The sequence below is a fragment of the Tenrec ecaudatus genome, chromosome 17 (genome assembly GCF_050624435.1).
Source record: "Tenrec ecaudatus isolate mTenEca1 chromosome 17, mTenEca1.hap1, whole genome shotgun sequence".
NCBI lineage: Eukaryota > Metazoa > Chordata > Mammalia > Afrosoricida > Tenrecidae > Tenrec > Tenrec ecaudatus.
The window spans coordinates 41,248,823-41,308,006 of NC_134546.1; the positions used below are offsets into that span (position 1 = coordinate 41,248,823).

The 59,184-nt window shown below is 42.6% G+C and overlaps 1 protein-coding gene across 2 annotated transcripts; it reads left to right on the plus strand.

The window, feature by feature from the left end:
• Positions 1–14,186: 14,186 nt before the first annotated feature.
• Positions 14,187–58,911, plus strand: GTF2A1L (general transcription factor IIA subunit 1 like). Of its 2 annotated transcripts, XM_075535833.1 has the most exons (9): positions 14,187–14,207; positions 16,629–16,730; positions 16,929–17,052; positions 21,642–21,697; positions 23,257–23,350; positions 24,579–25,168; positions 49,466–49,726; positions 50,406–50,495; positions 58,804–58,911. In XM_075535833.1, the coding sequence occupies exons 1-9, from the start codon at positions 14,187–14,189 to the stop codon at positions 58,909–58,911; spliced, it is 1,446 nt and encodes a 481-aa protein (XP_075391948.1). The 2 variants fall into 2 exon arrangements, with proteins under 2 accessions (XP_075391948.1, XP_075391950.1); XM_075535835.1 differs by lacking the exon at positions 16,629–16,730.
• Positions 58,912–59,184: the final 273 nt, after the last annotated feature.

Below are 59,184 nucleotides of genomic sequence, written 5' to 3' on the forward strand. Positions count from 1 at the left end.
CGCGGCTGCCTGCAGTGATTGGCACCCATGCCCAGGGGTGGTGGGTGGTGCTCGTTGTGCCAGTCCTGTGTGCCAGCTCCTGAGCCAGAACTTAAGACCAGGGTGTTCCAGAAACGAAAATACGGGCTGAATGACAGGAGGAGTGTGAAAAATGCAATGCATCTCCCAAGCATAGTTGCATTTTACTCCCTAATTGTTTCCCCCACAAAGTAGACTGGAAATTCCAGTTTCTAGCAGTGTTGCTATACATTCAAATCAATGAGAACGAATGAATTCTTGCCATATGTGAGGCATTACGCTAGGAACTTGGGGGCATATAAAGAAGAGTAATATGCCGCTTCTGTCTTCAAGAAAGTCGCAATGATCGCATTCAATAGGATTATGAATGCACTTTTTCTTAATAAGCGTACATCTATATTTTCAAGGGGTAGAAAGATGAAGATGTTTGTTTTTACATTTGATTTTAATTTTGCTTTTGAGAAACGCTAAAAATGGGAAGGAAGAACCTTTAATTTTTCCCCATCTACAAGGGTGGTGTTGGCATAGCTTGGCACTGGATACTAGTTCAAATTAACTAGTGATTGGAACAATGTACATGTATCCCATACATGTATATTTTATATACATGTATGAGTATTCACATTGTGAGTAAGAAATAAAAGTGGAATCATTTGTTAGCAAAGAAATGACTGGATCCTTACCAGCACTTTGAGGTGAATAATGCAAAAGAAGTGATGGGATAAGGGGGTGAGGGGGTGGGGATTGTGTTTGAAGTCATCTCACATGTTTTCCTTGAGTAAGTTATAACCAACCTCTTTCATATGTACACAGAATGTACATCTTTAGACTGTCCAAAGAGTTTTCAAACGAACAGTGATCACTGACAATGTTGCACTGTGTGATAAAGGCGGTGACATTGCACCAGAGAATTGCTTTAACAGAAACCTTGTTGAGGGTTTAGGGATAGGGATGCTTTACAGCAGAGCAGGATCTGATGGTCACATAATGTAAGCTGATTTTGAATTTATATGATAAAATGGAAAAAGGTACAAAAGTGCAGAGTATCAATAAATCGGAACTACCAGCATTGTAACCATTTCAAAGTTACAGGGCGAGACAGATCTGGATTTTCATTTCCAGGAAGATATGAAGGATGAAACGGATGTAGAAAAACACAATACTGCTGGGTCTCGTGCATTGGTTGCAACATATTTAGAAACCACTTATGAGTAATTGCTGATTTAGCCATGTGCTCGTAGAAGAAGGGGTTTCTTCTTTTTATTTTGTTTTGCCTTTGGCAGGTGTTTTCCCCAGAGTCCGTACAGTTACTGAAACACCATGCGTCTGACTGTGACGTTTAGAATGTCAAATAAAACCGACTTCTTCTAAAGTACATTAAAAATATATATATATAGATTCTCATTTAAAAAACTAAAGCAAAAACACTTCACAGAGAAGGCCTTTTTCTCACAACAAGTGAAGTCCCTCTCTCGTTTGGAGTCGTAGCAGTCACCTGACCAGGACAAATAATGGCATATGGGCTATGGTTGGTCTTTCAACAAAAGGAAACGCAAACCCGGTGCTATAAGTTGAGATGGGCAGTTAGGGAAGAGCTTTATGCTTTGACACAGCTGTAATTTTAAAGAACGATGCACTCAAGAAAGAACCGAAGCTCAGCATTATTTTTATGAACAATGTTTTATTCTATATTTTAAAAGTGGGCACTGTAAATGGCCTCCATGAGCCTGTGGGATCTTGGAATTTCATTTTTGACACCAAAGTGCTTTGTGTTTGCAACATGCATCCCCTCTGGGTTTGAAAGATTGACGGAAGAAATGTGACTATGACATGTCTATCGCAGTCTGCTTGCGTCATGAAAGTCTTGGGTCCACAATGTCAAATATTAGTACACAAAGATTCCTCTAGATACTTTTCAAATGCCCTCATGACTGACAAGGGGCCTCAAAACACCTTACATGCTGAAACTGAAATAAGGGACAACCGTGTCCCTGCGTGCCGTCGTCCAATCCGAGAATCTAAAAGGTCCCACTGCCGCCGAGTCAAACCCAAGGTTTAGGAGGCCAGATTTCGGACTCCAACAACCCTGTAGGAAAGATTAGACTGTCTGCGCAGGGTTTCCCAGGCTGTCGTCTGCAGAAGCAGACGGACACATCTTTCTCGCATGGATGAATCGATAGGTTGGAAGCACTGCACTTCTGGTGAGCACCTGGTGCTTAGCCAAGGCACCTTCACGGCTCCTGAAATCAGCGACTGGACCCTGCAACAGTGAGCTAACGTCGTAACAAAGGACCTCACACCGTAACTGCTCAAGAGCTCCAGGTGCTCTCTCAGTTTCTGAGGGCCAGGACTCCAGGAGCTGCTAAGAGGGTAGTTTGGGCTCCAGGTCTCGCACAAAGATACAGTAGGGCTGCGATCATCGACAGCTTGACTGGCGAAGGACCCACTTCTCGGCTCCCTCCCAGGATGGTTTATAATCATGTAAACGATCTTGCTTCCTTGGGGCTGCAGTTCGCAATTGCTTGCCTCATTGGTCCCTCTATAGGCTGAGTGTCCTCACCATGTGACAATTGACTTCCCTTAGAATGGGTGATCCAAGAGTGACACAGCCATTTAAAACCCCATCGCAGAAGTCGTACGCCATTGTTTATGCTTGCTCTATTGTGCAAGCAGACCCAACATGATAGCACATGGGCGCTCACTGTAAGGCGATAGCTTATCCTTATTTTCATTTGCATTGCCCTGATGGCTGAGGAGAGTGAGCATTTTTCATGTGTATTTTTAAAGTCATTTAGTTGTCCTCTTTGGTGAACTATCCACCCGCTTTTGGATTTTTTTTTTCTTTTAAATTGAGGTGTTGCACTTTTCAACAGATTTTAGACCTTAGTTCCTTGTCCATTGTATTTTTGCTAAAGATTTTTTTCTTAATCCATGGGTTTTCTTTTTACTCTTCTGATGACATCTTTGGATGCATATAAGTGTCTTATTTTTAGTAGGTCCCAGTCATCTATTTTGTCTTCTATTGTGTGCACTTCCTTTATTATATTTGACAATGTGTCTGGACCTGCAATAGGGCACTTAAGTTTGTCCCTATTTTCTCATTGATAATCTTTATAGCTCTGAGATTTAAATTTAGGCCCTTGATCCATCCTGAGTTCATTTTCAGAACTAACTCTCTCTCTCTCTCTCTCACGCACCCACGCGCGCGCGCACACACACACACACACACACACACAGAGAGATTAGGGCTGTCACTGAGGAAGAAACACCCTTGTCTCTTCCAGTAGTCTTCAGTTTAGTGATAAACTTCACGTGTGGCATTGAGTCCCTCTGTACTGCTTGTCTCTAAGTCTTTCCTGCTTCTTTTAACTCAGCAGTGATTAGTCCTAGGGAACACTGCCTAGTGGTATGTCCTCATCAACACAAAGAACACTCAATTCCTAATTAAGATGATATCCACAGGCATAGGGATTAGAATTCCAACACACTATTGAATCCATAACATCATCCCATCTTCTGACTATAATAAGTATACTATGTTCTGTTTCTGAGCTACATTTTCCATGGGTATATGAAAATGATGTGGTGTCAGACTTTGTCTGATTTCAAGGGGAGGAGTGAAGGTCAAGATCAACATCAGCCCTAAGCTTATTTCTATGAGATGGTAAGCCAGACATAGGAATTCTGGTGGCATAGTGGTTATGTGTTGGGCTGTGATCCACATGATCTGCTGAAACTAGTTCGAAACTAGTGGCAGCTCCTCAGCAGAAAGACTGGAGTTTCTACTCCCATCAAGAGTTAAGAGTCTTGGAAACTCACAGGGGGTTGCTGTGAGTCAGCATTGCCTTGATGGCAGTGAGGAGGCAGGCATACCTCCGTTCTCCAACCTTTGTATCAGTTATGCTACCAGTATCTCCTGTGACAAGTTTGACCCTTCTGCTAGGTTTGAGAAGTTGTTGCCATGGCTACACAGACCTCACTGACCTTACTCACAATTATGAGGTCTATTAGGGAAGCAACAAGTTACAATCATGGTCAGGATCAACTTGGAAGGGACACCTCAGGGTGTATTATTTTTTTCTTTTCTCCTGAATACTTTTTAAATTAAAGATCATTTTATTGGGGACTCTTACAACTCTTGTTACAATCCATACATTGATCACATCAGGCTTGTTTGTACATATGTTGCCATCATTCTTTTCTACACAATTACTTTCTATTGAGCCCTTGGTGTCAGCTCCTCTTTCCCCTCCCAACTCCCAACCCTAATATCCCATGATAGATTATAAATTATATTATTTTCATATCTCACATCAACTGCTGTCTCCCTTCCCCATGTTTTCTGTTGTTCTTCCCCCGGAGAGGGGTGTATGGTTAAGTGTCCATCATTGTGATCGGTTCCCCCTTTCTTTCTTCCTCTCCCCCAATACCCCTACCCTTCTGGAATCACTATTCCCACTCCTGTTCCTGGATTCCTGTGTCGTGAGCTCCCATCTCTTATCTATCCCCGTGTACATGCTCCAGTTTAGTCTGAATTGAGAAGCAGCACTGGGGTCATGAAAGTGGGGGGTGAGGAAGTCTCAAGGAATCAGAGGAATATTGTGTGTTTCATCAATGCTGGCTGACTCAGCCCTTCCCTGAGGCCCGTCTGTGGGGGTATTGTTCCATTATCTTCAGATGGGCTTTGGGTCTCTGCTCTGCCCCCCCCCGATCTCAACAATATGTTTTTATTTGTTTGTTATGCATCTTCTGATGCCTATTACCTGGTCCTTATTTGTTTATGTGTCTTCTGATGCCTATTACCCGGTCCTGATGACACCTCATGATCGCAACGACAGTGTGCTTCTTTCAGGTGGGCTTGTTGCTTCTCTGCTGAATGGCGACTTGTTTAACTTCAAGTCTTTAAGACCCCAGGCACTATATCTTTTAATAGCTGGGCACCATCCACCTTCTTCACCACATTTGCTTATGCACCAATATTGTCTTCAGCGATTTCATCGGAAGGGTGAGCATCTCAGAATGCCGATTTTTTAGAACAAAGTGTTCTTGTATTAATGAGGCCCAAAGTCTGTCCACTACTTCAGTGTATTGCCATAGAAATATATGTACATATACCAATACCTTTATTTTGGTGGATTAATGCATTTACACCTATGCTTATACCTCTATCCATTGCTTTGCTTACTAGGCCCTTCCTCTGTTTCCTTTAACTTCCTCCTGCACCACCTTATCCTTCCCCCTATTTCTGCCTCTTGGTACTTCCTCTTAGCTAGTGTGCTGTTGCTCTGACACCCCCAGGATCTCTATCTCCTCCTTGTTGACTCTAATTTCCTAGGTCTCCACCTGTCTATGGCGCTACCTGCTCACTGTACCCTTTCCCCGCTGCCCTCACCCCTCAAGTCCCCCCAGACCATTGGTCCTGCTGATTTTTCCTCGGGCTTGCTTCCCATGTCTGTCTCATATAAGTAGGCACACAGACTATGACGTAGGCCAAACAAAAAATTGAAAGAAGAAAAGGAGAGAAAAAAAAAAGAAAGAGAAAACGTATCATTTCAGGTCTGTTCACAGACCTTCATGACTATCTCTTTACTGGTCATGGGGGATCTCCGGAAGCTGTCCCTCCCAGCCTGAAGTCCCTTCTGGGGGCTCATCAGGGGCTTCATAACTTTGCTTTGCTCCAGTTGCTTATCTGTTATGTTCCCTCCTTGGTTCACCCTGCTGTGTGTGTGTGTGGCAGGGAGGATTCAGACTGCACTACCTCCCTGCAGAGTGACCCCAGAATTGTCCTCTGCCACAGTCTGTACCAGTAAGGGGACAACATGACATGAGCTGTTGTCAGCTCCACAGTCCCCTCTTTGTCCCAGCTGCTCCCCTGAGTGACATTGTCCTCTGGGCCTGGTGTGCCAGCATGGGGTTCAGACCTGGCTGTCCCTTTCTCTTCCTTCCGGATCTGCTTCCATGTGGGCATGGCATGCTGACCCCTCTCCCCAATCTGGAGGTTTACTGTTGTTCTCAGGATAGCTTATTCTTTGGCTGTGCTTGCATGTAGCTCTCTCTTGTCAGCTTTTGGCCAAGTGCTACCCAGCTCTGCAGGTAAACTCTGCAGGAGGTACCCCACTCTGCTAGAGATCCTCCATCTGAAGATGCTTACCTGCTTCCTCTGTGGGCTGGGAAGCTGATTGTTGCTGTGTGGAGTGAGGTTCCCCTTACATCGGCTCCCTCTGGGATTGGCTCCCTTCAAGTCTACTGAGATGGCAAAATTGACCAATTACCTACAAGGACAAGGCCTCATTAAAGAAAGTGAACATCTGAAATACTGATCATCTGTGGCTATGCCGCTACCTATTCAAAACCTTCAAATGGCTTTCTCTCTCTCTCTCCACACACACACACACACACACACACACACACACACTGCATCTGCATGTACATGTGTTTGAGCTATCCACGATGTAACTTCTTTTCAAATGCAACTGTAATAATGGTGATGGAATGCAGAAGTGGCATGTGCCATTTTAGTGGAATGAGATGAACTGCATTGTAACAGTTTTACTGGTTGCAGGGTAACCAGGGTACTAAGATTTATTAAGGTTTTTATGATATAACATATTTTCTACGAAAAGAATATTCCTTGAAATCTGCGAAAAAGGAAATGAGTCAGCGAACTTAGTTATTTTATTTTTTATTTTTTTTTGCGAACTTAGTTATTTTGACACTGGCGTAAAATTCTGGTGATCGCCCTAATGAAAAATTGACTCTCACCACTTGGGCTTGTACATGGCATATGGTTAAATCTTACTACTTGTTTCACAATCAATGCAGTCATTATAAATGAAAAGATGTCCTGAAAGAAACTTTGACAATCAGAAAAGAAGTATTACAACAAATAACTACATTTTATTTTTAGATTATAACTGAAACCTTTCTGTTCTTTGCTCTTATAAATTCTACAATAATTTCAATTAAGCTGCCAAACAACATTGATTTGCATATGTAATCAGGTTAATTAAGTGAGTCTTCCTTTTGAGTCTCTTTAAGAATGACAATGTCCCCTTTGGGTGCTCCGGGGGCAGCAAGCATCAGTTCTTGGTGCTGACTGCACAAACAGTTCCGAAAATGACACAGGAACGGCATCAAGAATCCGCAATCACAGTGATACGAATCTCTTAAGGGTGATTCATCACAGGACTGCCCTTCCCTGTGTTATCAAATTTCGAGATGTGTCCTAGTGAAAATGGACCAAACTGAGCAACAAGTTCAAGCATTCCCCCAAATTTCTAGTTTTTTTGGGAAACAAACCCATTGTTTCTTCCTCAAAAAGACAGTGCATACACAGCAATTGTTATATCACAGCAACAACTGTTGCCAAATGCCTCTCCATACTGATCTTCTGCATCCATTTGTGATTCCAGCTCATGAGTAAAGCCTAGCCTATATCTTTGGTTTCAATATGAAAATGTGCAATATCTGTGAATTGAACTGTTTCCACATTTATCAATTATATTTGAGTTAAGCAGATCGCTACACCCAGCTGTAGCAAATTGAGAATGAAACGGAATAGTTTACAAGTCAGACAATGCAAAGTCCACTGGTGAAGAATCCAGTAATCACTCCCTCTTATAATTTTCAGCATTAGCTTTGCACCCTTTGTTTAATATCCAGAAGTTTCCACCATACCTTTTCAAATGGCACCCTTGGATGTTGACAATCATTTGATCCACTGGTTTACATCATTAGAAGAAAAATTATTCCATACAGTAGGATTTGTGTGTGTGTGTTATTTACGGCATTTACAGATGCACAAATTTCAGATTCTAATATTCACGTTATTTTTAAACTACAGCAATGAATGCAGAATTTGCAACAAATTCTGTTAGCCTTCAGATTGCTATTAGCCATTTTACAATTAGTGGGACGAGTACCATGATGGCCATCTAGTGAACTTGTGCATTCACTGCTGAAGACGGTGCGCAGAGATTGGAACCCTCAAACACTGTAAATATGTGCAAGCACTGTGGAATGTGCAGAACCAAACAACTGGGAATAGATCCTCCATGCGATTCAGCACGAACAGACATACGGATACCCATGCTCATCGTCACACTGTTCACAATAGTAAAAGGAGGGGAACAGCCGACATGGCCATCAGTGGAAGGATGAATACATTTTGGTTCATACAGAGAATAGAATGCTCTGCATCTCTGCAAGACAATGAAGCCCCTCATGACATGGATGGACTCCTAGAACATTATGCCGAGTGAAATCAGTCGATCACAAAATGACAGATATTGTAGGAAATCACTTTTTATAAAGAAAAAAAACCAATAACAACCAAGACTAAGAATTTCATACCAAAGAAAATAGACTTTAGAGGCTACCAAGCAGGGGAGGGCCAGGGAAGAGAGATGAAATAGGCTAGAGGGCTAGCGGGTGTTAATTTCGGGGAAGGAGAAGTTAACTAGGGTCAAGGAGAAGATAGCAACCCTTTCACAAGGGGTTAAGAGAAATCAAAGGAAGCAGGTATGGTAAGTTATTCGGGGGCAAGTTAGTTTATTGTGCCAACCTGGACAATAAACACATGTGGGGTTAATTGAAGGGCGGAGGGATAAATGGCTCCGTGAACCTCGCCTTTCTAGTTCTTGGGTCTCTTGCTTTGTGATGGTTACACCAGGGTGCAGCAGCCTAAGCCGTTCCCTGCTTCAGCTTGCAAGGCTGACTTCCTGTAAGACGTCCCGAAGGAGAAGTCACATGGACCTACCCGGATGCAGCCCTGGGTGCTGGAGCAGCCGTGTGGAGACCCCTGCCAGCGCTGAGATGCTTGCACATTCACTGACTTGGCTTTCCTCCTGCAGTCAGTATCAGAGTGTGTGTTTTGTGAGATGGAGGAGGACTTTGTGGATTGGTGTTGGACATATGGGTTAATGTTCGACTTGTGGGCTTGGGTAGCACTGGGTTGGGATATTTTCTTAATGCGCACTTAACCTTTACATAAAACTCTCTCTTATACATGAGTTTCTGTGGATTTGTTTCTATAAAGTACCCAGACTAACACAGGGGGTTTGACAAGTAGTTTAAACTGTTGGATACAAAGTTGATCTGAAATCTATAACCTCCACCTAATTCACAATAAAACAACTCTTACAAAAGTTTTAATTAAAAAATTATCACTTTTTAAAACTTGGTTTTATATAGCTAATAAATTTGATTAGTTGAAAATGAATAAAATGGAAACAAAACGTTGTAATAAATTTGTATGTTAAACATTTCTATTTTAAGGTTAGCAAGTAAAAAGGAATTGGGAACATGTAGTTTTATTCTTCAGGCCTGAGATAGTCAGAGGATCTAGTGCTTAAGATGCTTCTGCAACTATTTCATTCTGCTCATCTGCAGGGTTTAATGGCGGGCCCTTCGCAGGAGCATTCTTCATCATGAAGCTCATAGTTAAAATTCGAGCACTCGCTTTCCGTCTATAGATACTGTGCATCCACAGTTCATTGTATTACTGCCCATACCCAGTGGGGGCAGCAGCAGTCACAAAGACCATGACCCGCGCGTGTAGCGGGGGTGCTCCATCCGAAGATGGCTCTGGGTTCACTTCTAGCGTGAGGGGAGCAAATACATTAAGAACCGCATGATTTTAGGGCCTTGGTGCGTCCCCTCTGTGGGAAACTCTGAATATGAGGTTGTACCCGAATAGTCTGAAGGGAAAAGGAAAAATATAATTGTTAGACAAAATTTATAAAATGTACACTTTATTTCTTTTTGGAACGATGCAATTTCCATATTCGGAGATAGGTACATAATTGACAAACCAACAACATTTGGAAGTGCAAGTTTATTTTGCAAATGATAACTGTATCAACAATTTCTTAAAAGAAATTCTGAAGGGAAATGGAAAATAAAATACATTTATATGATATTTACGATCTAAATACTAATTTACTTCCGTGGGGAATTGTTCAACTTTGATATATAAAAACAAGAATACAATTTTAAAAAGCTATTGTTATTCGGGTTTTCGTTCACACATGCATGAGTTTACATTAAAACAAACTATGTTCAAACTTGTCTCTGGGATCAGTGGGTGGCTAAAGACAAGTTTTCTCAACCTGTAGACAAGTTTTCTCAATGATACATTTGTCTTAATCTCGTTGGGTTACGTTCCAAAAAAAGATCCATTCAAAACAGTGCCTTCAAGGAATTTTACGAGGGCAATTAAATTCAAGGCAAACATTTCAGCTCAAAATGTTATCATAGTGGTCTTTTTTTTTGTTTTTGATTCTAAAGGGTGGTCTTGAGAGAATTTCTCAAAGGTCACAGGAGTATCTTGAGGGCTTATTATGAAGACATTTTTTTTAAATTATGAAGACATTTTGAGAAAATGCAAAACTGTATTGGTGAGATAAAGGTCAGAAAAGTTTAAGACATTATTTTTCCATCATGACAATGTACGTGCTCATCCTTTAAGGGTAGTGAAGGCTGTCCTAGCAAATTTTGTTGGGAAACCTTACTCCATCCACCCAACAGTCCTTATCCTGCCCCTTCAGGCTTTCCCTTGTTCCCTAGACTTGAAGAACACCGAGAAGGGACTCGAGCTGAGGTCCTCAAGGAGGCTCAGGCTGTCATTTTGACCTGGTGTCCATCCAAGACCATAGCGTTCTTGAGGAAGGGCTGGAAGGATGCAAACAAACAAAAGTTTGGAAACTCTGTCTTCAGAAGGGCGTCGACCTAGATGGTGGATATGCTGAGAGACAATAGCTTCACATTCTGATAGTTTTGTTTAATAAAGGTCTCTACAATTTTGTAGTAAAGTTTTTTGACTTATCTTTGGAATTTGATAAAATATAACTGTAAATTTCTGATAAACACTCTTTGTTCCTTTCTTTGGGAGATGAATTTAGAAACACTTATTGTTAGAGAAATATTTTTGTATGATTAATAAACATTGAATCTTGCTTATTTAATGTACCTAATACTTTATTCAAAGGGCCCAGATGGCACAGTCTCACATGGATTTACCCATTGCACTGGGTAAGTCTGCTGCACAAGACCTCTTTAAAGTGTGAGAAGCAAGGATGTTACTTTAAGAACTAAGCTGTGCCTGCCGCAAGCCATATTTTCAATTGCCTCGTATGCCTCTTATATTCAATTGCCTCATATCCATGTGAAAGTTAGACATTGATAAGGAAAATGGAAGAAGAATCGATAATTGGAATGGTGGTGCCAGTGAAGAATATAGAAAGTACTATGGACTACCAAAAGAACCAACATTTGTCTTGGAAGAAGTACAGCCAGAACGCTCCTTAGGAGCAAGAATGGCAAGATGCATACACTTTGGACATGCTGTCAGGAGAGAACAGTCCCTGGAGAACGACATCATGCTTGGTCAAGTAGCAGGGCAGTGAAAAAAGAGGAAGACCTTCGACAAGATGGATTGACATAATGGCTGCATTGATGGGCTCCAACCTAAGAGCAATTGTGAGGATGACAATGGACTGGGCAGTGTTTTGTTCTGCTGTACATAGGATCCCTAGGCATCGGAAATGACTGGACGGCACTGAACAGCAGTGGTGACGGCACAGTGGGTTGAAAGTTGGACTGGTTGAAAGTTGAAAGACTGCTGTACAGATTTACAGCTTCAGACATCCTGCAGACAGTTCTGTGCTAGAGAGTAGCGGTGAGTTTCTGGAAGTTGGTCATGAATAAAAAAAATACTTTTGTAGCTGTAAGAGCCCCCAATAAAATGATTAAAAAATACTTTTGTTTATTAGCATATATAGAATAATGTCAAGCACTATGTCCCAAGCCACAGCCAATCAAAATAAAGTCACTTGATCCATGAATTAAAACTTTTCATGTTAAATATGAATAATTCTAGTATTTACAAACATTTGCTTTGCTTGTAGTATATTATTACCCGTGTTTGTATTACATAAGGGAGAAAGACAGGACTTTGTACTCTTGTAAAGACTTACAATCATGGAAACTCACAGGGGCAGTTCCACCCTGTCCTAAAAGGCATCGACTTGATGGGTAGGCATCGACTTGATGGAGTGAGCGTGGTTTTGATATTATATAAAATATATGTTAGATTGTGTCCATATATCTGCCAAACATATCTTAAAGTTAAAGTGGCAAGTAGTGTTTACAAGACTTAGGACAAGTTCTGTACATAAATGCCTCTGGTAAAAATGTAATTGACTGAAGTCATTTCAGTGGCCTACCTGTTCAAGTTCCCAGTCTTTTTGCGGTCATTTAGGAAATGCTCACGAGCACACCCTTGTGTTTGTATCATGACAAAGCGCATTGCTGCTCCTCTCAGGTGAAGTTGCTGGATCAGGTGATATGAATGAGCAAAGACCGTTTTCTCCAATAGATCGGAGAGCAGCTATCTTTTCATATTCATACAATCCACCCTTGCCCAGTAATCACTCAGGTTTAATCCAGTTTCGTACTGGGTGAAGGTTCTTAAGAGTTAGACTTGACAATTCACTCCCGCTTCTTTCTTATTAGAAAGAAATGTGATACTCCCATGAGGTCTGTGAAGATATGGAGTTTCAGTTACACTGGAGGGAATTGTAGAAGACAGATGTCAACGGATTGTTCATGTGGTAGGTGCCTCATAGTTTAAACTAACGTTATGTGTGGGACACCTTGCGACCCTACACGAACTTCATGTGTAGCCGGAAAATTCTCACACTGGAGCTGACATCAGTCTCACCCAGCACCCTGCCAGTTCCCTCCCATTGCAGTGTCACTTTTCCTTGTGCCCTGTTGCTTGCCATCAGTGGGCATTTGGATAACTGCCACCCCGGTTTTGTTGATGCCCTGTTCAGGTGCTTACTTTGCTAATTGGCTTACTTCATCCCTGTACAAGGATTCTATGTACCTTTCTTTCCTGGTCCCACTTCTGCAAGGGTTCCACGTACCGTACTTGCTTTAGAAAAACTGTCCAATCCCCTGGAGAACCATAAGTACCTTATTTGCATAGCCCCACTCAATCATTTTGTGAGAGTCACCAGCCCATGGTTAGAGGAGCCAGATAATGGTAATTCACGACACCACAGGTGCCAAGGCCAAAATCTAATTAGGAAAATATATATGATCTACAGTATAATGCTAAGAAGGGTGCTACTAAAATGAAGCAAAATAAAACAGTATGCTGTCACAAAATTTTAGGTGATTACCGACCCAATGCATTTAGGAATGAAGTCTTAAAACCTGGCTATGAAAAAGATGGAAAACAAGAGACCTTTCAGCTTAATAGCTTGAATAATTTAATTTGATTTGATGATATGAGTAAGAATCAATGACTGTTTTAGCTTTTCTAATTTGGGTAAAAGGTAAGCCACTTTGAAATACTTCTGGCGTTCAATCGCCAGGTAGGGCAATCCCATTAAGAACTACTCTATAAAACATGGGGCCTTTTTTGTAAAAGAAACGTCAGGTTGTTTTCAATGTAGGAAAGCCTCCCCAAGGGTTTCATATAAGTCAGCTGCTTGCAACTCTGCCGTGCTTATACACACACATAAATAAACCGAGTGGGTGTTTCAGTCGTCAAATAACTTAGCCAGATGGTTAGATCACAACCCATCTGCAGGCTAGGAAGGCTGTTGGAAAGGCAGGCCCGTGGCAATAGCTGGCCTCTTCTTCTCGCTGCTAATGTATTTGTGCTCACTTTGCCTCTCAGTCCCAGGTACCTTGTTTGCCTAGATGCCTCTGGGAAAGGAGGGGATTATTGCAGGTCAAGAAGTGGTGATTTGCTCCCGAAGAGGAGGAGACTGGGAGGTATTGGCCAGTCTCTTAGGAGAAAGAAAAAATAAAAGCTTCCCAGGTGATTTTCTTTGCGCAGCCCGTGGAGAAGCTTCGTCTGGGGTCAGCGGGTCTCTTCGGAGCTCATCTGATGCACCTGGAGAGGGTGGCGACGCTTTCAGGCGGCTGAGCAGTTCGGCCCGGTCCTTCTATAAGGAAACCCTAGAAGCTCGTTAGGAGTCAGAATCTACTTGACCGCAATAAGGGCAGTGGCCACAGTTGACGTCACGAACCTTTCCCTCCGCCCAGTGTCCTTCTGCGGCTGCGCGGGCCACGTGCACGTGGCCTTCAAAACGCCCCGCCGCGTTTTCGGCCGCAATGCCTGCTGCGCAGGCGCGAGGCCGGAACCCGCCGGCATGGCTGTAGTCAACCCCGTGGTAAGGGCGAGTGTGGCCTCGGGCAGCGGCCGTGTCGGGGGGCAGGCGGGGCTCTGCACTCCTGTCTCCGCGCGGCCCGACCTGGACACCCCTTTCCTCACCCGGGTCCCTCACGGGCTTTCGGGGGCCAGGGAACCAGACGCTGGGCCTGGCCCGACGGGAAGAGCGAGAGACCGCCCCCACACCCCCACCCCCACATCGCCCACTCTCGTTTCACCCGCATTGAAGGGGCCCCTGGGGGTTGCTGTTCTGTACTCTTGGGGTCTCTGGACTCAAGGGCAACCAGCAACAGTTGGGATTCTTATCAGGTGACCGGGGAGGGAGTCAGCCTTTCACCGTCCCCTTTTCCTAGGAGCCTGGAAAATTCCCAGGTTCAATGGTATCTGCATTCTTATTTTAATAGGAGTGTGGTTGAGTCCAAGCCACATACTGTAATTTGCTAACAAATTATTGGTTAATGGACTGCTTCATTTCGTGTGAACCAACCGCAGATGCAGATTTTTGTGCCCAGCCCCTAAGCCCCTGTAGGTGTATAATTTGAATTTAAAACAAAAAATCAAAGCCATCTTTTACCCAGACCTCCCTGTGAGGATGTATAGGATGCGTGGCACCTTAAGACCCGTCATCAGTCTTACAACCTGAAATTAGAAATAAATCGAGGATTCACCTTTATTTTGGTGCAAAGCACCGTGGTCATGCCTGTGCTCTATTATTACATCTGCCGGCCTAAAAGGGTCTAATTTTAGCGCTATTATCCTAATGTGCATCTATTTCTGATGAAGGGGCTTTCAGATAAGTAAAATACAGCTGAATATAAATTTTGCTATGCGTACCGTTTCATCTAATGGTAAACTCCAACAAGGGTGTGGCTTTCTCTTCAATAAAGAAGAGGTTAAAATAGATTTCCTGAGCCAGGCACGATTTTGACAAAGAGACCAGGAAAGAAAATCAGTATAAAGTCTTAACTATGGTCTTCGAAGCAAAAGCATCTTTGGTATTTTTTGCTTTTGAAAAATAGTTCTAATGGTTCTTTCTTGTCCACTGCTATTTTGCTCTGCCGGCAGCTCCTGTGCAGATTTACCGCCTTGGCAATCCTATGGGACAGTTGACTCAGTTCCATAGAGCCAGAAGCCTGCAGTGAGTTTGGGTTAGCTTTGAGAGCAGATGTAATGATAGCGTAGGAGTTATCAGGGTAAACTTACCTGGAAGAAGCAACTAATCTAGGAGCAAACAGATCTGCTTGTGAACATTGTGAACACCTTAGCTTATTTAACTATTGCTGTTGGCCTATTCCTGGGTTTCCCTGGATTTTCAGAAGGCCTAGTTTAAGACCCAGTGACTGCGCACCGAAGCAGGCATCTTTAAGAGGATTTATGAAGAAGCAGCCACAGTCTGCGACAGTTTCATTTTGGCCCGATGAGGCAACTGGAATCAAGAGCAGCTTAATTCTTGTTTTGCAATGAAAGTTTTTGCTTTGGGTTTGTCATTGGTAACTCCCATTGGATGGATATGACCAGCGCACAATGCCATTTAGGGGCTAGGGTCAGGGACAGAGGACTTTATTTAAGGTAGACTCTGAGTACAAAGAGAAGAAATACCCTAGTGGGACTGTTAAATAAATCTGAGTAGAAATTGGTTTAATTTTTTTTGTCATGGTAAGTTTTTCCTAGGAAGGATATTGGGGCATTACGTAGCATATGGACAACGGAAGGGTAAATGTTGATTCAAGCTCTTAGTTTTTGTTAGAAAATCGCTTCTGGTGTGTGCATTTTTATTTGATAATACTTTGTGGGTCTCTGTGCATTTGGGAAGTAGAATAAGCTTTCGTTATTCTCCCTCAGGGCTTGTCTCAGTGGAAACACTAGAGTGAACCCTGGTTAACCCTCTTTTGGACGTTATGAGGAAAGCTACATTGAAAACAGAAGGCTTATGCCCTGGTGCCTTCTATCCATGGTCTTTTTAAAAGACGTGGTGAGGTTAAATACTGATAGAAAAGCCAACTCCCAACACCGTTAACCACGTGTCTTCTTGCCAGAATGATGCCATGTGATTGTGGCCCTTTTCCTTTAGCTGGTAAGGTGGGTTGGCTGTGCACACCTCCCAGGGGCCCCGCTGGAGAAAGCTGTGGCAGTCTGCTTCCCCAGAGATTACAGCTTTGGAAGCCCAGTAGGATGGTTCTCCTCTGTTTACTACAGAACCCGTGAGTTGGATTACACTCCGTGGTCTTGCAGAAAGGTTGAGGCTAGACATTGGAACCTAAAACAGTTTATGGGAAGGAAGCAATGCCGATATTGGGAGTTGGATGAATTTAGTAAAAATCCTTGTAGTGACTTTTACTTAAACTGAGTACATTTCATGTCTGTTGAAGCTAAAAGTATTCCAATTTGAGAATTAAAACCTTTAACAAGTGCTTTTATGTAGCCCAAACTCTACAGATCTGTCATTGAAGATGTAATTGAAAGAGTGCGGAATCTATTTGCTGAAGAAGGTCTAGAGGAACAAGTCTTGAAAGACTTGAAGCAGGTTTGTAGACAATACAAATTAAATTCCTCTTCTCTCTTTGCAGCCTTAAAAAGCTGATACAGTTCTACTTCTTAATTATAGTTTAGGATTTACCCATTCATTGTCAGATGACAATTAAAAAAGCTTTTTTTAAAACAGAAATCTCTTGAGAATGTTTTATGTTTCAAAAAAGACAACACTTTTTTTTTCTCTCTGTAGCTCTGGGAAACCAAGGTTCTACAGTCTAAAGCCACTGAAGACTTCTTCCGGAATAGCCTGCAGTCGCCTCTCTTCACCCTTCAGCTGCCCCACGGCTTACATCAAACGCTGCAGACGTCAGCAGGTTGGGTAGTCAGTTAGTCCTGTTGGGATCTTCAGCACCAAGTCATTTGGTGGTGGTTTAATTAGGATGACGTTTTGAAGGCAAGAAGGCCTTGTCCTTCCACGTCATTACTATGGAGCACAGAACAAACCATGATTAAAAGAAATAATCCTCTTTTTTGAAGTTGCTGTTATTATTTTTAATGTCAGATTTCACAAAGATGATAAAGCCTCACTTCAGAGTAGGAGGGGGCCCGCTTTATAGTTAGTGGGCTGGGGGAGCACTCATGGATCCTGCCAGTGTGATTGGGGCCAAGCAAGGAGCGGGAATAGCAGGGGCAAAGGTGCGTGCCTTTGAGCCCCTGCCGTCTCTTGCTCTCTCTCACCTTCTGTCTTAGAAGCTTCTTATTTCTCTAGTAGAAGTAGCTTAAGAATGAGGCTATGCAGACTCCTTCCTGTTTCAGACCTGTGAATTAATGGCTGGGAACTGACCATCTGCATTTGATCTTTAATCGTTGGACTTCTGGAAGCTCCATCTCTGTTCCCATGGGAACTATTTATGCATATGATACGTTGTCACATAATCAGGAGAAAGCCAAGGCGTTCTACCAGAGGGGGCAGTTCTACCCTGTCCTGTCAGGTCGCTATGCGTCTGCATCAATTTAATGGCAGCGAGTGTGTGTACAACTGGAAATGATTATTAGATAGCACTGATAATGATATTGTTCTGTCGTTCTATCCTTTGTCCCTTCTACCCGCCTCTGCTCCTCATGCTGCCCGCCCTCGTGTGTGTACATGGCACTGCGCTTAACTGAAATTCAGTAGGTACATGTCTGATAAGTGCAGGTCGACCTGGATTAAGTCGTCAGCAATCACTGGACTGCGCACTGCATGCGCCGGTGAGTTCACGTGAGAATGACTGGCATGGAGGAAAAGAAGTGCCTTGTTACACGCTGGGAACGCGAGCATGGCAGCCCTTGTAACAGTGAAGCAAACGACAGCGACTATGGGATCATCCGAATGCTGTGCCTATACAAATTCCTCATGGTTGTTTCTGTTTCTCAATTGACACACTGAAACATTTTTTGGTTATTTGTTGCATTTTGATGGGTAACGCTTTCATTTTTAACTGTCTTTTATCCCGTCAGTATTTTTTTACTTTTCTATGAAAATAATATTCTTTTAGGTTCCCCCAACCTCTGTTTTATTTGTTAAAGATTTATTATTTATTTATATTACTAAAAACCGTAGTCCTCGATTCTGCCACAAGATGGTACTATTACCAGTGGTTTAAGTCACAGAAAGCCAGCATCTTTTTCTTATCCTATGTCTTGGGAGTTATTATGATAGAAATAATTACATTTTTAAGCAGGACAGTTTTTCTTTTTACTCTCTTCTACATAATTTATATTGAAGTAGTTCAAGTGGAAGTACATTGAGCCTTTAAAAGTGCATCGTAGACCCTGCTCCTTTTTCTCCTCACCACCAGGCACCCTGCTGTATCAAAGTAGTCTCATAAAATAAAGTACCTCTTAGTCCTTTTATTGCATGTTTAAATGGCTGAAGCAGACTTCTAAACTTCTTTCTATTTCATAATCTACATTGATAAACAAGTTCATAATTTAGATCTACCAAGGACTAAGTCATCCACCCTTATACTTGTTTTCCTTGAGCATGATATCCCTTTATTTAGTCATTTCCTGGGTCTGTAGTCCTTATTTGGTCTTGGGACCCCATTTAAAATCTTAAAAACTGAGAGCCCCAAAGAGCTATTATTCATATGGCTTATAAATAAATATAGATCATATCAGAAACTAAAGATATATTTTAAACAGTGTGTCTAATACTAAAAATTTAAATATCTTACATGGTAACAGGAAACTGTTGTTTATGAAAAATAATAAGTGCCCAGATCAAAGTAGTATGTAGCTAGAAGAGTGGCATTGTTTTACTGTTTTTGCCAAACAATTTAATGTCTGACCTAATTTAGGGTATCCGAGTGAAGGCCCAGTGTATCCAGTTACTCTGGAACGTAGATCTGGTGAACATTTGAGCCATGCGCTCCGTCCTTTAGGCAGTTTGAAGGTTAGAATACCGTTTGTTCATCAGGAGGCATCTACATATTATTTAGTCACACAGAAGAAATTGACCAATTTTTGTACCTTGTGAATCAAGTGACTTGGGTATTGGGTTTTGGAAAGGTTCAACGCAGAACCAATAATTGTGAAATTATAACCTATTGTAAAGTCTCAGGATCACTGGTGGCTTAATGGTTATGTGTTGGTTTGCAAAACAAAGTCAGCAGTTCGAAACCACCAGCTGCTCCGCGGGCGAAAGACGAGGCTTTCTACCTCTGTAAAGAGTTAAAGGCTCGGAAACCCACAGAAGCAGTTCTACCCTGTTCTGTGGGGTCACTGAATCGGAATAGGCTTGGCCACAGTGAGCTTTTGAGAGGGGGAGGGAGTTTTAGGAAAGTGCAGAGCATTTTGCCACATAGTCTTACTATAAAGTTTCTTAAATTAGGTTTGAAACACTGATTTCTTTCAATGTTACCAAACCTTAGTGCTTGTTAAAATTCGTTAATATTTCTGGGGTACATACATGAAGAGGAAATATTAAAAACTTCAAATACTTTTGAGAACACAGAATCCAGTTAAAACGTAATTGGTTATTAAAACCATCTTGTGTAATATTAAACATGTTTCAGACACATTTCATTGGGTATGTCACTGTGAGCATACAGCAACACTGTTATTTGTGAATTTTGTTTCAAAATGAAGTGTGAGCTGCAAGGAACTTCACGCGAAGACTGGGTTCAATCCTTTTGTTCTGAAAGGGTATTAAGACGTTTACAAAACTCATAAAACTGTGTTTGAGTTCTTGAAATGTAGAGCATTCTCCTTCAGGATTTATAGCAAGGTATTTAAAAGAGGAAGATTGTTGCTATTTTCCTCGAGATATTCCTTTAATTGCTTCAGACAGTGAGTTAACAGATTTTGTTTTCTCCCGGGCTATGGCTTGCGCGATAGCAGCTTAAGCATTGCTCACTCCAGCTAATTAAGACTAATGCCATTGTGTTTCTGCGGCTCCGATTCCTTCTCATTTAGCCTCTCTGAAAGAATGCCTGTTAATAAGCAAGGCCATAGATGAATAAGGATAAAAATAATTCTGGGCTTCATTAACCATCAGTCTCCGCCGTCTCGCTTCTGTTGTCTTTCCGTGGAAAGAATGCCCAGTTTAAAAGCTGCATGCGCTCCTGAGCCGTTTGCGGGTATGAGGGAGCCAGCCTCGTACCAGAGACAGAGATTGAGGTAATTTTTTTCTGGGCTGTACGCAAAACACAGACCCGAGTACACCTCGCATTGAATGCTGCATATACACGTTAAAATGTTGCGTGTGGAAGAAAGAGAAAGCAAAAGGACATTTTAGCCGGCCCAGTACAGCTAGGTAATAAGTTTTTTATGGTTACATTGATGGGCTGAACCCCTTCCGTAAGACCTCGGGCACTGTCCAATGAACTAGGAGGTGGAACAGCAGCGCTGAAATCAGTATTAGGTCAATCAGTGGGGGTGCTTCATGGAACCCTGACCACAAACCTTCAAACCAGGAAAACAAATGCCGTGAAGTGTTTAGTTAGAGAAAATCAGCTTCGGCAGCTGTTCCCCCTGGTTCTTGTACAAACGATATGGAGCACAGTCTTTGACTAGTCAACTTTTTTTTTCAGGTATAGCTCATGATATCAGTTATTTAATAGTGTTGGGCCAGGATTTCTATGCCTTCAGTGGGAATGCACACTCACTCCTTACCAAACCTTCCCCTCTCACCTGGCAGCATTAATATGCTTTGGTCTGCATACGTTTGTTTATTCTTAGCATTTCACATAAACTAGATCACACAATATTTGTCCTTGGTGATTGACTTCCTGGGTGTGGTTTTGGACTGCTAACTGCAAAGTCAGGAGTTTGAATCCACTTGAGGCTTTCTGCTCCCTGAAAGAGGTGCAGTCTGGGAAACCCACCGGGGCAGTTCTCCTCTGCCCTTCATGGCTCCGATGAGTTGGAATCAACTCGATGCGGTGAGTTTGGAGGTTTTTGTGGTAATGTCTTCAGGGTTCCTGCCGGGTGTTTGTTTCTCTTTATGGCTCAGTAATGTTTCATTGCATGTGCCACATGTGTATTTGTATGGACCACATTTTATTTAAAATAATTTATTTCAAAACTGTAACCTTTTTTATGAGCCTCTGCTGAGTTAGTCTGCTCAGTAATCAGAGTCCCATGGAAAGGTGTTGCTGTAACAAACGTTACCTTTTCTCCCCCGAAGGAGAGTGGAACTGGCAGTTAGTGCTGCACGATGTTACGAAAGAAAATCTAGGTGTTTTGTTAATGGATTTCTGATGTACACTCAAATAGAGTATATTTGTTTACCTTGAGATCTCGGAAATAAAAACCCACCACAAGTAAAATACTTTTTAGCATCACTTGGAATCCAGGAGTTGGTTAAGAATGTACCGTGGCCAAGCATGTTAGTGACGGAAGCTATATGTATTTTCCGTACTTAGCCATTTTATTCAATTGGTAAGTTTATATAAAGTTTATTTTGTTTTCTCTGCAGCATCTTTAGTTATTCCTGCTGGTAGAACGATTCCCAATTTTACCACAGCAGAACTGGTATGTAACTTACTCACAATTATTTTAAAAGACATGGCATATGTTCCCCCCCCCATAGTATAGGGCAATAGATATAACTCATAATCCTCTAGTTGAATGGGGAGATAAGGTGAGGAATGGGGAAAGGGAATAGTTTCTGTAGGAGTATAGGTTCCCATATTTATTGGGCCCACCACCCCTTTTTAGAAAAAATTTACTTAGCGTCTCTTAAAATCTTTTGTGTTGGCAATTAAAGTCTTTGAACTATAACCCACACTCCAGGATTAAGTGTTTCTGCGGCTCCCCCGGATCATTCCAGTGCCTCCACCAGGGGGCGGTATTGTCCACTTTGGGAACAATGTTCTGTCTCAGAGATGTAGCTCAAACTTGGGCATTCCAGAACTGACATTTTCTTAGCAGTTTTTCCTAACTTTTAGGGCGGTTGTTGGCATCTTCCAAGATGGCTCCTACAAAGTTAGAACAATTCTGAAGTTACTAGACTTGTCTCCAGTGTATTAAACAGTAGAATGTTATCTATTTCCTTGGTGGGTCACACATTTGGAGAGGTGTTCTTTGTGTTTGCTGAATCACAGCAAATGCCTTCCTCCTATTGAAGTGACACAGTGCGGTCACTGTCTAACGTTGTGAAGGAGAGGAGAGAGTATGGGAGGGAATTTCAAAAGGTTCATGGGAAAACGTTATGTAAGGATAATGGGATTTTTCCATGAAGGTTTTGAAGTACCTTCATAGAGATTTATTTCAGTGTTTATATTATATTTTAATTAGCCAATCTTTTGCTAATGGATATTAAGATTATTTCCATATTTTTATATCACTCCACTGAATATACATACATGTGTTTGTCTACTTTTGTGGAAATCAGAATAAATTCTTAGAAGTTGAATTTCTGGGTCAAAGGTCATGTATGATTTTGATTTTGATATATGTACATTGCAAAATTATCCTCCCAAGGTATTGTACCACTGTACATTCATGAAAGCAGTGGTCTTAGAGAACTGAATTTTATCACATCCTCACCAGCACGGGATGTTACTAGCCTTTGAAAGGTTTGCAGATCTGATAGGCACAAATGTTTGTTTTTCTATTTAGAGTTTTTTATTTTTAAGATCCCACATGGGATTGCCATGAGTCAGATCTGATTCAAGAGCAACTAATAATAATATCTAATTGTTTCCAAGTAAGAATTATGTATTATCATTTTGCCGACATTAAAATGTTGTCAGCGATCCACGTGCAGACAGGCAGCCCTTTATCAACAGGTGCGGGGCCCTTGTGTTTGACATTGTGAGACTGAGGACCTAGCATCATTATCAGTTTTAGGAATTGATGCTCATAGTGTTCATGAAGACTTCATTGTTAATGATTGTAGAACAGAATTTCTTTTGATTTCCTAATTGGATGACCTAAATTGAACATTAAAAAGCTGTTTCAAAGACCTCAGCCCTCACAAACTTGTCACACTACTGCTTTGAATCAGATTTTTTTTGACTCCCTAGGAGACCAAGGGAGAAAGATGCAAACCCTTTTCTAATTTCCCAATGTCAATGTCTCATATCTAGGGCACTTCAGACTCCAGTGCAAACCTTACTTTTCCTTCCACTATTGGCTATCCTATCCACGTGCCAGCGGGTGTGACGCTGCAGACCGCATCTGGTGAGAGCATACTTTATTGTTCGCCTTGCGAATGACTTCTGGGCGATACGTTCCATGGTGGTCATATGCTGTATACTAGAAGTTAAAAGAATTTTTAATATAAGCCCATTTTAATTGTCAGAATAAATGGCACTATTGTCATGGCAGCAGCAATCAGAAAAGACACTGCATTAGGTCTTGGCTTATATCTCACTCCCAGTTCTGCTTTTGAACATTGTCTTGATGCTCTAGATCGCTCTAGATATCACATATGTACTTGATCGGTCCTCACTAAATAATTTTGCATGGCGTTTTTCTTTTTTTTTATCCCCACTTATTGAGCTACCATATATTTTCTCTAATTCGAGAGTTACCTACATTTTAACAAGTAGACAGTCAAGTATCTGAGTGCTTGCTAGTTCTAATAAGGACCACAAGAGACAATGCCGACCAGCTTTTTCCTCCTTTCTGATGGATGGTGACATGGTCTACAGAAAGAACGTCTGAGGCTCTGCAGGGTAACTAACCTCTGCCTTTCAAAGAACCGTATCTTAACTTTGGGCTATTGTAAAGATTAAGGAATACATTCAACTTGATGCTAAAAAAAAGAATTTTCCTCTTTTCTCCTCCCTTAGCCTTATTTTAGAGACAAGAGGAAGAAGAAATTTGATTATTTTTGAAATTATTAAATGTTTTGGAGAACCTTTTCTTATAGTTGTTAGTGAGATCCTAAGTATCAGAAATGTGTTTTATATGATTCCCCCAAACCCCGAACAAAGCCCACTGTCATTGAGTCATTTCTGACTCATAACGATCCTATATGGGATTTCAGAGGCTGTACATCTTAATGAGAGTTGATAGCCTCATCTTTCGCCCATGGAAAGGTTGGTGGGTTTGAACCACTGACCCTGCAATTAGTTTACGTGCTGGATTCTGCATGTTGAAATCCCACAGCAGCCATAGCTAGTGACACTGCAATTTATCAAACCAGAGGAAAAGGATCACTTATTGATGGCCTGTATATGTCTCAAAATGTACCATATGACCGCTAGGGTTAAAGAAAAACATTAAAACTTTGAAAGGAGGGTACTATGTTTGCAAATGAGAGCATAAAGCTGACGAATAAAGCAAGCGCTTCTGGAGAGTCATACTGGCAGAGTGGTGTGTTTCTTCCTGTTGTGCATGAGATTTATTTATTTCTTTAAAGAAGACCAGGGTGCTACTGACGGCTTGCGTTCTCTGTTTGCAGGGCACCTGTATAAAGTCAATGTACCCGTGATAGTGACGCAGACTCCCGGAAGAGCAAGCGCTCCTCAGCACCCACTTCAGCAGCTGTTCCAGCCTTTCGGGCCGGCCCCAGTAATCCAGACCAGCGTTCCGCGATTGAGCCCATCAGCGCTCCAAGCAACTACTGAAAAGTCACAGAGACTGGAAACTGTGTGCCCACAACCCACCATTCTGCATTCCGGGATAGCAGATAGGAAACACCTAGGAAATGTCACCACTGACATATTTGTACCGCCGGGAAATGAGCACAGAATCATGTCGGAAGCATTGTTGAGCCAGCAGGAAAGCCCTCAGTACATCAGTCTCCCAGGTGTTGTGTTTGCTCCGCAGATCTCTCAGATCGATGCGAACGTGGAGCCAGCGCTCGGTGTCTCCACCAGCACGCCGTCCAACCTGCACGGTGGGCCCTTTGCGACAGGCCCCCAGGGGGCTCTGCACCAGCACACACCCAGCGCTCAGTGTCGTGTTCTTCAAGATAGGATGGATGGATGTGATTCTGTAAAGGAGCCAAGACACAGAGAGGAGCCTATCAGCCTACCTGTTTCCAAGAAGGTAGTTTATGTTCATCGTAATGGTATTAGGGGCCAGTGATTAGTGTTTAGGTAGCAAGTTAATCAGAAGTATATGTGTGTATTTACTTGCTTTCTTGAAGAAGACTGCTGCGTCCTATTGCTCTTAATATTATCTGTTCATTCTTGAAATCTTCATCCTCAGCATTTCTAAACTTTTTACTATAGTCAATGAATTAGAATATTTCTTTAAGGAAAGTACATTGGTTTTAAGATAACAGTCAGTTTTGCTTCATGGCTTTGTAAGAATTGTCCCCCCACCCCCCTTCCTTTTTGGCAGGTAAAAGTTAAAAGACCTAGATATCCCTTGAGGTTTAAACAAATATTTTGAGGTAGTTCCTTGTCATATTTAATATACAAAAGAAGTCCAAAGTGTTTATGCTTCCTTTACCCAATTTTCTTAAACTTCCACGTGGCAGTTTTTCTTTCATGACCGATTATTTTGCCAGGACATACTTTCTCTCCTGACCTGCTCAAATACGAGATTAATTTTGTTTGGAATTTAAATCTCTAAATAATAACTTGTAATTCACGTTCTTCATGGATTATGGGCAAGAGATACTAATTTCCAAGGAATTCATAGCAAGGGCAGAAGGATTCATAGAGAATTGTGAGTGGTAAAATTTATAAAAAGCCTTCCAGTATTTTTTTCCAAATGGCTTGTAGCTAATTCCTTTTATACAATTTAATGACACCTGGTAAAGAATTAAAAGGTTATGCGGTTAGCTAGTGATTTCATGGTTCTCTGGAAAGTTGAAAACATTCAGAAATGTTCAGTAGAAAGTTGTGGATTACTATAGATTTCTGAATGTTTTGATGGTTGCTGAAACCTGTTCAAGATGACAGCAAGACTGTGTTTAGTTTTGGTACAAAGTGCTGAGGTTTAAATGCATTTTATTTTGAGCATCTTATCACGGTAGTTTTCATTTAGGGCATAACATTATAAAAATTAGTGTCGGTTAGACTCACAGTTATGAACCATCTGGTTCTGCGGCAAAGCACGTGTGTTAGTTTTCATCATAGTAGTGTGGGAGGCATTATTGCCCCCGGCCTCTGTATGAACTCTGCGTGTTTTTGGTGACGAGTCAAGGGCTTGCTCTACTGCTGCTCGTGGGATGTCATCATGTACATCATGTTCCAAAGTGGGGAAATAGATTAGTTAAGGGAGATTAATCAAGGATTGTTTTTGGAAAGTACTAGTGGACAAAGCAGTTGAAAGGATGTGCTCTGAAGCCACAGGAGGTTTAAAATGACAGATTCATCACTTACGAGCAGAGCTATGTAATGCTGCTGACTTACTCAGTTGTCACTCATAAACAGTGCCATCTGCACGAATGTGAGGATTATCACTTGAGAATAATATACAGAACATTTATAGTTTTAGAGGAAAGAAAGAAAGATGAGTGGTATTATGCTCTTGGGTTTATCATATGGTGGAAAGCTTATCATAGGACTATTAGCTTTAAAAGAAGTCTATACCTAAAAGAGGAGCCCTGGTGGCTTAGTGGTTGCTTGTTAGGCTGCGAACTGCAAGGTCAGCAGTTTGAAACCACCAGCTGCTCCATGCGAGAAAGATGGCTCTTTCTACCTTGGTGAAGAGTTGCAGGCTTGGAAATCCACAGGGGGAGTTCTGCCCCTTCTCCTGCAGCGTTGCTATGAGTCAGCATTGACTTGATGTCAGTGTGCTTGGTTTTGGTTTATCTAAGTGTCCGTGGGAGGTACAGAGGATTAAGGCACTGAGCTGCTGATTGCAAGTCTGCTGGTTTGACTACCTGGAAGCACCTCGGAAGAAAAGAGTGGTGATATACTTTTGGATGATTAGCCATTGAACCTTCTGTGGAGTGCAAGTCTGTTCTGAAACGCATGAAGTTACCATGAGTCAGAATCAACACAGTGACCCCTTTTATCTAAAACACAAAAATCCAAATTTAAAGAGCACTTAGTTTGTGAAAAATATGTATGCTCTCTATAGGATGCCTTTAAAATAGCAATCTGGTCCATTTAAAAGAAGTTTACGAGTAGCTTTTCTTTACAAATGTCTTACAGAAGTGACTGCTTAAAACAAATTACAGTCGACCATACTTGTGTACTTTGCCTGTGCATACTGTCTTAAAGATAGATCTAAGTTCAAGAGCTAACCGCCATGTAGGCTTAACATCTCTTTTAAAAAATCATTTTATCAGGGGATTGTACAGCTCTCATCACAATCCATACATCCATGTGTGTCAAGCACAAGTACATATGTTGCATCATCATTCTCAAAACACTTTTTTTCTACTTGAGCCCTTGGTTTCAGCTCATTTTCCCCTACCCCACCATTCGTCCCTCATGAATCCTTGAGAAATTGTGAATTATTTTTCTTTACATACTTATACCATCCACTCTTTCTTCACCCATGTTTCTGTTTGTCAGCTGGACTAGTGGTGGGGGAGTCATACATCGATCAGTTCCCGCATTCTCCCCCCGCCCCCACCTTCCTCCTCCCTCATGGTATTACTACTCCCATTATTGTTCCTGAGAGGTTTATCTGTCCTGGATTCTGTGTGTCGAGAGCTCTTCTCTGTAGCAGTGTACATGCTCTGGTCTAGCTGGATTTGTAAGGTAGAAATGGAGTGATGACAGGGGGAGGAAGCATTCAGGAACTAGAGGAAAGTTGTATGTTTCAGTAGTGCTATGCTGTGCTCTGACTGGCTCATCTCTGCCTTGTGACCCTTCTGTAAGGGGATGTCCAGTTGTCTACTGATGGGCTTTGGGTCTTCACTCTGCACTCCTCCTCATTCACAATGATAGAATTTTTTGTTCTGGGTTTTAGATGCCTGATACCTGATCCCATTGACACCTCATGACCACACAGGCTAGTGTGCTTCCTCCATGTGGACGTCGTTGCTTCTCAGCTAGATGGCTGCTTGTTTTTCTTCAAGTTCTAAGATCCCAGATGCTATATCTTTTGATAGCTGGGCACCATCAGCTTTCTTCACATTTGCTTATGCACCCATTTTGTCTGATGGGGTGCCACGCCCTGGCCCCAAAGTCTATTTTTAGTATTCCTTGGGCACTTCATTGCTTTGCACCCCTCGCTGCTCTGTTGCATATCTTTAGCGTTTTGTCCTGGAGTAGTGGGGTCATTTCAGGCACAATTCCCAAACTGCCTCCAGTGTGTTGTTCCTTGAAGTGCTATGGGTCAGTGAGGGACGGTGTGTCTTATGGTGGGGCCGGCCCTATGGTACTCTCTGCATTGGCTGCTCTGAGCAGGAATATCATCTTTGGGGCTTGGCTGGCCAGGATGTGTTCCACCCTCTCTCCCTCCCATTTCATTTGCTCCTGTGTGCTATGATCAGATGCACCACTCTCCCTGAGCTGCTGTCCTCTGAAGTGAATTCTTCTGGGGGGAGGGGAGGTGTCCACAGAGTTGAGATTGGGGCCGGCTCCGCAGACCTCTATATTGGTTCCCTACTTCATGCACCCGGTATGTGGCATTCACATCTTGGTGCGCTGGGTTGAAGTCTGGTCCCTCTCCTGTGGAGGTATAAACAACATCCTCCCCTTGGGTGGGTTAGTGCCCTGTTCCCTGCTACCCATGTCTTTTTTTTCCTTTTCACCTTTTAAGTTGGCTACCATATGTATCCCTGGATTAGGTCTGGCCCCTGCCACACTACCTGGACCTCACCCCAGGAATGTTTGTATATAGTAGCTTTTTCCCTTTTGCATTTTCAAGCTTACCTCAGTGGATTCATGTTGTACTTGTCCTTGTCCTTTTGTGCTCGGCTAACTTCGCCAACATAATTTCTTCCAGTTACTCCCATACGGTGATGTGCTTATGCTTTCATCACTGCTTTTTAATCCGGGTGTCCATTGATGGAAATTTGGGTTGTTTCCAACTCCTTGCAATTGTGAACTGTGCTGCCATGAACATTGGCGCACAGATGTCTGGCTATGGTTTGTTTGCCTATTCTCGGTATATGCCCAGTAGAGGGATTGCTGGGTTGTATGGTATTTCAATTTCCATCTGTTTATATATCGCTAAATCGAGTCCCATGGTGACTATACATGCTGACAGGTCCGTCAGCAGTGAGCAAGACTTCCTGTCTCCCCACAGCCCCTCCAGCACTTGCTACTTTCTGATTTTTGAATCTAGCTCTTTGAGGGTATTGGTTGGAATCTCAGAGTTGTTTTAATTTGCATTTCTCTTACGGCTAATGATTGCGAACATTTTCTCATATGTTTATTGGCCATTCGGATTTCTGCCCTGGTGAAACTTCTGTTCAAGTCCTTTGCCCACCTCACCGGTGGGCAATTTTTTTTTTTCCTTTTTGGAAGCTAGCAGAGTACTGTAGATTTTAGTAATAAGGCCTTTGTCTGAAGTGTCATTGCTAAAGATGTTTTCCCAGTCTGTGGGGTCTCATATTACTCTCTCAGTGAAGTCTTTTGATGGACACAGGTGTTTTATGTTCAGTATATCCCACTTGTCAACGTGTGACTCATCTGTATTTCTGTCCTTCTCTATTTCTGACAGCTTCTGTATTCCCTGTGCAAAAATTCTGAGGTTTGTTCCAATTCCCTCACCGATGGCTCTAATCATTTGGTGTTTTACATCAAGGTCTCTGATCCAACTTGAGTTTATTCTTGTGCATGGAGTGAGATAAGCATCTTGCTTCATGTTTCTGCAGGTAGACAAATCCATTTTTTCTCCAGCACCACTTGTTGGCGAGGGCATCTACTTCCCATTTGGTGTTTTTTGGGCCCTAATCGAAAATCAATTGTCTGTAGGATGAGTATTTTATTTGTGGGTTTTCAGTTCTTTTCCATTGGTCTGAGTTTTTGTCCTTATACCAGTATCATGCAGTTTTGACCACTGTGGCTGTATAAGATGTACTAAAGTCAGGTAAAGCAAGCCCTCCCACTGTGTCCTTCTTGAGGAGTTCTCTGCCAGTTCTGGGTTTCTTTCCTCTCCATATGAAGTTGGTAATCAGTTTTTCCATTTCTTTGAAGAAAGATGATGGTATTTGTTTTGGGATAGCATTAAACTTGTATATAGTACCTGGGGCAGAACTGACATCTTTACTATAATGCGTCTTCTACTCCACAAGCATGGGATATTCTTCCATTTGCTGAGGTCACTTTTGATTTCTTGTAATAGTGTTCGATAGTTTTCCTCATATAAATCATCTGTTTTTATAGTCAGGTACATCCCTAGATATTTCAGTTTTGCTTGGCTATTGTGAAGGATACTACCTTTTTGATCACCTCGTCTGTTGTCTTCTCCAAGGTGTATAGCAGTTTGATAGACATCTGTTTGTTGATCTTGTATCCTGCCACTCTGCCATATTCCTCTATTGCTTCCGGTACTCTCATTGTGGAGTTTTTGGGATTTTCCATACATGGAATCATATCATCTGCGAATATTGATAGTTTTACCTTTTCCTTCCCCAGGCAAATACCTTTGATGTCTTTCTTTGCCTTATGCTGTTAGCCAGGACCTCCGGGATGATGTTAAATAAGAGTGGGGAAAAGGAGCACCCTTGCCTGGCCCACTTTTTCGGTGGAATTGTTGCAGTCTTTTCTCCATTCACTACCATGTTGGCTGTTGGTTTTTCATAGATAGCTTATATTTCGAGTAATTTCTCTTCCTTTCCTATCTTCTTGAGTGTCTTACACAGGAATGGGCATTGAATGTTGTCAAATGATTTTTCCATATCTGTTGATATTATCATGTAGTTCTTAAGTTTTTCATGTCAATGTGGCGAATGATACTAATGGTCTTTCGTATGCTGAACCATCCTTGCATCCCTGGTATGAATCCCACTTGGTCATGGTGAATTGTTTGTTTTATACACTTTTGTATTCTATTGACCAGTATTTTGTTAACGATTTTGCATCAATGTTCATTAGGGATATTGGTCTGTAGTTCTCGATCCTTGAGATCCTTGCCTGGTTTCGGTATCAGAGTTATACTAGCTTCATAGATGGAGTTTGTCATCTTTTTCTTTGTTCTGGATGAGTTTGTATAGGATTGGTGACAGTTCTTCCCTACACACTTGGTAGAATTCTCCTGTGAAGCCATCTGGTGCGGGGGACTTTTTTGTTGGTAATCTCTCAATAACCTTGTCTGTTTCTTCTATTGCTATGGGTCTATTGAGATTCTTGACATCTACCTGGGATAGTCTCTGGAGGGATTGTTTATCCGAGAATTTGTCCGTGTCTTCCAAGTTGTTGAATTCAGTGGAGTACAGACCTCCCTAGTACTGTGTAATTGTCATTTTGATGCCATTAGGGTCCTTTGTAATGTCCCCTGTTTCATCCCTCCTCCTTGCTATGGTTAGGTTTGCCAGTGGTCTGTTAATCCTTGCAAAGAATCGACTTTTAGCTGTATTAATTTTCCCCGTATTTTTCTGGTTTTCCCTGTTAGGAATCTTGGCTCTGGTTTTATTAGTTCTTTTCTTTTCCTATTAGTAAGATTGTCCTGTTAATTCTGATCAAATTGCTGTAAGTTTTGTGCCAGCATATCAGTCGCAAGTCTTCTGTTTTCAGGTGTGCATGTATTGCTATCAAACTTCCTCTGATAACTGCCCTTGATGTGTCCCAAGGGTTTGGGGATGTTGTATTCTCATTCTCGTTGGTTTCTAGAAACTTCCCGATTTCATCTCTGATCTGGGCCAGTACCCACTGCTTTTGTAGCAGAGAGGTATTTATTCTCCAGTTGTCTGCCCTTCTTTTCTTAATTGTCCTTTTGTTGATTTCCAGCCTTATGGCACAGTGTTATGAGAGAGGAGCCTGCATGATCTCTATGTGCTTAAATTTACACAGATTCAGCTTTTGACCCAGCATGTGGTCTACCTTTGAGTATGTGGTCTTGAAAATAATGTGAATTTTTTGCATTTGGGTGGAGAGCTCTGATAATATCAGGTCAAGTTGTGTAATCATAATATTTAGATTTGAAGCCTCCTTGCTAAGGTCCTTTCCCTGTGATCTGTCTTTCTTGGAGAGCAGTGTATTAACATCACATACTGTAATTCTTGAGCCTGTAATTTATTTCTTCATCTTTTGAAGTGATCGATTGTTGAGTTTTATGGGTCTCTCGTTGAAAAAAGAGATATTATCCCTGGTAAAGTAGAGATGTAGCAAAAAAGAGATAGATCCTTAAAGAGCTGGATTGACAACAGTGACTCCAACAATGGGTTCAAACATAACCATTCTGAGGATGAAGCACAACTGGGCAGTACTTTGTTCTGTTGCACAAACGGGCATTATGAGTTTGTGCTGTCTTGGGGCACCTGACAACCATTCCCCAGTATATGGATCTTACTGGTCTATAGTAGGGTTCATACAAAATCAAGGATGTTGCCGTTGAGTCAATTCTGATTCACGGCGACCTCATACTTTACAGACTAGAACTGAGCTCTCTAGGGTTCTCTTCAATGTGTTGTTATGGAAGCAAATCACCTGGCCTCTGCTTGCTGAGTTCAAACTACCAACCTTTAGAAGTCAGTCACACAGTACTTTTGTCCGTGAAGGAAATTAGCGTGGAGCCTGGTATTTAAGATCTGAGTTGATTGCCATTCTTGGGCTTAAGAACCGCTGATGTACCTCAGAATTGGCATGTGAATAAAAATGGATGAAGTAAAGACATGAGGATATTTGATTTAAGACATTACTTTTATTCTAGGCCCATATTGTGTACAGTTAAAAGATAAAATGTCATTTCAATAAATTTTTGAACATTGAGCAGATACTTTCTGGAGTTGCTGTCTACCACCTCTAAATTAAATCTCCAAATTAGAGATTTTAAAACCATTTATGTCACTTTTTTGGAAGAAAGCCTATTTTGTAAAATTGTTTTTATATGTGTCAAATATGTCAAGTTATATTTCATGTCAAAATAAGTGGGGTGGCATGGGATCTGACTGTACATGGCCAGGTATATAACCATCATTGGCACTATGCTATGGTTGATATCTAGATTAATCTGTGTGAGGAATTAAAGGACATTTGCCCGGGGAATTAATGGTTATAGGCAGTTGAATCTGACAGAACTTAGTTTGAAAGATGTGAAAAAAGTATTTTATAGCCTCAGTTTCTCTTGTTCTCTATCCTCACATATGGGTGCAGAGTTTGGTCAGGAATTACAACAACAACAACAACAACAACAACAACAACAACAACAGCAGCAGCAGCAGCAACTCAGCCACACTCACTGCCATCGAGTTGTGCCAGACTCACAGGGACTCTAGCCATGGGAAAAACGACTCTCATGAGAGGGCAGCTTCATGATTACAGCCTGAGACGGGATTTGACAGACAAAGCCTTATCTAGAAGCATCCTTTGCATGTCTATTGTGATACCCAACAAGGGAAGAGACCTTGGTGAAGCAGAGGATCCTAGAATCTGAGAGCATAGCAAGAAAATCAAAGCAGGGCCTCTGACGGATGACGACATCTGTGCTAGACTGCTGGCGTTTCTTCACAGTCTGAACATCCGGCAGGAGTTCATAGAAGAACCTAAAGCTCTGTGGCTTTTCTTTAACATTTAGCAGGAGGAAGGACCATGTCTGCTAGGTGTAGCCAACATCTAATTTTGATCATTATTTGCACATTGACACAAAGAATTCTGTGTTGTGAGCCCTTTTTTTTTTAAAAAAAAATTTATTTGGGGTTCTTACAGCTCTTATAACAATCCATACATCCATTGTGTCAAGCACATTTGTACATATGTTGTCATCATCCTTTTCAAAACATTTTTCACCTTGTTGAGCCCTTGGTATCAGTTTAATTTTTTCCTCTCTTTGAGCCCTTGATAATTTATGAATTATTATTTTCATGTCTTACGCTGACCACTGTTTCCCTTCACCCATGTTTCTGTTCATCTTCCTGGGCGGGAGGTGGGGGTGTTATTCGTTGATCATGGTGATTGGTTCCCCCATTCTCCCCTACTCTCATGGTATCACTACTTCCATTATTGGTCCTGAGGAGTCATCTTTCCTGGGTCCCGTGTGTTGAGAGCTCCTGTCTGTACCAGTGTACATGCTCTGGTCTAGCTGGATTTGTAAGGTAGAACTGGGGTCATGAAAGTGAAGAGGAGGGAAGCATTGAAGAACTAGAGGAATGTATGTTTCGTCGGCGCTATACTGCTCCTTGGTGAGCCCCTCTTTTTATTTGGGGAACTGGAAAAGTTGGCATCTTCGAAATAATGAAAACTGCCTTTGCTTAGCAAAAATGTTGGGACTCTCCTGATGGCATTCCCAAGGTCCTTGATGCCACGTGGTCCTGCCGCTTCGGAAGAGCAAGTGTCACTGTCTCTTTGAGCACGGTGGCATGTGTTAGTACTCATGTGAAGCCAATAGCTGTAAAAGAAGCCCTGTCTGCTGACATGAAGCTCAAATGCATTCCAGCCAGGGCTTCGGATTATTGTCTTCGAAGATCACTATTAAAAGTGGGCAAAATATGAAATTCTTCATATAAATTTTTCCTGGTTTTCCAAAGAGTAAAGCCCTTAATGTATCCTTGGGGAGATTGTTATTTTTTATCTTTGAGGCAGAAGGAAATTCCCCTGCTAAGAACTTGACCTGGCAGAGCTCATTGCATTGGTGATGTTTGTGGTGGACGTTGGCTGTGTTAGAGACTTATGTCTTTCTAGTCAAGATCTTGTGGGATCCATTTTGGATGTTGTCAGAAAATCTGTTGCCTGTTTTGGTCAGAACACCGTCTTGGAAGAAAAGGTTTGAATCAGGTAATGGTGAACTTCTCGGTGCTTTATGGAAATGTTTCTGAAGTTGAGAATTGAAAGTCACTTTTTCAGCTTTTGACATAAAATTTGGGTTTGTGATATTCTGTATTGCTATAAAAATGATCTAGCTATTTAAGTAAAACAAGGTGATGTTATATGAATTAATTTGGAAGAGTCCTGGAGTCCTTTATAAGCTTGTACCTAGCTGTCAAAGTACCATAGAAGTGCTGATTCATTTTGCAGCCAAAGATATAGTTGGTTAAGGCTTTTAGTACTTGTTGCTACTAAAAAAGCCAATTTAAAAATGTTTTTAGGAGGACTAGACTATATTATAATTCATTAGTTTGGAACATCAGAGTTACTGAGAGATAATTTACATATAATAAAAGTAATCTTTTATAAAGAGTACAGAGAGGTTTCAAAAAGTTCTGGAAAAATAGAGTTAAAAACAATGGGATTTCCCCAGGAACTCTTCAAGGTTCCCTTGGACAGTAAGAGTTTTTATAAGCATGTTCTTGTAAAACTACCATCACAGTTGAGCTAACAGAATATTTTTATCACCCTAACAAGTGCATCTTGATTTTTTGCACTCGATTCTATCCATCTAGGGGTGCAGTCTTCCGGGAACCCTGGGTTCTGTGGAAGAAAGATGGGGCTTTCTCCTACCATAATGGTTCACAACCTCAGAAACCCAACCCATAGGCAGCTGTGCTCCATCCAGGCAGGTGAAACCAAACCCACTGCCATTGACTCGATTCTGCCTGATAGTGACCCCATATAGACCCATATAAATCTTTACCAGAGCAAACAGTCTCATCTTTTTCCTATGGAGCATCTGGTAGGTTTGAACTGCCAACCTTGCAGTTAGCAGTTCAATACCTAACTCCTAGCACCACCAGGACTCCTTATCGATATACCGTCGTTCATCTGTTTACCATTGACATTGCTACGAGTGTTCCAGTCACCACATACATGAGTTTGTTGAAAACAGTATGTGTACATTTCAGCAGCTGGCTGCAGAAAAGTTCTCTCAATAATTTACTGTCTTAGTCTCATTTGGGGATCTTTGAAAAATGAAAGGCCCAACCCTAAGAGTGGCATTTGAAGGGATTTCTAGGCCCTTACATTCCAAGATCAGGTTAGAAGGTTACTGGAATCCCAAGGGGATTCTTGAATGCCAAGGGTCAATCTTGATAACTTTTCTCAGACGATGCAGTGTGATCAGAGGAACTCATTAGGAAGAAGTTTTACACAAATTTCACACTGCGCTGATAAAAAGGCAGGAAAGTCATAGGAAGGAATGTTCCTATCACAGCAATGAACCTGTTCATTCTTTGAGGGTGACAAGAGCTATCCGAGGAAAATTTCATGGGGAAAACCTTCTACACATACCCTACAGCCCCGGTCTTGTTTCCAAATCTCAAATTATGTTGAAAAACATACGTTCAATGTCCTAAATCTTGTTTTGACTTTTTTAGGTTTTGTGTTACTTGTGTGTACATCCCTTCTGCTTTTGAATTAAAAGATCATTTTATTGGGGTCAATTACAACTCTTAGTACAATTCATATATCACTTGTATCATATATATATATATATATATATATATATATATATATATATATATATATAAAACATCATTCTTTTCTAGACATTTACTTTTCTATTGAGCCCTTGGTATCTGCTTCTCTCTCTCCCGCCCACCCCCCCCCCCCCCGACAGCCCTTTGATAAATTATAAATTATTGTGCTATCTCACAGGAGCCACTGTCTCCCTTCCCCATGGTTTCTGCTGTTCTTCCCCGGGGAGGGGTGTGTGTTGTTAGTGTCGATCATTGTGATAGCTTCTTCCTTTCTCCCCTCCGCTCCTCCCTTTCCCCCCACCCTCTGGTATTGCTATTCCCATCTCTGTTCCTGAATTCCATGTGTTGTGAGCTTTTATCTCTTATCTGTACCTGTGTACATGCTTTGGTCTAGTCCAGAGTGAGAAGCAGCACTGGGATCATGATAGTGGGGGGTGAGGACACCTCTAGGAACCAGAGGAGTATTGGGTGTTTCCCCGGTGCTTTAAGGTGCCCCACATGACTCATCCCTACCCTGTGACCCTTCTGTGAGGGGTTTCATTGTCTACAGATGGGCTTGGAGTCTCTGCTCTGACCTGTCTCATTCTCAACAATATGTTTTCTTTGTTTGGTATGGATCTTATGATGCCTGTTAACCCTGCCCCAATGACTCCTCATGATCGCACCAGCTGGTGAGCTTCTTCCCTGTGGGCTTTTGCTTCACTGCTGGCTGGCCACTTGTGTCACTCCAAGCCTTTAAGACTCCAGATACTATATCTTTTAATAGCCAGGTACCATCCACTTTCTTCACCATTTGCCTTCAGCGATTGTGGTGTGTGTGTGTGTGTCACAAAACGCCAGGTTGTTAGAACAAAGTGTTCTTTTATTGAGGGAGGGCATGAGCTAAGGCCCAAGGTTCACCCACAACCTCAGTGTATTGCCATATAAATATGTGTACATAGGCCAGTACCTCTGTTTTTGTGGATTAATGTATTTACATATGTACCACACCTATGCTTATATCTCTATCCTTAGCTTTGCTTCCTAGATCATTCCTCTGTTTTCTTTCACCTTCCTCCTGCCCCACCATCACTCACACCTTACTCGCCTCTTAGTAATTCCTCTCAGCTCGAATGCTGTTGCTCCAGTCCCCCCATTATCTCTACGTGCTCTTTGTTGTTGGTTTTAATTCTCTAGTTGTTCCCCTGTCTATGGTGTTGTTTGCTCACCACATCCTTCATCCCACCACCTTCTCCCCATAAGACCCTCTGGGGCCTTGACCCCATTGATTTCTCCCTGAGTTTGCTTCCCATGCCAGTATTATATAAGGAGGCAAACCAACAATTATATAGACCAAATCATAAAAACAAAAGACTGAAAAAAAACATACATAATTCCAAGTGTGTCTGCTGACTTTTATAACTATCTCCCCTGGGTCCTGGGGGAGTTCTGGGAGCTGTTCCTCCTAGCTTGGAGTCTATTTTGGGGGGATCTTTAGAGGATTTGTGGTTTGCCTTTGCTACAGTTGCTCATCTGTTATGTTCCCTTCTTGGTTTGCCCTGCTGTGAGGGGTGCAGATCATACTGCCTCCCTGTCATGTGTCCCCATTATTGTCCTCTGTCACAGAATGCTCCAGTGAGGGGACAACCTGTCAGGAGCTGGTGTCAGCCCTACAGTCCTCTCTCTGCCTTAGCAGCTCCATGCAGGGACATTGTCCTCTGGGCTTGGTGTGCCAATATGTATTCTAGGCTGACTGTCCCTTTCTGTTTTTCCTTCTTGGTTTGCTTCTGTGTGGGTGTGACATGTTGGCTCCTTCCCCCCACCTGAAGGCTTAGTGTTGCTCTCTGTCACACATACTTCTAGGGCGGGGGTCAGTTTGACTTTGGTTGGAGTCGGCTCTGTAGCCCAGTCTTTTCATGAAATCCTCCACGTGGTTACCTTGCCCGCCTGGTTTGGTGTGCCATTGTGGGGTCTGCATGCACACTCCCAGTTCTGTGGAGACAACCAATACTCTCCCCCTGGGTGGCTGAGTGCCCTGCTTCCCCCATGCCACCATCTCAGTCCCTCCCTCCGTTGCCTCCCTCCCTCTTCCCTCCTTTGTGTTGGATTCACATGTACCTCCTTGGGTTTAGCCTGACCCCCACCTGACTGCCTGCACCTCAACCCATAGATTGTAAGACAAGTGGCCTTTCTTCTATACCTACTGTGCTGATCATACTGTCCTCAGGGAACTCACGTTGGACCCGTCCTTTTGCGATCGGCTGATCTCGCTTAGCATAATTTCCTCTAGCTCTTCCCATGACACAACTGTGCTTTTTAGTGCTGCATAGTACTCCGGTGTGTCTGTGGGACAGAGTGAACTGATGCGCTCGTCTGTCGTGGAAATTCAGGGCACTGTGAATTGGGCCGCAGGAAGCACTGGAGTGCAGCTGCCTGGTGGCATTTTATTTCTTGATTTTCCCCGTTCACGACCACTCAGACTAGTATTTTGGTCTGATCAGCATCTGGAGGGTTTTTAAGGCTGTGGCCCTTCCTTTGGTAAACAATGCAAATGTTAGGCACTTGATTATTCTTTCCCCCTTTCATTTGAGGAATAGAACGCACACAAAGAAAACGTACTCTGTGTAGCTGCACGGCCATCACATCACAACGCTGCAGCGTCCCGGGAAAACCCCCATGTAGGTGGTGATTTCCTCTTGTCTTTTCCTCCCCCCTCCCATTCTTTATCTCTGTATCACTTCCCTTTCCTCCTGCCTTCCTGGCATTGTCATAGTCTTCATTTTTTTTACCTTTGTTGTGAGAAATATTTTTCCCTTTTCTTTTTTTAAACATTTTATTAGGGGCTCATACAACTCTTTTCACAATCCGTACAGACATCATTTGTGTCCAGTACATTCGTATGTATGTTACCATCATCATTCTAAAAACACCTGCTTTCTACTTGAGCCCTTGGTATCAGCTCCTCATTTCCCCCCTCCCTCCCGCTCCCCCTGAACCCTTGATAATTTATAAATAATTATTATTTTATCATATCTTACTCCATCCGACGTCTCCCTCACCCAGTTCTCCACTGTCCATCCTCCAGGGAGGAGGTTACATGTAGACCTTGTCATCTGTTCCCCCTTTCTCCCTTACCTCCACCCTCCTGATATTGCCACTCTCACCACAGATCCTGAGGGGTTCATCTGTCCTGGATGCCCTGTATTTCCAGTTCCTATCTGTGTTAATACATCCTCCAGTCCAGCCAGATATGTAAGGTAGAATTGGGATTATGATAGTGGGGGGGGGGGGAGGAAGCATTTAAGAGCTAAAGGAAAATTGTATGTTTCATCATTGCTGCACTGTATTCTGACTGGCTCGTCACCTCCCTACAGCCCTTCTGCATGGGGATGTCCAATTTTCCCCAGATGGACCCTGGGTCCCCACTCTGCATTCCCCCTCATTCACAATGTTATGATATATTTTTTTTGGTTTGGGTCTTTGATGCCTGATAACCTGATCCCTTCGACGCCTTGTCATCTCACAGGCTGGTGTGCATTTTCCATGTGAGCTTTGTTGTTTCTCATTTAGATGGCCCCTTGTTTATCTTCCAGCCTATGGGACCCCAGATTGTATATATCTTGACAACTGGGCACCATCAGCTTTCTTCACCGCTTTTGCCTGTGCACCCGCTTTGTCTTCAGCGTTTGTGTCGGGGTAGACTGGTGTGCATCTTCTGTGTGGGCTTTGTTGTTTCTTAGCTAGATGACTGCTTGATTGTCTTCAAGCCTTTAAGACCCCAGATGCTATATCATTTGATAGCCGGGCACCATCAGCTTTCTTCACAACTTTTACTTATGCACCTACTTTGTCCTCAGCGATCAAGTCGAGACAGGCCGGTGTGCTTCATCCATGTGGGTTTTGTTGTCTCTCAACTAGATGGCTGCTTGTTTATCTTCAGGTCTTCTGTGACTTTAGGTGCTATATCTTTTGGTAGCTGGGCACTATCAGCTTTCTTCACCACATTTTCTTTTGCACCCACTGTCTTCCGCGACTTCAGGTGCTATATCTTTTGGGAGGTAGGCACCATCAGCTTTATTCACCACATTGTGCACCCATTGTCATCAGTGATTGTGCCAGGCAGGTGAGCATCTCAGACTGCCAAATTGTTAGAACAAAGTGTTCTTGTGTTGAGGGAGTACTTGAGTAGAGGCCCACTGTTCATCTGTTTCCTTAATACTAAACCTATAAATATATGTATATAGATCTATTTCCCCCTTGTCGTATATAAATATATTTACATCTTTATATGCCTGTATTTAAATCTCTATGACTACTCTTTGCCTCCTTGTTCTTTCTTCTGTTTCTTTGTACTTTCCTCTTGTCCCACTATCGTGTTCTGCCTTCTTTTGGGTTTTAGGAATTCCTCTTGGTTACATTGCCCTTGATCCAGCCCTGCCAGACCCCCACACCCTCCTTGACACTGATTTTTAGATTACTTGTTTTTCTCTTGTCCCTGGACTTTTTAACACCCTCTTCCTTCCCTCCTCCTATCCTATCCCCATGTCCCCCCAGAACTGTCATCCCATTGTTCTCTCTTCTGGCTTGTTTATTCTGCCTATCCCTTCCAGGTAGACATGCTATGTACAAGACTGAGTACTACGAAGCAACAACAGAAAGTAAAACAATAGCTACAACAACAACACAAATACATACACACATAAATGTGCGAATAGTTCAGGGTCTGTTTGTTTTCCTTCATGCGTGCTTTCCAGTCAAATCTGATGGGGTGTCATGCCCTGGCACCGCCTCTATCCCTGGGGACTTCATTGCTCTGCTTCCCCCGCTGCTCTGCTGCATGCCCCCAGAGGTTGGCTTCGGTGTGATGAGCTCATGGCAGGCACAGTTCCCGCTGTGTGTCTCTAGTGTTGTCCCCAATGGTGCTATGGGTCAATGAGGAACACTGTGTCCCATGGTGGGGCCGGCCCTGTGGTCATCTCTGTGCATTGCTGTTCTGAGCAGGAACATTGTCCTCGGGGCTTGGTGAGTCAGGATGTGCTTCACTCTTTTCTTTTCCCTCCCCAACTATGTCCCCTCATTGGCTCCTGTGTGCTCTGACCAGACCAGTCCCTCTTCCCCTCTTCTTGAGCTGTAACGTCAGTGCTGTCCTCTGAAGTGAATTCTTCTTGGGGAGAGGGTGGTGCTGTATACTTAGTTGGTAATGGGGTCGGTCCCTCAGGCGTCTCTATCGGTTCCCTGCTTCATGTCAGTGTGTTGCGTTCTTGTCTTGGAGTTCCGGGTTGAAGTCTTGTCTCTCTTTCCCTGTGGAAACACAGTCAACACCCTCCCCCTGTGTGGGTTAGTGCCCGGTTCCCCCGGCTGCCCATACCTTTTTCCATCCTCCCTTTTAATGGGCTACCATATGTATCCCATTTGTATCCCTGAGTTTAGTCTGGCCCCTGCCATATTACCTGGGCCTCATCCCAGGGACGTATGTATACAGCATCTTCTTCCCTATGCCCTGTTTGAGTTTTTTTTTTTGAGCTTACTCATGTAGTACTTGACCTTTTGTGCTTGGCTTACTTCACTTAGCATAATTTCCTCCAGTTCTTCCCATGCGGCGATGTGCTTCATGTGTTCATCATTGCTTTATAGGGATGCGTAATACTCCATTGTATGTGTGTACCAGAGTTTTTTAATCCATTTGTCTGTTGGGAATTTGGGCTGTTTCCAACTCCTTGCAATTGTGAACTGTGCCGCGATGAACATTGGGGCACAGATGTCTGGCCGTGGTTTGTGTTTTGCCTCTTCTGGGTATATGCCCAGTAGGGGGATTGCTGGATCATAATGTAGCGCAATTTCCAACTGTTTTAGACATAGCCAAATTGATTTCCATAATGGTTGTACATACCTACAGGTCAACCAGCAGTGGACAGGGACAAGAGTTCCTCTCTCCCCACATCCCCTCCAACACTTGTTACTTTCTGATTTTTAAAATTGGGCTGTCTTTGAGGGCGTTAGGTGGTATCTCATAGTTGTTTTAATTTGCATTTCTCTTATGGCTCGAGACCTGGAACATTTTCCCATATATTTATTGGCCATTTGGATTTCTGACCTTGAGAAACTGCTGCTCAGGTCCTTTGCCCACCTTCTGAGTGGACAATTGGATTTTTCTTGTTGTAGTTTAGTAGTGTAATAAGGCCTTTGTCTGATGTGTCATTGCTAAAGATGTTTTCCCAGTCTGTAGTCTCTCTTATTACGACCTTGGTGAATTCTTTCCATGTACATAAGTGTTTTATTTTTAGTATGCCCCATTGGTCAATTTGTGCCTCCTCTGTGTTGGTGTCCTTCTCGATTTCTGATAGCCTATGTAATCCCTGTGACAAGGTTCTCAGGTTTGTCCCAATTCCCTCATTGATGGCCCTAATAGTTTGGGTTTTACCTCAAGGTCTGTGAACCACCTTGAGTTTATTCTTGTGCATGGAGTGAGGTAAAGGTCTTGCTTCATTTTCCTGCAGCTCCGTATCCATTTTTTCCAGCACCATGAATTGAAGAGGGCATCTGCTTCCCATTTGATATTTTTGGCCCCTTATCAAAGATCAGTTGTCTGTATGCTGATGATTTTAATTCTGGGTTTTCAATCCTTTTCCATTGGTCTGAGTATCTATCGTTATACCAGGACCACACTGTTTTGACCACTGTGGCTGTGTAGTAGGTGATAAAGTCGGGTAAAGCAAGCCCTCCGACTTGGTCCTTCTTCTTGAGGAGTTCTCTGCTAATTCTCGGTTTCTTTCCTCTCCATATGAAGTTGGTAATCTGTTTTTCCAACTCTCTGAAGAAACTTGCTGGAATTTGGACCGGGATAGCTTTGACTTATATAGTGCCTTGGGTAGAATTGACATTTTTACAATATTGATTCTGCCAATCCATGAGCATGGGATCTCCTTCCATTTGTTGAGGTCATCCTTGGTTTCTTTTAATAGTGTTTTGTAGTTTTCCTCATAGAGATCTTTTATTTTTTTGAGTCAGGTATATCCCTAGACATTTCCATTTGTGTTTGGCTATTGTGAAGGGTATCCCCTTTTTGATCCTCTCTTCTATGTCCTTGTCCAATGTGTACAGTAGTGCAATAGGCTTCTGTTTGTTAATCTTGTAACCTGCTACTCTGCCATATTCCTCTATTGCTTCCAGTATTCCTCTTGTGGAACTTTTAGGGTTTTCCGTATATAAAATCATATCATCTGCAAATAACGATAATTTCACTTCTTCCTTCCCCCAGATGAATACCTTTGATGTCCTTTCTTTGCCTTATATCGTTAGCTAGGACCTCCAGCACGATGTTAAATAGGAGTGGGGGCAAGGGACATCCTTGTCTAGTCCCCCTTTTCAGAAGAATTGATCTCGTCTTTTCTCCATTGACTACCACATTGGCTGTTGTTTTTTCATATATAGCTTGTATTATATTGAGGAATTTTCCTTCCATTCCTATCTTCTTGAGTGTCTTAAACATGAATTGACATTGGATGTTGTTGAATGCTTTTTCTGCATCTATTGATATCATGTGGTTCTTATATTTCTTCGTTTCAATGTGACAAATAATACTAATAGTCTTTCGTATGTTGAACTATCCCTGAATCTCTGGTATGAATCCCATTTGGTCATGGTGAATTATTTGTTTTATATATTTTTGTATTCTCTTGGCTAGTATTTTGTTAAGGATTTTTGCATTGATATTCATTAGGGAGATTGGTCTGTAGTTCTCAATTCTTGTCGGATCCTTGCCCAGTTTAGGTATCAGAGTTATACTAGCTTCATAGAAGGAGGTTGGGAGTTTGTCATCTTTTTCTATGGTCTGGAAGAGTTTGTGTAGGATTGGTGTCAGTTCTTCCCTGAATGCTTGATAGAATTCACCCGTGAATTCATCTGGTCCTGGTGTTTTCTTGGTTGGTAATTCTTTGATAGCCCTGTCTATTTCTTCTATTGATATGGGTCTCTTGATGGCCAGTGGGGATAATCTAGAGAGGGATTGTTTTTCCAAGAATTCATCCATGTCTTCCCAAGTTTTTGAATTCATTGGAATACAGTCCTTCATAGTACTGTGTAATTATCCTTTTGCTTTCACTGTGGCCCATTGTAATGTTCCCTCTTTCATCCCTCATCCTTGCTATTGAAATGTGTTGCTTCCTTTCTTTGGTCAATTTTGTGAGAGTTTGTCGATGCAGTTTATTGGTTTGAAGAATCAACTTTTATCAGCATTGATTTTTTCCCATAGTTTTCTTATTTTCTCTCCTGAATCTCAGAAATAATTCTTATTATTTCTTTTCTTTATCTGTTAGCTGGATTTTCTTGCTGACTCGCTCTGGTTACTGTAAATTTAGTGACAGTATATCAATCATTAGCCTCTCCTCCTTCTTTATGCATGCATGTAATGCATGAGACGTCCTCTGATGACTGCCTTTGCTGTGTCCCATAAGTTTTGGTATGTTGTGTTTTCATTCTTGTTGGTTTCTAGAAATTTCCCAATTTCATCTCTGATCTGAGCAGGTATGCTCTCCTTTTGCAGTAGTTATTCATTCTCCAATGGGTTGCCCTTGATTTCTTTATCTTCCTTTTGTTTATTTCCAATCTTATGGCACAGTGGTCAGAGAGCGAGGTCTGTATGAGATAGATCAATGTGCTTGAATTTATGTAGATTCGACGTATACCTTAGCATGTGGTCTATTTTCATAAATGTACCATGTGGGCTTGTTTGGGTGGAGAGCTCTGTAGATCTCTCTCAGGTCAAGTTGTCTAATTGTAGTGTTTAGATCTTTAGTCTCCTTGTTGAGTTTCTTTCCGAGTGATCTATCTTTCTCAGAGAGCGGTGTATTGAAGTCACCTACTATAATTGTTGAGGCTGTGATTTCTTTTTTCATCCTTTGCAGTGTTTGCTTGACATATTCTGCTGGATGCTTGTTTGGCGAGTAAATGTTTAGAATGCTTATTGGTTCTTTATGTAATGCTCCCTTGAGCATTATATAGTGTTCATCCTTATCTCTTTGTATGGTTTGCACTTTGAGGTCAATTTTATCTGAGATTAGGATTGCAACCCCTGCTTTTTTTAAATTACAGGTTGTCTGGTATGATTGTCTCCAGTCTTTGTTTTTCAGCCTGTTTTTATCCGTAATGTTGAGATGTAATGTCTCCTGTAGGCAGCAGATTGAGGGTTTGTGTTTTCCAAGCCAGTTTATTATCCTCTGTCTCTTAAGGCTGGAGTTCAAAACATTAATATTCAGGGTTATTACATCTATCTGTGGACCCTGTGATGTCATTTTATCTCTCTTGTGTTGGGTGTTTTCCTACCTCCCTTTCTTTTCTGTGGGTTGTGCATGTGTGTTTGTGGTTCATTCTTGCCTTCTTTCCATCGTTGAGCCAGTTCTATCTTGGGGCTGTTTTCCCTTTGATGGTCTCAGGGTGGAGTTGTTCTGTGTGGTGGTCTCTTGTATGTGCTTGATGAGTGTTGTTCTTCTGCCCATCCTGGGTCAGTGAGGATCTTTTGTAGTGCTAGGTTCCTTTTAGCATATTCTTTGAGGCTTTCCTTGTCTGGGAAGATTCTCACTTCTCCATCAATTTTGATAGATAATTTGGCCAGATAGAGTATTCTTGGGTTTGCGTTATTTTCCTGCAATTTTTGGAATATGCTGCTCCACTGTCTCCTCTTCTTCATAGTGTCTGGTGACAGGTCTGAGCATATTCTTATCTGCTTGCCTTTATATGTGGTTGCCCGTTTTCCCCTAACCGCTCTCATGATTTTCTCCTTTCCTCAAAGTTGGGGAGCTTAACAACTATATGTCTTGGTTACTTCTGGGGATTCAGTCTAGCTGGCGTTCTTTCGGCCTCCTGAATAGTTGCCTGGTTTTCGTTCATTAAGTTAGGGAAGGTTTCCTCCAAGCATTCCATCACTATTTTGGATGCTGGTTTCCTTGATGTGCATTCCTCCAGCAGGCCGATAATTCTGATGTTTTTGTTCCTTCTCATAGCATCAGACATATCTCTGAGGTTTTTTTCAGCTTCTCTGATGGACTTGTTAGACTTTTTCTCACGTTAATTAATTTCTGCTTGCAAATCCTCTAGGTCACTGGTGTGGTTCTCTGCCTCCTCCATTCTCTGAGTGAAGTCCGTGAGTTTGCTATTAGTTTTTGTTACCTTGCCCTTTAACTCCCATATTTCCCTTTGGTGAAGGGCCTTTATTTCCTCTATCATTTCATTCTTTTTCTGTAATGCTTCCCTAATGTCCTATATGGCTCCAAGCAGCATTCTGAAGATTTCTTTCTGTGGGAGGTGAACCTTTGCCTTTTCTATGACTGCTGTTAGGTCCAGGTGGTCCTCTGGCATTGGATTTTGTTTCTCTTTTCTTGTTGAAACTGTGGAAGCAGCTTGCTGTTTTGTTTTTTGTCAATTTGTTGGAAATTGGTGCCATTTTCCTGGGTGTCTCAGCCCTGGTCTCTGTTTTGGGAGTTTGGTGTTGCTGTTTCATCTGGTTGCCTTTAGCCAACTGTCTCGTGGGGTTGTGTTTCACCTTTGTCCTGCTGGGGATTCCCTCTTGCCTTGGCCTGTGGCTTGCGCTGCAGTGACCTTTAGGTCCCCTTAGGGGCTGTTTGCTGCTGTCCACGCTGAGGTCTGATAGAAAGTATTGGCCCCAGTGCAGGGGAGCGTATTTAGGGGATGGTTTGGGGATTAGATGCTCCGTTTCTGGCTAGGGGCACTTCCCTCAGGTAGGCAGGTGGGAGGGGAGCCCATGACTGGTGTGCAGATGCACCGCTGGGAGTCCCAAGAATGGGACAGAGTGAGCAGGGAGAAGGGAGAATGCAGTGAGCAAGCCCCAATGACTTGGGTTTCTTATGCTGCAGCTGCAGAAAGTTCTGCCAGACTTGGGTCCTCTGCCTGGCAGGCCTGAAGCTGTGTGGCAGGATGGGAATCTCTGTGTGCGGAGGGGGCTGGCTGGTGGATCTGCAAGGAGCGCAGTGACAGGGCAGGCACCTCTGAGCGTGCAGCAGTTTTAATTGGTGGTTTGCACAGAGCACTAAGGCAGGACCGCAGCATCTGCCTTCCGCCTGGCTGTGGCGCCGGGCTTGCGTCTCTGGGAAGAAGGGGGTAGGGTCTGGCCCGCTGGACTGCGAGGAGTGCCTGGGTGGGGCCAGAATCTGCAGGGGGTGGGGGTTATGCTAGCTGGAGCACACACATGGACCCAGGACACCCTGAGGCGGCTTGGGGTTACTGACTGGCGGTTTTCCGCGGAGTGCCAAGGTGGGCGCAGCCTCAGCCGTGTACCTGGCTGCCCTGTGGCGCCTGTCGTGGCAGAGCAGCGCCCAGAGCACCGCACCGGAGACCACAGGTGTCCGCACGGAGCCCTGGCGATTAGGTTGGGGTCCACCTCTGGGTCCGAGAGATGCTCTGAGTGGTCTTGGGAACCGAACAGGCAGATTTGATACCCTTACTCTGCCCCCAACTCTCCCCACTCACCGATTTCCTCGGAGCTCCGGGCGTGAGGTACCTATCTGGCGGCCATCTTCCTGTAGTCCATATTTTTCCCTTTTCTAACAATAAGGTGAAATGTTGCGTCAATGAGACTGACTGACTTTTCTGGACATAATGCCCTCCAGTGTTGCCATGTGATGAGGAGCTGGGCAGACTCATCATAGGGTTTGAAGGATGCATGGCATTCTCTGTGTGTTTCTTTAATATAGATTCCTATGATTTTATAGCAAGACGTTTTTGTTGCTTTTTATAGGTTTAGATATTAAAATTGTACCCTACGCTGATGACTTGAGAATGTGTCATGTGGTGTTAAATATCGCCTGAACCTCACAAATTCAGACTGGATGTAAAGAGAAGGCATTTGTTGAGGTCTAGTAAACCTTCTTGGGCTCTGTTGAGGTCCATCCTTCTTTAGCTCCGATTAAATTCAAGCTCCCAAGGCTACTCAGGCTGTTGTGATGAAGGTCCTTTCACTTCTAAAGAGCCATCTTTCCATGTCTCTGAGCTGTACCTGTGGGTCCCATTCTGGAAAGGAGCCTGTTGCGTTTACAATGTATGTATCAACCCAGGCACAGGGGATGGATAAACCACCTATGGAAAAATTCCATTCACTCTCAGTTCTATTTTTCCATGGACATCTTGAAACACCTTCAGATATGCTTCCAAAACGGGCGACATAGTGAGTTTCCATCAGATTTCATCAGATTCTCAAAACGATTAAGAACTGCTACAGATTCTGTGGCATATATAATCTTTTCCAAAGTTTCTGTTTGTAAGGAGGCTCGAAGCATGTTGAGCTCTACTCTGCCTAGGAAAGCAGTCTGGTCTGGTGGTTAGGAGGGTAGTCTCTGAAATCAAGCTGGAGTTCAGTTCCTGCTCTCCATCTCCTTCTAGCTCGTGACTGTGCCAAGTCACAGGGCCTGGTTTCGTACGTCGTGTGGCTAGTAGGCTCAAATTAGAAAATGCCTGTAATGTATTCAGCGAACGCTCATTTGTTAGCTATGCTGGATGAAGATAATGATAAAAAGTAATAGCTACCTATGTGGCTTGAGGTGATTACAGAATTCCCTTTATATATTGTGTTTATTCACTGAACATGCAATTTATCCTTTCTACCTCATTGAGCTATTTAATAACAAAAGAAAGATGTAGAAACTGATGAGTACTATTAGGTTGTGTGTATTCAAGTGCTGTGTAAATTCAAGGTGATATATAATAAAAACACTGGGAAATATTTGAAAGTGGACTCATTTGCTATCTAAGTCTGACTATAAGCAGGTTTATTTGCACTTTAGTCCTATAGTACATGGTAGATTCACAGGGGTACTGTGAAATTCAGGTTGGGAAGGAGCATCATTTTATAGGGCAGAGATGTGTTTTCAGTGACCCCTTGAAGCATATTTAGTGAAGTGAGCCAATGTTTTTATATTTCTTCTAAAAGAAAGTGTATGTTTTACATCTTGTGTGACTTGAAGAACCGTTAACAGAATTTCTTTCTTTTTCAGCAATCTAATTCTCAGGTGGATTTGCATATCCCAGCCATTGATGATGATATCAATGAAATCATTCAGATCGATGGAACTGGAGATACATCTTCCAGCGAAGAAGTGGCAAGTCCAAGAGATGTCGATGAGGCTGACTTTCCAGGGATTACTGATGGGGAAGATCTGAAATCACGTGAAGAAGAAGGTGACAGTATATCAAATGAAGGCTCGACTGTTGACAGCAGTGGTGATGAAGAGCCCCGGAGAGACATTATAGAAGAGGTGAGGCTCGTGCTTGAGCAGTGACTCTTCTTATTAACTAATCATATTTGTGTTTGAGTGCACTTGGTTGTCAAGAAAAACCTTGATTAAGATGAACCCTGTCTTTAGTCTTTTAAAATGAGCTTTATTTGTGTGTTGAAATGTAAACTTCAGTCTTGTAATTTAAGCCAGTGTTATGTATTTGGGAAGCAGCTTCTATGTTGGTTGTCTTAACTAGAAATAGTGGGCTGTTTAGGGGGTGGATCCGGGCTTTTAAACAGGCAGCCAGGATGGAAACAGTGTCTGTTCTAATCCTAATACATGTGGCAAAATCTGGGTGGAATGTGAAAATTAAGTGTGTGCACTGAATTAGCTGTCATTTATGATACTGCCCCTACATGCCAGATAACATGCTAAGTCTTTCCTGCCGTATCTTATCTAATACTCCCAGTATCCTCCGGGTGTTATTACTACCCTCGTTTTTCAGATGAGAAAACTGAGGTATGGACAGTCTCAACAACTTGCCTGAGATCAATCATGCAGCTATTAAGTCTCAAAGCTGATTTTGACTCTAAACCTGGTACATTTAACTAGAACACTGTCAGACCCCTCCAAGTTCTCTTATTTCTGTATGTCACTTGCCCTTTAAAAAATTCAAAGCACCATGAATTTTTTTAATGCGCTCATTTTTCATCTTTAGGATCCTTTAAATTCTGGAGATGATGTTAGTGAGCAGGATGTGCCAGACCTGTTTGACACGGATAATGTAATTGTCTGTCAGTATGACAAGGTACTGTGGTTTCTGCACTTTGGGTTTATTAATTACATTTATAGTAGCAAGGTTTGCAAACTGATGAGAAAGATGATGTTAAGTTATAGTTTACAGTTAAATTAATCTTGAAACAACGATTTAATTCTGTAAGTTTCTGTTAGTCCTGGTAGACTAGAGAAACAAATCCGGGAGGACTCATATGTGTATAAGAAAGAGCTTTATATATCAGAGCAATTGAGTATTGAGAAAACATCCCAGCCCAGTCCAGATCAAGTCCTTTAGTCCAATATTAGCCCCTCTGTCCCCTACCAATCTATAAATTTCTCTTCAGACTCACGAAACAGATGCAATGATGCTGAATGCAGAAAGATCACAGGCCAGTGGGATCCAGTGATGGTGGAAACATCTCAGCGCTGGCGTGGGTCTCCATGTGCCCCTTGCAAGTTCAGGGCTCTCACTGCCATCAGCATAGCCTCATGTATCTATCAGAGAGTCTCTCAGGCAGTAAGCAGAGAGAGAGCGCGTCTCTATCTCCAAGGAGGAAGACAGGAGTTCCCAGAATCCTCATGAGAAGGCCATGCTCACACACAAGCCTCATTGGCTATGACCTGATTGACAGCCTAAACTCCACCCTTTCACTCTTAATCGTCTCAAAGCCACCACAGTTATTTTGGGTGTATTTTGGGCCTAGCACTGTGTGGCCTTGATGATACCCAAAGAGTGTCAGTCCTTCATTTAAGGAGGTGGGAAGCTTATAGAAGTAAGATGTTTCTGTACAGAATAATACAAGGCGAATTAATGTCCGAGTGCATACATGCGTGGGCGTATTCCAAACAAAGCTATTTAAATGTATCTGTGGTCCGTTGGGGTGGGGGTGTGTGGGGGTGGGCTTCAGACAGATTTGCTTGATGGTATGGCCCTCTTAGTCTCATTATTGTGCCTTCCAAGAGCACATGGCCTTCTGAGGGGATCTGTCTGACTACTAGTTAAATTCAAGGCATGAGAGGTCCGCTCAGAAGGTTTTGGTGACTGATTTTTGGGATTCCAAAGGGGTAATTTAAAAAAAATTGTAAATGGGGTAGAGGTTTACATTTCAGATAATTAACTTCGTATTTATCAGCTTAAACCCCTCGTCAACTCGTTAACCCTCTCCCTTGCGTTCTGATTCCTTTTCTCTCTCTGGTGGGCTACTCTCTTCCATGTCTTTCCAGTTATCACCTGTCAACAGGCCAGCCCATTGCTTCGTCTGCCTTCTCTGTTCTCACCTCCTTGGCAAACTCCAAAATCTAGTCTTTTTGATATCAAGTCTTTAATTTTTTCCCCTCCCTATAACAGTGGTCTAATACTTGTCTCCAAAGGGGTAATCTCGATAGATTTCCATGAAGGACACAGGCCAATCATTGGGTCTTATGACATTTTAAGAAAATTGGATATTGCCTAGGTGAGAAAAGGTTAGGAAAGTTGTGCCAAGGCATATTCCCCCCTTCATATGACAGCCAAGAGCTCATTCTTCAAGGGAAGCAAGGGCTGTCCTGCGAGAATTTGGTTGGGAAATCTTACCCCATCCACCTCAGCTTTGATTTGTCCCATCAGATTTCTCTTGGTTCTCAAAACTCAAGGAACATTTAAGAGCAACAAGGTTTGAAGCTGCCGAAGCTGCCATTTTTGATGCAGTGTAAATCAAAGATCACAGAATTCCTTGGGGGAGCGGTTGGGGAAATGGAAACGACACTGTCAGCAGGGTGTAGTCCAGATAAAGGATATGTGGGGAAATAAAAGCTTCTTTTGCATAATAAAGGCTTCTCTTTATTTATTTTAGCAATGCCGCTGACATCCTCATATAAAAATTATAAAGCGCCATGGATCTGATAGAAAAGGTTAGCAGTGAAATGATAACTTTTTCTGTAGATTATGCTGTGGAGTCCCTAAACCAGCAAACCAAACAACCGAACCCTCTTGCCATTGAGCTGATTCTGACTCATAGGGACAGTCGTGTCGGACAGAGGAGAGCTGCGCCCTAGGGTTTCCCAGGCTGTGCTCTTTTCAGAAGCAGAGGGCTCCTCGTTCTTCTGCAGTGGCTGGCAGGCTCAATGTCTGACCCTTTGGTTAACAGTTGAGCACTAACATCGCACCGCCGGCTCCCTGAGTGGCACCATTGGTTAACACAGCCACCTGCTAACTGAAAGGTTCAGGTCTCCCCATCACAAAAGTCAACGAGAACCCTAAAGAGCACAGTTCTCCCCAACTTAAGTGGGGTTCCCATAATTCAGAACCAACTAATTGCTATAAATAGGGCCATCCAGTGGAATATGAAAATACTTTAATATGCTGCAAATGTTTTACAATGCTGCCTAAGTATTCTTGTACTTATTTGATTTCTTTTTCATATTTAAGCCTTGATCCATTTGGTGTTTATCTTGATGTGATTTTATCTTTTATTCCCCCTGCCCACTCTCAGGGACAATAAGGGGGGTACCCCCCAAAAAACCTGATGCTCATTTGCGGGTTTTTTTTTTTAATGTGAGGGGGACAGTGAATTTGGAGTTCATTCCACCAGGTCAGACTGTTAATCAAGCTTTCTATTTAGAGGTCCTGAAAAGATTACGTAACTGTGTGACAAAAAAGGCCTGATTTGTGGCAGTCTGGGGACTGTTTTTGCCTCCATGACAATGCACTTGCTCATGTAGCCATCTCAGTGCACCGGTTTTGGGCAAAAAACAGCATGCCTCTGTTGTCCCACACATTTTACTCACCTGACCTCGCTCTGTGCAACTTTTTGTTTCTGAGAATGTGGAGGGACACGAAAAGAGAATGATTTGATGAAGTTGAAGAGGTAGGGGAAAATGAGGGGAGACGCTGTTAAGCCATCCAAACAGATGAGTTTGAACAATGTTTCCAAGAATGGAATCGCAGATTTGACAAATGTATTAAGGGTAATTGGAGTACTTTGAAGGTGATAGGTTGTTTTGTAAAATAAATAAACAAATTCTGGGTTCTTCGGGGGTACCCCTTTGTATATCAATTGTCCTAACATATTTATTAAAATTTTTACATATGTTGGCCCCACCGGTTGAGATAATTATTGGTCATATATGAAATTCCTGTTGTATTTGGGCCTACTTGTTGACTTCCTGCTTTCTTCCATTGGTTTGTCTTTTTGTGGACCTGTTCTGCATTGGCTTAATTACTGAGGTTTGATATCTGCTAGAGCCAGTACTTCTTCACTGATGTTCTTTTTTAGAGTGTTCTTAGGGGTTCTAATTTATTCTTTGTATTCATCTAGAATCAGCTTGCCTTGTTCAAAACAAGACCCTGATTGTATTTTCTTTGGGATCATATGAAATTTGATATATTTTTTTAAATTTTGGGAGGAGTAGCCTGCAAGGCTACCTTGTAGAGAAGCTCTGATTGATAAGGGTAAACACCTGAAGGACACAGGGCAGTGAGCCATGGTGCTGTTTGGAGGAAAGGCATCTCACACAGAGAGAACAGCCAGTATTTAGACCTGAGGCAGGCCTGTTTGCAAGGAACAGCGACAAGGCCAGAGCAGGAAGTGAAGGATCTTCATAGGCCTTGGTAAGGACGACTTTAGTTTTGGGGTAGGAATCCCTGGAAAATTTTGAAGAAAAAATTGACCTCTGGTTTATGTTTTTAATGGAAATACTTTGACTTCTGTGTTTATTCTAGACTGAAGGGGTTAGGGGACAAGGAAGAAGTCAGGGAAACTAGTTACTAAGAGATTTTACAGATCCAGGCAAGAATTAATATTGGCTTAGACAATTATAATAGTGGAGGTGGTAAACATGGTTGGTGTAGGGATGTGATTTGTAGAGAGCCAACATATACTGGTGGGTCCAGATATGGAGCGTGAGTAGGACAGACACCTAAGGAATCTCTAAGATTTTTGGTCTGAAACCCTGGAAGAATGAGTGGCCATTTACCGAGATGGGGAAGATTGTACAGGTTGGGCGAGGGATATCAGTGTCGTGCTTTTGAACTTGTTTGCCATGACCATTCCATATCCAGGAAGAGAGGCGGAAGCAGTGGAACAGAATCTGAAGTTTAGGGGAGACGTGAGCTGGAATATAAATTTTGGAGGTATTCAGCATATAGATGGAATATTGCTTTGGAATTAGATGAAATCACCATGGGAGTCGATGCAGACACAAGAAAGAGCTCTGGTGTACTTTAAAAGGTAAGGAAGATAAAACAGGAAGCAGTAAAAGAAATGAAGGAATCACCAGAGAGTTAACAGGAAATCCCAGGAGTGTTCTGGAAGCCCAAACATACATTATGTTTTCCAGGTACTATTAAGGGGCCATCTTAAATATATCATGAATTTACAGAGATGCTAATCAGTATGTGTTAGACTGGGTGGACTAGAGAAACAAAACCAGGGAAACTCATATATGTGTAAGAGAGAGCTTTATATCAAGAAGTAGTTATGCATCAATAAAACAGTTCAGATCAAGTCCTTAAGTCTGATACTAGTCCATAAGTTTGATACTAGTCCATAAATCTCTTTTCAGACTCATGCAATGGTGCAAAAAGCAGGATCATAGGACAGTGGGTGAAAAATCTGGTGGATCCAGTGGCAGTGGGTGCATTTCCAGGGGACTGACAGGTCTCCGGCAGTTCTCTTGAGTGGCATGACAGCAGGAAGGTGAAGCAGAGAGAGAATATGTGACCCGCCTCAAGGGAGAAAGAGAGGAAGTTCCTAGAATCCCCATGGGAAAGCCATGCCTACAAGGAGGCATTATCAGTCCTTGACCTGATTGACAGGCCAGACTCCACCGGACACTTATTTATCAAGTTGACCTGAAACACCACAGTCTGGTTGTCTGCATGTCGTGTTTGTCCATCATCAGCCGCACGAATATGCGCAGTGTACATCGAATAGTCAGATTTAACTAGGGCTGTTTGTGTCGCTGACGAATGTCAGGTGTATGATGACAGTGGTTGATTGTAGCATTTAAACTGTGCGAAGAGGACACTGAGACTGAGGAGGGGAAAGGGGAAGGAACAACAGTGGAAAAGATGATAAGACTAAAGAATCTAGGTCCTTCCGGTAGCTGTTGGAAAGTGCAGTGGTTGAAACTGAGATTATGGAGAGATTAGTAGTGGGCAATGCCAGTAATTATATTGGTTTCTCATAAGTGGCTCAGTAGGGTGGAAGAAAAAAAATCAGTGGAGAAATCAAGGAGCGAAGAGGCCAAGGTATTTGGAAAAGATCTAATTCTGGCATATCGAGATTTGACAGTGTGCCTTTGGAGACAGGACTGAACCAGGGACAAAGCCCGTCGACCAGCGAAGGGGAGCAGGGCCTTGCAACAGTGCAGGGAGTAGCTGAAGTAGTATAATGACAAGGTTATTCAACCTGCGCGTTCTCAAGGAGGAAGCAAAGGGAAGGGCCTGAATAGTAACGAGCTGCGGAGAACGTACTGGCTCAAGTGAGACAGAAAGTAAGGAAGCACCATCGATTAAGTTTATTCTTAGCTATTTAATCTCATTTGCTGCTGTCATAAATGGGGCTTTCTGTATTTTCTCTTGATTATATATATGAAGGCCATTTGAGTACTGTGTATTAAGTTTAGATCAACATTGAAATCTTCAGTAATGTTTCATCTTAGCTTTCTCCAGACATCTATAATTATAGCATCTCTCACTGCCATGGAGTCAATGCTGACTCAGCAATATTCCCCTTCCCCTTTGGTGTTTCCCAAACAGTAACTGTTTAGAAGAGTAGAAAGCCCAGTCTTTCTCCCGAGGAGAGGCTGATGGTTTTGAACTGCTGACCTTGTGGGTCGCAGCCCAACATGTAACCACGACACCACCAGGACTTTAGGTCCCCCGTTATAGTATCAGTAAATTTGTTTTATCTTTTTTGATTTTTATACTTCTTTTCTCTTGCCTGATTGCATTGACTAGTGCATTTGTTGCTTTCAGTGTGCCAAGTAGCTACATAATAGTGGGTAATCTCATCTGTGTCTTGACAATGAGAATGCTTTTATTGTTTTCCCTCCTGAAGCATGTTGATGGATTTGGGCTGGTCTATAAGGTATGCATGTGTGTGTATTTGTGCGTAGTCTTAGTTTGAGTTTATTTAAAGAATAAAACACTAATTTAGCATCATTGTCGATCATCACATAATTTGGCTCTCACGGTCTGTTAGGTGCTATAGAGCTAGTTCTCACCCATTGTCACCCTCTGTGTGACGGAACGAAACACTGTCACCCTCATAATCGTTCTTTGCTTGAGTCCGTTGTTGCTGTGTCTTCCTCTTTTTCACTGCCCCTCTATTTTACCAAGCGTTGTGTCCTTTTTCAGAGACTGGTCTCTCCTGATAACATATCCAAAGTACGTGAGACGAAGTCTGGCCAATTTTGCTTCTAAGGAGCATTCTGGGTGTACTTCTGCCAAGATAGACTTGTTTCTTCTTTTGTCAGGGAGCCTACGGTACTTCCAGTATCCTTTGCCAGTATGTTAGGACTACTAATATGATTTTCATATTAATAGAATCAGGCTGTTGAATCATCGGTACACTCCTGGGGTAAATGAAGCCCTGTGATACAGCTTCAGGCGTAAATTGTAATCCCAGTTCCACCTAATTCCGGTCAGACTTGATCACTTGTGCCAACTGCAGGGCTCTATTGTCACCACTGCATTTCAGCAAGTTTCTAGAACTTCTGTAAGTGAAAACTTGGCAGTCAAATTCAGAGTATACATTTTCCATTACTAGAATTTTTTTTTTTTACAAATAGGATTTTTTTTTCCTTCTCATGCTTTACAAAATGGCAATGAATGCCAGTCACAAGTTTCTCTTCCTGCATTTGACTATTCATAGTCAATAACAAAACCCCAAGCCAAACTCACTGCCATCGTGTTGATGCCGACTCATAGCAACCGGATAGGACTCAGTAGAACTGTCCCTGTACGCTTCCGAGGCTGTAACTCTTTATGTTTTTCCTTTTTCACAAAAGTTTATTCTTAAATGTACAGCAGGCTCCCAGACAACAAACACTTCAATCTACCGATAGGTGGCGACAGACGTTACAGCAGGGATCCAGGTGTTTGGACAGGTGTGGAGTCAAGGGCCGTTGGTGCTGCCAGCAGTCACCAAGAACAGCTTCCTTTTTGCTAGATTTCTTACTTTCACCTGCTGCCAGAGGGCCCTTCCCCGCAGCAGCCTGCCTTCGCTTTTAGCTCCTCGGCTTTCTTCTGCTCTTCTTACCAAATCTTCTGCTTTGGTCTGCTTCTCGAGTTGGTTCAGGCACTTTTTCTTGCTCTCTTTCTGTGGCCCCTTCCTCGACCTCCCATCGCAAAGCAGAGCTCCCGACCCCCCCCCCCCCCACCTTCAGTGCCCTGTCTCAGATGCAGCCCGCCGATTGGCTGCTGGTCCTACTGTACCTCTGTGGGAGGAGGGGCTGCTGGTTTCGCACCACTGACCACCCAGTGTGTAACCCAGATGCCACCAGGGCAGGCTCCTATTTATTGTCAATAAGAACGCTTACTTTTTGGGGGGCCCACCTTGATTTGCTCTATTTCTGAGTTTTTTAAACAGCCCCTTGTGTTTTACCCAGAGGTAGCAGTGATTTCATGGGTTCCCACCTCTCAGGGTGGGTAAGATTTGGTATGTTCCATTTTCTCGGTCTGGGATGATTTATGGAATCTATAGAACAGCCAGCAAAACCTAACAGGTTATAAATTCCACCTTCCGACCTTGCTCCCTTCATTGCTGGGGCTTCGGGGGTCGGAATGCAGCACTGCTCTATTGAGCCCCTGCTAACATTCACCCTGTGATCTCTGGTCAGCCTGTGGTGGACAGTGAGCCCCCCCCCCCCCCCTGCTGCCCTTGACTGAGCTGGGCATGCCCACCCACAGTAGGATTTCTGCATCTTTTCCTTGGAATGCTCTTGAGTCTCGACCTGCCTGTCTTTATCCCTCACATGCTGTGAGGTTTTGTTCAAATGTCACTTCATAAGTCAGACCCCCCTGACCACCCCCTCTTATTTAAAGTTGCAACTACAGGCGACTTCATTTACTTATTATTTTCTGCCTCCTTCCTTACTAAAATGAAAGCTCAAAAGCATGAATTTTTTCTGGCTCATATTTAATTTATGTGTGTGTAAATATATATTTTTAAAAGAAAACAGTCAGACACACAGGACTCACGTATTTGCAGAGTGAGTGAATACACTGCCGCGAGGTACCATTACTTTCATGTACTCACACTCAGGGCCAGGAGCCCCCCTGTGACACAGCAAGAAATGTGCATGGTCCCGCCACTTACACGATTAATTAATTTTGACTATTTTTCTCCCTCCAGATCCATCGAAACAAGAACAAATGGAAATTCTATTTGAAAGATGGTGTAATGTGTTTTGGAGGGAAAGACTATGTATTTGCCAAAGCTATTGGTGATGCGGAGTGGTAGCTTTTATGAGCTCAATACATCAGCTTTGTAAATCCGTGGGACTATATTACATGTTATGAAACTTCCTTTCATTTTAAATATAGTCCAATACAGAACCGCCTATATTTTTTGTTCACTGTATAGAATTGAATAAAGTTATAATTTATAAATGCAGATAAAAATGTGCATTTATATCTTTTGTTCACTGTTTTAACTTTTGACATGTAACTTGTGGTTGGGGGGCAGCCCCCCACCACTAATCATGGGTTTGATAGGCACAATTTTATGGTTGAG

Excerpts from the sequence above, each read along its gene's own strand:
- GTF2A1L (XM_075535833.1), top strand. The coding sequence starts at position 14,187 with ATGGCTGTAGTCAACCCCGTG. Across the intron at positions 14,208-16,628 it reads TGGCTGTAGTCAACCCCGTG|CCCAAACTCTACAGATCTGT; the intron begins GTAAGGGCGAGT and ends GCTTTTATGTAG. Across the intron at positions 16,731-16,928 it reads TCTTGAAAGACTTGAAGCAG|CTCTGGGAAACCAAGGTTCT; the intron begins GTTTGTAGACAA and ends TTCTCTCTGTAG.